Source organism: Mytilus galloprovincialis, chromosome 3, assembly GCF_965363235.1.
Source record: "Mytilus galloprovincialis chromosome 3, xbMytGall1.hap1.1, whole genome shotgun sequence".
NCBI classification, from domain to species: Eukaryota; Metazoa; Mollusca; class Bivalvia; order Mytilida; family Mytilidae; genus Mytilus; species Mytilus galloprovincialis.
The window spans coordinates 2652452-2724540 of NC_134840.1; the positions used below are offsets into that span (position 1 = coordinate 2652452).

The window sequence follows — 72089 nt, forward strand, 5'->3', positions numbered from 1 at the left end:
GCATCAAAGCAAATTGTACAAACTGTAAAAAGAGCTGGCTTCAGGCTTTTTTGATTAGATTGGTACTAACTTACTAAGCCAACAAGCAGATCACAAAAAAAACAAGATTCAAAGCTTTGGCCTACTGTTACGGTACTTGGTTACTAAGAAGTAGTTCAAAGCCAAATTTCAACTACTAGTAATAGATACACCATACATATTAACTTAAGAATAGGAAGATGTGATTGTTGTCAATGAGACAAGTATCCATCGCAGTTCAAATGAAGGGGTGTAAGTAATTAGAGGCAGAGACATATACACATGTATACTGCACAGCCTTCAACAATGAGAAAAACCCATACTGTATAAAACTCACTTATAAAATATAAGACGATACAATATAAGCATGGCAATTCTACAGCATTCATACAGCACGAACAACAATCTCTGCAATCAACATGTTCACCCTGATTTTAAACGTCAATTCGTAAATTTGGTACACACCAATCAGATATAACTTGTAATGACAGGAAAGCCATTAACGTGTGTAATGCCAAATATATGTATATAAACGAGACGTATGACTGGATACAAAACTTAATTTCATTGTGTAGTTGACTATCAAAACCCTAGAACTGATGAAGACAATAAACAAGGAAACAAGGAACTTTCAGCATCTTCGCTAACCAACTGGCAAGGGTTACGATCCGGTCCCTTCCTCGTAATCCTGACGCAGAAGTATAGATAGATAGATATATAGATAGATAGATAGATAGATAGATAGATAGATAGATAGATAGATAGATAGATAGATAGATAGATAGATAGATAGATAGATAGATAGATAGATAGATAGATAGATAGATAGATAGATAGATAGATAGATAGATAGATAGATAGATAGATAGATAGATAGATAGATAGATAGATAGATAGATAGATAGATAGATAGATAGATAGATAGATAGATAGATAGATAGATAGATAGATAGATAGATAGATAGATAGATAGATAGATAGATAGATAGATAGATAGATAGATAGATAGATAGATAGATAGATAGATAGATAGATAGATAGATAGATAGATAGATAGATAGATAGATAGATAGATAGATAGATAGATAGATAGATAGATAGATAGATAGATAGATAGATAGATAGATAGATAGATAGATAGATAGATAGATAGATAGATAGATAGATAGATAGATAGATAGATAGATAGATAGATAGATAGATAGATAGATAGATAGATAGATAGATAGATAGATAGATAGATAGATAGATAGATAGATAGATAGATAGATAGATAGATAGATAGATAGATAGATAGATAGATAGATAGATAGATAGATAGATAGATAGATAGATAGATAGATAGATAGATAGATAGATAGATAGATAGATAGATAGATAGATAGATAGATAGATAGATAGATAGATAGATAGATAGATAGATAGATAGATAGATAGATAGATAGATAGATAGATAGATAGATAGATAGATAGATAGATAGATAGATAGATAGATAGATAGATAGATAGATAGATAGATAGATAGATAGATAGATAGATAGATAGATAGATAGATAGATAGATAGATAGATAGATAGATAGATAGATAGATAGATAGATAGATAGATAGATAGATAGATAGATAGATAGATAGATAGATAGATAGATAGATAGATAGATAGATAGATAGATAGATAGATAGATAGATAGATAGATAGATAGATAGATAGATAGATAGATAGATAGATAGATAGATAGATAGATAGATAGATAGATAGATAGATAGATAGATAGATAGAGAGAGAGATAGATAGATAGATAGATAGATAGATAGATAGATAGATAGAGAGATAGATAGATAGATAGATAGATAGAGAGAGAGAGAGAGAGATAGATAGAGAGAGAGATAGAGAGATAGATAGATAGATAGATAGAGAGATAGATAGATAGATAGATAGATAGATAGATAGATAGATAGATAAATAGATAACGATAAAAAAGGACTGGTTTCACCTTTAAAATTCGGTTGCTGGTTAAACCCAAATAGAGATCTTCTACTCCGAGGTTGTGTCTGGTGGAGCAGGGTAAATCTCGACATCCCGACTCAACGATAAAATCGTCGGATACGGATGTTCGTGATAACGACATGTCCCTAAAATAGCCTACACAGTGGCGGATCCAGGGGGGGTGTTCGTGTTCCAGGGGTTGGAACACCCTTTTTTTAAGGATCAATGCATTTGAATGGGGACATGTGTTTGGACCCCCCCCTTTTTATCCTAGGTTGGGAACCCCCTCTCCCTTTTTAAAATGGCTGGATCCGCCTCTGCTACAACAGACATCAGGGGCGAATCAAGGATTTTTGAAAGAGTATAAAACGGATTATTTACCGCCGATCGAATCGATACGAAAAATCTTGGACGATTTATGCTAAAACATCATATGAATCGTCAAAACATTATGAAATAACTTTTCGGTGACCGAAGAGGGGGTGTACGCCCTTTACGTTCCTGGTTTCGCCCCTGATTATTAGAGTCGAGCGCACCTGGCCGTGCTGATTTCGAACTCGCAACCTTAGTGATGCCTGTACATTAAGAAATCGTTTATACTTTACGCGCATTCCAGGATTGCTAACTGTATGCACAAGATTCCCAACGATTACGGACATCAGATCATTGAAAAGACAAAATATACCATAATCTCCATGAATTCCTTCGCTAAAGACAGATTAAACTATAACAAACAACATTGATCCAGATGTTTATATACCGAGACAATCAGAACCACTTCAATCTGTTTGAATACACGTCTATAAAATTATTGGGAAATCCAGCGGTTTAAGCCAAGAGTAAAGACAAAACATATGATTCTGATCTCCTCTTGTATTTTTGTCCATCTGATAAGTTAAGCCTTTTTCAACTGATTTGTATGGTTCGTTCTTATGTTGTATATACCACTGACCCAGCCAGGTTTAGGGGAGTTGGGGTGGGATCCCGCTAACATGTTTAACCCCGCCACATTATCACTGTGTATCATCGCCACCGGAAATTGGGTACTAACGAAGCGGAGAGAAATAGAAAAAAAAGTAAACAAGTTAAGAATTCATTCAATTTAAAGCATTTCCACTCATTTGATGATGGTGCCGCTTAAGAAATGATTTTCTAATATATAATTCTTTAAATTATTAGGCCCATAAGTACAAAATTAATACAAGATTTTGTGTAATACTCCAAAACTTGCCACTTAGTACCGGAAAATTTCGAGGTCTATCGTCCTCTGTCGCCCCATTCTCAAGATATTGAACTGTTTTTCATTATTTTTCCGGCACGTTTTTAGATTATTATAGTGTGGCATCATATTTACTGAAATTTGTTGTCAAAAACATGTTTTTTAAAGAATATGTATCATAAAAAATAAAGTCTAGGGTATGGCAACTTGCTCGTGTTGACAAATTTACTGTATGGCAACTTGTTTTCAACTGTATGGCAACTTGCTAATTTTAGAATAGTTATTTACCGTCCTTTAAAGAAAATAATTTTTTTTTTTTTTTTTTTGGTGGGGTACCTTTTTATGTCAAACTGTTTTTGTCCTTTTCAAGGTTTAAATTTGTTTAAAACTGTTATTTGACTGATAAATTTTAAAAACTGTTAACTGTTTTCGATCCACTTTCTGTAATCTGTTTTGTTAAAATTTGCAATGTTGTTAACTGTTTATTTTTGAAATTGAGATTTCTGTTATCTGTTACTTAATACTTAAAGTGTTCACTGTTTTTGACATTATTTTCTCTGTTAACTGATCTTAACAGTTATTTACAAGAATCACATTAAAATTTGCTGTCCATCTCTTTCTTTACGTTGCTTCCGCAAAGGAGTAACATAAACAGTATATATGTAACTGTACATGTCTTTAAAAATTCTTTGAGTATAGTAAATCCTTGATAAAATTGAGAATGGAAATGAGGAAAATGTCAAAGAAACAGAAGGCCGACCAAATAGAAGAAACAACCCAACGCAGCGAGAAAATTATGCACTAGGGTGGGGTGTCAATTCACAGATAGGAAAAAACTTAGAATTGACACTAGCTCATAATTTTTACACACCCTCTTTCCCTTCCTTCCTAATAAATAAGGCTTAATATTTGAGTTATGCATGTGTATATTTATGGAAAGAGAATCGTCCATAGATTTGATTTCCAATAGTAATAATGGTGAAATATAATCTCTTTTTTTTGTGTGATCATGCCGGCAACAATCAGCATTTATTTGATACCAAATATTGCAAAATAGGGGGTTGAACATGTCACAAAGATTTCAAAAATTTGGTCCAAAGGAAAATTTAACAATCAATAAGAGTGATACCTTTCCTGAAACCATAGACATACATGTATATCTATCAAGAGGTAAAAAAAATCATATGCATTTCTGCTGTTTTTCCATAAAATTGAATTGAAAAGATCGAGCCTCAAATCTTTGTTGAAAAACAATACAAAATTTCTAAATCTATGGCGGTACGGATAGGAACGTATGAACGGTCAAACTGAAAAATGGCTTATAAAACATGCTAAAAACAATCTAAATGTTCATATAAACCCACTAGGAAGGCTATATTATTATTATTCAACTATCTAAAAATCAATTCAATTGTACAAAACCTTTCATATTTAGAAAATTCACCATGGCTATAATGCGAAACTAAACTTGTAACTGTGTATTGGTATACCTGAAACTGTCTCCTAAGTGAGCAATCATTTAACTACAAAAAGGGGGTAGAAGTTCAATGTTTGTTTCTTGAAACATATAAATGAACCAAAATTTAAAAAATGAAAAAAAAACAAGACTATATAGCAAGGGTAAGGACTCAAGTTGGGTCATGCAGGTGCAACAAATGCGGCAGTGTTAAACATGTTAAGGGATATCTCATGCCCCTCTTTATACGTCTAACCAATGTAGTTATTTCTGGCTTCTATTTGTAATGTATCCAAAACGTAAAAGGCCACTTCTTATCCAGCTAAAACCCTGGTCAGTCCTATGATGAAAATAATTCAGATGTATATGGAATGTTTGATAAGTTATATTGACCAAAAGTACCTGGACGGAATTTTCAAAAATAAAGTACCTTTTCAATTTGCAATGCGTAAAATAACTGAACAGTGTGGCCTGGTAGAAGAGGCCGAAAAATGAGGACTTGGTTCTCAAATTGATGTCAAATTTGCTAGTCTAAGACTTCAGAAATGTAAAGAAGGACCAAGGCTCTTTTTTTTATATTAGCTCAGAGTTCTTAATTGGGACTTGGAGATGAAAGAGTGCTTCAACTTGTGACACCTTACATGTTACTTTCTGATTTATACACTGGTTTTGATGATTTAAAAAAAAAATAGTAAACCTTCGTAATTCCTTTTAATAAAATCATGTAAGCAATGAGTCGTATGAATACCCTGACTGAGTGTAACCATAATTTATAAGAGCCCCCGCCATAAAAAAGTAATGTTCGCGCCCTATAGTATTCACTCATTCTATCTGTTTGTTACACTTTCCTACGCCATGACGATAACCCAAGTTTGCTACGACTGATTGACATAAAACATTTACTCAACAATATACATAACCAGAAGAAGCCTCCCTTTTGCTGTTTGAAGCATTTTCGATTATTCATGACATAGTCCTTTTTCTTAGAGTCAATCACTCCGTCTGATTTTCCATCCGTTCAATTGTCTGTCCATGTGTCAATAAAAAAATATGGTACTTGCGTGTGTATTCTAAAAATTAGTCAGCTTTATTAAATATTCCTTATGGAGCTTGGCATTTCTGCGACTTTGTACAGTGGTTTTCAAATTTTTGAATACATTGAAGATATGCACTTACCCTTTTCATTGCTTTCGGGTTCGTTTGGAAAAAGGGGTAAATTAAAGTTGCTGTTAACTCTTATCAGCATTTAAAATTTGTTGTTAACTGTTTTTGCCAAAATCGAGGTGTTGTTAACATGTTAACGGACCCCCTACCCCCTTCTAATTATGCATTAGATAAAATGCATTAGATAGAAATACCATTTGCTTGACAGCATTTAAGATGTATACAAATTATATATTTTCAAAAAGAAACCGACAAGAAAATTAAATCGAAATGCAATTCACGATTTGTTTCTCTTTACTTTCGGTGAATCTTAATTTTTCTTTTTACAAATGAATCATTTCAGAAATTAATTAATTAAACAATTTTATGTGTCTGTCCGAATTTTCGATCCTGTGGTTGTCGTTCCTTCATCTCTATCTTATTTGTTGTTTTCATAAATTGTTTTGTTATGAGTTAGGCCGTTAGTTTTCTTGTGGAGTCCTTTCACATTTGTCGGTCGGTGCTTTTTATAGCCGACTATAAGGTACGAGTTTTCGTTGTTGAAGGCCGTACGATAGCATATAATTGCTAGCATACACTTTATTTGATCCTGATGGATAGTTATCTTACTTGCTATCATACCACATCTCCTCTGTTTTTATTTAAAAACAGCTAGCACCAACAAAAGATGAATGGACGGGTTATTTTATTGAACTTACAAAATTTCACCCTAACAACAAATAAGACAACAGTCGTTAGTAGTATAACGATCTATGGATGTATTTAGGATAATATGGTTGAAAAAAAACTTTTTGTACAAATCGTAAAGCGGTACGCAAAGAGGCCATCTGAACTGAATTAACGGCATATATTTAATAATATTTGATAAGTAAGACATTTTTTATATTTGTAAGCCTGTAAAGCTTTGATATCAACAAAATATCGTCACTTGATATTATCTAAACAGTGATTAATTTCCTCTTAAAATTATAATATATATTGCAAGACGCCGTACAGACAAAAGTTGTTATTTTGCAATTCGCCGTACAACGTCCTGCAATTCGCCGTACAACAAACACACAATGTTTTTGTCCATATTCTTTAAAAAAACATGTTTTTGACAACAAATTTCAGTAAATATGATGCCACACTATAATAATCTAAAAACATGCCTGGAAAAATAATGAAAAACAGTTCAATATCTTGAGAATGGGGCGACAGAGGACGATAGACCTCGAAATTTTCCGGTACTAAGTGGCAAGTTTTGGAGTATTACACAAAAGCTTGTATTAATTTTGTACTTATGGGCCTAATAATTTAAAGAATTATATATTAGAAAATCATTTCTTAAGCGGCACCATCATCAAATGAGTGGAAATGCTTTAAATTGAATGAATTCTTAACTTGTTTACTTTTTTTTCTATTTCTCTCCGCTTCGTTCGACGTTAGTACCCAATTTCCGGTGGCGATGATACACAGTGATTATGTATGTATGTGCCTGTCCCAAGCCAGGAGCCTGTAATTCAGTAAATTGTTTTTTTATGTGTTACATATTTGATTTTTGTTCATTTTTATACGACCGCAAAATATTTGTTGGGATCGTATATTGGTATTATGTTGTTGTCTGCGTCGTCCGAAGACACAATTGGTTTCCAGACAATAACTTTAGTTTAAGTCAATTGATCTCTATGAAATTTTAGAAGAAGGTTCAATACCACAAAAGGAAGGTTTGGATTGATTTTGAAGACGATGGTCCCAACAGTATAGGAATTAGGGGCCCAAAAGGGGCCAACACAAGGATTTTTCCACCTTCAGGTTAATTACTTGTGTAAAAGTATTTCAATTGCTCTGAAATTGTACCACAATATTTAAGTCCACAAGTAGAAGGTTTGGATTCATTTTGGGGGTTATGGTGCCAACATTTTAGAAATTAAGGATCAAAAAGGGACCAAAAACAAGTATTTTTGTAGTTTCTGGACAATAACTTGTGTGTAAGTTTATAGATCTCTCTGACATTGTACCACAAGGTTCCATATCATAAAAAGAAGGCTTAGTTTGTGGGTAATTGACCAATACATGCAGGTATTAGGGGCCAAAAACAAGCATTTTCTAGTTTCGAGACAATAACTTGTGTTTAGTGGGATTCAGTGTGGGGATTAATGCTCCAGGGGAGGTTAAAAGTTTGGGGGGGGGGGATGGTTCTAATTTTTTTAAGGGGTTCACATTTTTTTTGGAAGTTTTTGAAAATTTCAAATTTTGAAATCTTTAATTGCACAGTATAGATTTGTAAGATCTTTACATTTGTTATATGTCAGAAACCTATACTATGTCAAATATTTGATCACAATCCAAATTCAGACAGTATCAAGCTTGAATATTGTGTCCAAATTTGCCCCAACTGTTCAGGTTACATAAGGCCGTTAGTTTTCTCGTTTAAATTGTTTTACATTTTCGTTTCGGGACCTTTTCTAGCTGACTATGCGGTATGGGCTTTGTTCATTGTTGAAGGCCTACGGTGACCTATAGTTGTTAATTTCTGTGTCATTTTGGTCTCTTGTGGAGAGTTGTCTCAATGGCAATCATACCACATCTTCTTTTTTATAATTGGTTTTATGATACTGATGTAAAACAAGTGGACTCGTTGAACGAGGCACAAGAGTAATTCTTGAAAGTGTTGTGTCACTTGTGTGCCTGAGAAAGTCCATTTAAAAATAACAACACAATTTGACCTTACCCTCCTTTTTTTGGACGATCAATGCATTTGAACTGGGACATGTGTTTAGAACTCCCCCTTTATCCTGGGTTGGTAAACCCTCTCTTTAAAATGGCTGGATCCGCCCTCGCGACCTGAGATCTTCTCGGTTTTTTTTCTGTATGGTTCATAGTTGCTCAGTGTCTCTTTTTTGTGGGCTGTTGTTCGACTTTTTGCGATTTCATCTTTTGTTTGAAACTTCGCTTCACTTGTTACTTGATGGTTATTTTCACGCCCCAGATATACTTAACTTCCAAAATGGAAAGAGACAGCAACATTACCAAGCCCGCCTCCAAACACCAAAGAAATAATTAATTCCAAACAAAACAAAAATGTGCATTATTATAACAAATAATACCGCTAACTTGAAAAATTAATTATTAGAAAGATCTTACTCGTATTCTTGTCAAAACTAAGTTTTTTGTTGTTGTTTTTTTGTGTTTTTTTTGGGGGGGGGAGGGTCTTCCTGATGTTCTGTTCTTACTATACTGATTAGATTATGATTATCGTTCTTGCATCTTTTAAGCATTTAGAGTCAGTCAATTTCTTATGGTTACTCCGATCCTTTTAAAGCAGGGAACAAGAAAATCGGATTATATGCAGTTTCTGAGTTATCAAACAAAGTTCAAGGTCATTGGCGATTCAGGCAACCCATTTCTTTTTATCCGCTAACAGGTTGAAGTTAACATTTTGATTATTATTTTTATTTATCATGATTGTTTTTTGAATTTTTTTAAGGGGATTCCGAATTTGAACTCTGTTAATTGTGTATATATATTGTGAAGTATACACTTTACGGTCCAAAACTCAAATTTTTGGTCATGTGATCTCGGGGTATAAAAGAGATTTCGCGCCGGAAATCTTTGCAAATTAAAATAGGTAATTAAAGTGATAACATGTTTATTTTCTGTTGTTGATTTTTATGTTCGCGATTTCGTAAAACTGATGTAGATTCAAAAATGAACAAGAATATGGTTGATGTGTACATGTTTTGTTAAAAGATGCAACTACAGAATGTGGACATCTTCATGATTTTGGACTGCTGACAACTTGATCATTTCATGAGTATAGCTCTATATTGTTTTAAATACCATACAGAGGATTTTTTTTGTATGAAAATCAATAATGGAAAAACACAAAAATAACAAGGAAAAGCAAAGTATGCAGTCAAAATATTTTGATGCTTAATACATGTAACAATTTGGCACAAATTTGCTAAATTTTTATCTCAAGCAACTTAGTTTTCATATTTATGTTGCTCAAGACCTGTCTTTTTGTTTCCCTCCTCTGTGGTATTTAAAATTTTACTGAGAGTTGTGAAACTTAATTTTATGCAATTTTTATTAATTTTCAAAATTTAATGAACAGTTAGGCAGCAACCATTTGATTTTCTGGGGGGCTATGGATTTTTTTTCTGGACAAACTTTGTTTTTCGCCATCTATTTTTTTGGCGACAAGTCGACAACAATTTTTTTCTTTCAATTATAGCATTACATATAGTGGCAGCTAAGGGCGAAACAAACAATTTTTTTTTCTCGGGTCAACAACAAATTATTTTTTTCTCCAAAACTGGAAACAAACTTTTTTTTCCAAAAAAATCCATAGCCCCCCCAGAAAATCAAATGGTTGCTGCCTTAGTTTACCTTTATTTGTTTTGTGCAATTAAAGATTGAAAAATGCAATTTGGAGATAAAATATTTTTCTATAATTTCTGGCTTCACAACCCTCAGCAATGATTAAAATATATTATTTGATAAGTTTTTCTTTAGGACTGATCAAATATTGAGCATATTCAGATTTTGTACAAAGAATTCCTTGAAAAAAAATGAAATATACACCTATATAAAATTGTTGAGAGATATATATGAGATAACTGTCTGACATGATCGTAAAACAAATTAGGTTGAAGATAAAGGGAGAATTAAAACTCAATAAGTGTAGAGGGATGGACAAAATAATGTCAAAATCACCAACCGCTAGCCGAAGAGAGACTTGACAAATTATATGCAAAGTCACTGACCACTAGCCAAAGAGAGACGACAAATTATATGCAAAATCACTGACCACAAGTCGAAGATGATCAGACAAACTAATGGCAAATTCACAGAAATATTAAATCAATACATAACAAACTTAAATCTATGCAATACAAACCTCTTTAAAACACAGTTAAATGTAATATACATGTACATACAAGCAAAACACTTCTATTTTACAGTGTTAAATGCATCTAATTTTTGCTGTGTTTATAATCATTTGTGGTAATGAATATTTATACCAAAATGCAAATACTACTGGCTGGAGATGTTTCAAGCTGTTGTAGAAAGTTTGGAGATTACTGACAAACTACAATATTTAAGAATTGAAGGCTTCTTTTTGTAACTTCATTGGGGTGTTAAAGCTTTGACCGAAGTACATTCTGTTTCCGCGCTAATCATAAAAATTCTAAAAATGTGCGCATATTCAATGCTTTTACAACCCTATGAAGTTACAAAAAGAAGCATTTAATACTTATAATTACATTTTTTAGCTATGATCATGAAAACACAAATTTTATAATTGTTTTACTTAATTCACCTATGCACTTTATTGTGGGACCACATGTTATCATGAATGAAAAGTTTTATTGAGTAATGCAATTGCTAAAGGAATAACACTTAATGTGCAGTTAGCCAATCATAACAAAGTATTATAATGACACATACATCTAATGTAATTATATATGTACATTTTTACCCATATGGGTTGAAGGCATACATAAATCAACATAATAATTTAACAATACATCATACAGAAAAAAAACATTATATACATATATGTATCTATCATGCAGTTGTTGAGTCCACTCTTCTCAGTGACCATGACTTTTTAACAAATGAAGCTGCATACCGGTGAATGGTAGCTGATGTACTTTTTATATAGTGTTGTCTGTCCTTGGACTACATGTTCATCAAATGCATCAGTTTTAGGAGGAGGAATATCTTATGCTAAAATTTCTAAAAACAAATATAAATAATTAGGGATAATTTTTCATTTAAATTCTTTATTTTGTGCTTGAAAATAAAAACAGAAATAGTAAAAATTGATAATTTTGAAATTTGCAATTGTTTACAAAAACAATGAATTTTCTAATTTTTTGTCATTAAATTGGTAATTAAATAGTTTTAAAATTTCATTTCAGCAGATATGTAGACTTGGGTCAATTATTTGAATACATATTTTTATAGGTTTCTTTTTTTTGTTGAGAAAATTACATTTTTTTTGTGTAAACAGAATTCCTTTTCTCCTTTTAAAAGTCTTCAGTTACTGTGGTTTTGGGTTACAAAACAGGATGAACTGCCATAGGATTGGTTGAATGCAGTGGTCAGGTGGTCATGACATGTCTTTAGAAGCAATCCTTGAATTTAAATAATTTTTTGTTTCTTTTCAGTTTTGCTCTTTTTTTTGTCACATTTTAAAAAAAAATCTATGTCTTTATTTTGGTTGGGTTGATTAATGAATTATCTTTTTTGGGTTGAGAAAATTCATATTTTTATCAACTTTTTAAAGGTGCGTGTTTAAATTTGTTATAAAAAAAGTAAAAACTTAACAATAAGTGGTTAGATTTAAGGATTGTTTCATATATTTTTTAGATTGTATTTTTTCATGAACAAATTTTCACCATTGGTTTCAATTTTTGTTTTCAGCCCACATATAGAGAATACATAGCGAATAACATAGACATGGCAATGAACGCAGTAAACGACTTAGTAGCAGTTTTAGGAAACAGCCTACCTCCAGTTGCTCCACGGTAAGTTATATTATTTTACAATCTCTTTTCATAGAAAAATGTAACCTCAATGAATTAGTAAACAAGCAAAAAGTGGTACTGACCAGTAGATTATTGCACATTCTTGTGAAAAAGATGAAATGGTGCTACATTGTATGTAATATATAAAAAAGAAGATGTGGTATGATTGCCAATGAGACAACTATCCACAAAAGACCAAAATGACACACACATTAACAACTATATAGGTAACCGTACGGCCTTCAACAATGAGCAAAGCCCATACAGTCTCTTGATACATAGTTCAAGGGTGCAAAATAAACTCCCTACAGAAACACACAAAACTTATATTGGTATTTTGCACCCATGGTCATTCTCAGTTTAATTTCTGTGTTTTAAAGTTTTTAAACTTTAATAGTTTTTATAAACTATACTGGATTTCAACCAAACTTGGACAGAAGCTTGTTTATGATCATAAGATAGTATCCAGATGTAAATTTTATAAAAACAAAATACCATTTTTCCCCTATTTTACTTATAAATGGACTTAGATTTTATGCCAGGAAACAACACATTCACCCTGTGGTTAAAGTTATTAAAGTTTTAATAACTTTCTTATACTATTTTGGATTTGTACCAAACTTGAACAGAAGCTTGTTTATGATCAAAAGCTATTATCTAGAAGGAAATTTTGTTAAAATTTTGTACCTGTTTATTTGTATTTTACTTATAAATGGACTTTGTTTTTCATCAAGTTAACATTACATATGTACAGTCTACAGTTAAAGTTTTTAAAACATATATAAGATTCATAAACATATAACAAGTGTGGGCACTGCATATTGATAATTGCCAAGACATATACCACTGTATAAGAAAGTTTACATGAATTCATTTCTTTTTTCATCTCAGTTTCACCTTAATTAATTTAAAAAGTGTTGGTTATAACAGTTGTTAGAAATCAAATCCAGTCAAGATTATCACGGGACCTAGACTCAAAGTGAACAAAAAAAATTATTTCGGATTAGGTTATCTAATGTTCTTTTTTTTTGGTGTTATTTTAAAAAGTGCTCTTTTCTTAGTTTTAAGTTTAAACATATTCACTTACATTTGATTGGGAAACAAGTTGTTGCAACTTATATTAATCCATTTCCACACTTTAGACACTCTTGGATGTTTTTAAAATATGTACATGATTGGGTGTTTATGAAAAAAATCCACCTTAAAATTAATAAATCTATTTTACAATTGTTAAGACTTCTGAACTTCTGACAAATTCACCCAACCCCATCAAAAAAAGCATTTATGATTAATATGTCAACAGTATTGAGTGAGAGAGAAAAAAAGGTTTTAACATGTTTTCACTATCAAACTTTTTCTTTGATGTAGATTTTATTTTAAGGAGAAATATAGGTTACAATTCCACAGCTAAAGTGGAAAAAAATCAAATGTTTAACAAATTGTTTTAAAAGATTTAAAGGAATTTCAGACATAAATTTGTTATTTTGCTTAAGGACTAAAAAATAAAACAACACTGACTGAACGGAAAAAAATTGAGGATTGTACGAAATTTATGCGCTAAAAAATGATAAAATCGTGCACAAAAGACTAAGTTTATCATGTATATGCATTGGTTCAAGAATTGGAATAATATTATTTTTCATCTTGTCTCTCGTTTCATATGACTTTAACATTAAAAAAACTTTCTTAAACTATCCTAGATTTGTACCAAACTTGGACAGAAGCTTGTTTATGAGTATAAGCAGGGGGGATCGTAAAAGGGGGGGGGGGTTCCAACTATATGCTCCCATATATCTATTGACCAATGCTACAGCAGGCGTATCATGAGTGCTTATAGCACTCTTTTTATATTTTTTTCAAAGGGTCAAAGCTAATATTGTGTCAAAATTTTATGAAAATTAAACAAGCCAAATTTTATTTTAGTGAATGTGCTGGGTACAAGCTTAAGGGGACTTTACTTAGGCATTCTAATGTAGAAGTTTTGTGTTCAAATGTCTTTGTACATGTATAAGCAGACATGCCAAAAATAACATGTAAAGTAAAGACACTTATCTGTTTTGAAATCAACAAGATGTTAGATTTTAAGTTTCTGAGTTGAAGGGTTTTATTCATAAAAAAGGGGTATTTTCCAGATTTCCGGAAAAAAACTCCAATGCTTTCAGCAATTCTTATGAAACTTAAGTGAATTATTTATATCTATTGATGTAAGCTCTCTTGATTTTCATAAATTTCTTTTTATTGATATTGAGATCAAATTTAACTTTAATTGTTGAGTCTGACAACAGGTTTACTAAGTATTGAGCAACAGCACAGTGTATTACACAACAGCAAAAATCTTTAATTGAATATAATTTTTATAACCGATTTCAAGTTCTTTGACTACATTTAATCAGGGTTTAGGGTTGGACTTCTGCAGGTGTACCTAGTTGTTCTCAGAGAAGCATTTCATTCCCTTATAGAGAAAACATTAAACAATAGAATTGGTAATGATTCAATGAGAGTAATTCATTTTATAAATTGCACAGAAAAATAACAAATAAAAAGACGATAGGGGTCACATGCCTTACTTACTATTCAATTTGTCCTGTAAATTTTGATACAATTATCTCCTCTTGATTTTAAAAAGATTTTTCTGAAAAACAACACTTAATTTTTTGACAGTTAAAACCTTTATTTCAAGTTTTAGATGGTCAAATTATTATCGTTAAACTTTCAAAATTTCAAAATTTCATGTACAGTCAGAGACTCCCCTTCTTTTTCTGTCAATTATAAGCAAATATTTTGTATACTGTGGATTCATTATTATTGTTGGATACAAGTTTTTGTGGTTTTGTAGCATTTACCATTGTACCACAAATGAAATGTTCAACAAATTACAAATTTTCTATAGGGTTTGCATGGAAAGACTGGCAAAACCACTAAATCAAATATCCATGAAAAACCAAGTTTTCCTTAATACATGAAAATTGATACCCACTAAAATAAATAAATTCACAGCTACATAATAACATATTAGAATTTTAAATTTAGCAGTTAAACTTCCTTGTTTGGTTCTCAAATGTTTTGATTTGAGTGCCTCTGATGAGTAATTGTATGGATAAAATATGGTGTTTTTTATTTTGGTTCCCAGGCCCGTAGCCAGGAATTTCCAAGGGGGCGAGGGGGAGTTCGTTGGACTCATGAACTCGACTTTAACAGTCGCAATTTGAACAAAACTTTAACAGTGCTTATTTGATTTCAAGGGGGGGTGCGTGCGAACCCCCCTGGCTACGGGTATGGTTCCCCTTTAAAATGTTTGCCTCATGAACATCGGTCCCCATGATCAGAATTGGAAATGTTAAAGAATGGTTCTTGAATGTTTTTCCAGCCATTCTTTATATTATCTAGATATAAATGGTATGATTGCCATTAATACAAATATTAACACCTTAGAATAAAGATAGCTGGACTATTAATAGGAGATCTCTCTTTACATATAACCTTCAAAAACAACAAAATCCTATGCTGAAGTGTTATATCTGAAAGTCCAAGATGTCAAAATATGAAACACTTTTGTTGAATAGCCTGATTAAGTCAGTAACATTATGAATTAAAAACAATGACAATCACAGGATTAAAGATTTTTTAAGGTGCAGTGTGGGTTGGAAGTATTTGAGAAAGAAATATTCTGGCCAGTGGGCAAAACTGGAAATAGATATAACATGAATATTCTTTCCAAACAAATACAGGATACAGCTGTGTACTAAAATAGAAATGAATAAATGCGTTTGCAAAAAAACATAAATATGCAAAAAAATACAAAAAAAAAAAAATACTCCTCAGCTGTCTTGTGAAAGACTATTTGCAGAAATGTTCCTAAATAATTGTCACGGTTCAGAATATGCCTTATAAACTGGAATTTAAACCTTTAAGGTGATCTTTTCACTTGCACCAAATTAATTTATTATGACAACTTATATAGCCTAAAACAATGGAACACTAAATCACTTATATGAGGTTATAATTTTCATTTTGGGTACAGACAGGGAAAGCAGGATGTCTGATGGCTAAAATTTTAAACTACAATATATTGTCATAATGAAGCACATATATATATTTATATTTCTCTAATTCTAAGCTGATTTATCGTTTTCCTAATCTGTTGATTATTTTTATTTAATAAACATGTGATTCATTTGATCTTAGCTATTCATTGGTCAAATTTCGATTATGACGTCACATTTTCTTGCTTTCCTCTGAATTTCTTATTGTGACTTTATTAAAAAAGGCGTCTGATGATGTTGTATAGAAAGATCACATCTTTTACAGATCAATGCAGAAAAAGGAATAATTAAGTTTGCTTCCATTATAGCATAAAAATTCCTAGAGAAACTGATTCCACCACTAAATCTTGTGTTATACGATATTTATCAACTCTTGACAGTTAAATTTTAAATATTAAAAACGCTCGGGCGAGCCTCGCATTTTAAATTGATAATTTAACTGCCTCTAGTGGATAAATATCATATCACACTTGATGGTTCATAAATATAGCTAAATCAATTACCAGATTAATGAAATATACCAATTTTGTGAAAATTTATGTACAAAAAAGGGAAGAAAGATACCAGAGAGACAGTCAAACTCATAAATCGAAAATAAACTGACAATGCCATGGCTAAAAATGAAAAAGACAAACAGACAAACAATAGTACACATGACACAACATAGAAAACCAAAGAATAAGCAACACAAACCCCACCAAAAACTAGGGGTGATCTCAGGTGCGCCGGAAGGGTAAGCAGATCCTGCTCCACATGTGGTACAAGTGTATTCATGACATCACAAGTAAGACAAATTGGGACTTGCCACAAACTTGAATGAAAACTTGTTAATATTAGATAGAAGACGATATAACTTGTATATTGACAAAACATTGAATTTACCTTTCTGACTCTGATATTTAGTATGTGGAACTCTTAGCTCTGTTTTTAATTCGCCTTTTCAGAATCTAAAGAACTATGGGTAATCTAATTGCTTGTACACCAAAGTAAAAATAACTTCACATCATCGGTTGAATTCCAATTGTTTAGGACTCTTAACCAATCAAGACGCTTTGGTGTACGCTTTTTTTGCCTGTTTTTTAAATGTTGATGCTTTAAAAAACATGCATGAAAATTTGAAAAAGGCCTATACCTTACTTGCGCTTTGAACTATGAATTCTTATTTTCTGAGTGAACAATTTCTATTTATTTTCTTTGTCACTGTAAATTCAGAATTTTTGATTTTTTTAAATGAATAATTTGGTAATTTCTAAAAAAATCACAATTATAAATAGATGCAATAATTTCTGAATTTACAGTATCTCAATAACCTTGTTTCATAATCAATTTGACATGTGATTGTTATGTTAAAAAAAAGTGAGAAAGCAGAATATGTATTATATTCAATATATTATATTTCAGTGTGAGGACCTACGTGGACAACCAGATGAACAGGCGTCTCCAACGAGTTGGTATGCCATACGGATATGTGGCTCCACGACTAGAGGCACCACGATTCTCTCGTCGTCTTTTAGGGTTGGAGCCAGAACCAGTACTTCTCCCAGTTGCGTCTCCTGAGCTGCCAAGAAATGATCAACCTGAACATTTTGAAGCAGTTATTGTACCTCGGGCACGATTATTCTCCGTCATGGTTCCTGAAGCAGCTATTCAAATGGCTGATGACGAGGATGATATGGTTGAGGTTGAGATAGCTGGCGAGGAGCTCTCGGTTCTGGAGTCAACTCTGGAGGAGGTCATCGAGCTGTCTCTGCTGTGTGGTATGGACACAACGGTGGAGGAACCAGCCGACTGGTTCCTGGAGAAGACAGTGTCTTTCCTGCCAACAGAGGAGGAGACTGTTTTGTTCGAGGAGGTAGTGGATGAGGATGCAACAACCAACCATGCTGAAGAGACTGTCTGGTATGGTCCTGAAGAGGTTGAGGTTCCAGCCACTCCAGTCACACCGTATGTTGTTATAGGTAATGATGTAGGTGTTCCTTTGGACTGGGAGGTAATCCCTGCTCCAGTGGTTGAGGTTGCTCCTGTCCCTGAGGCAGCTGGGAGGTTTGTTGGGTGGAGACAGGTGGCTAGAGTGCTAGGCTGCCTTGTTACTTCATACCAAACTGTCTCAGCTGTCTAATTTTTTGGTTAATTTTTGGTAAATACATATACATTTTGTATATTTTCTTAAAAAAAGGAAAATTGGAAAAGTATATTTAATTTTTGCTTTAGTTTAAAAAAAATGTTTGGAAAAGTTAATTTTTGAAACTTGAACTTTTTGTTTTGATTTATGGTCATTCTGTTTATTTTTGAAAGATTTTCATTCTTTGCTAAGTAACACAATTTCTTCAAACTTTAAAAGATTTTTTTTTATAATTTTGGCTATTTAATCATTAAAGGTTTTAAGAAAATATTTTGTTGTAATTTAAATGAAAGTTTTTAATGTTTAATTTACTTTACTTGGAAATTTATAAAGAGTGTGTGTCTGTGTTTTTGTAACGTGACTGTTCTTTTTATCCAACACATGTTAAACTGTCAAAATGGATCACCATAATTATCAGTCAGGTCAAGGTCAATCAGTATAGATATCCAATCATTTCAGGTCAACATTTTCGTTTAAAGTTTGGTCATAAGTTAGAGGTTAAAAGTTCAGGTCAACATTGACAAGAAAAGAATGGTCATTACTCCTTTATAGGGTAGAGGTCTACTATAGAGTTAACATCAAACTATTTGTAAGAATGGTTATATATAAGGTCAAAGATATGCAGTGTTAGGTCAAGGTCAATGTTTACTTCTACAGAATGATTATATCTGTTAGCAGGATCACAGATATGATTAATTGCTTAAAAGCAACAAGCACATGTAAGAAGCATATTCCTGCTAAACAGCTTTAAATATGTGTACTTATTTTCACAAATAAGAACAAAAATAGGTCCCTTCCCCAAGGGTTGACTGGGGTATAGAAATATGGTCATCCCTTGGTCTTCATTTGACCGGCAGTAAAACGCTTGCCAAAGATTAGCCATCGTTTAGTAAATACATAGCCACATCCTGTTAAAATTTAAAATTAAAAAGTTGCATCTAATACCAGAGTAACTTTTAACCCGAAGTGTGACAGAGAAACAAACGAACAGACAGACAAAGGAACAGACCAACAAACGGACGAACAGGTAAGACCAGAAAATTTTAATGAAAAATACAAAATATTTCCTTTGACTCCGTTAAAACATTTAAATTGTCACCACCCTTTAGAAAGAAAATGAACATTAAAGTCCCCTACATAAATTTCATAGTTTAAATAAAGGGAATTTTTTTCTGCAATTTTCACTTCTGGATGAAAGGATAAAATTACCACTTCTGTTTCATTATTCATTGAGAGCATTTATAAAAAAGTACCAGATCAGAAGTAAAACAAAAAATGAAAATATCCCTTAGGCCACGGTTTTTTTATTTGTTGGTTTACGGATCCGCCGACCCGATTTTGCCGATTTTCAGAATAAAAATAAAATTGACTTTTCATGCTTTTTTATTCCCGCCGACCCTTTTAAATGCATTATCCCTGAAAAATAATTAAATTTGTCTTTATTATGAAATGAAATGCATTAATCATTAACAAAGTTGACTGTAACACTTTCTGTTGTGAAAAATAATTTACGTTTCTAAAAATAGACAAATCAATTATAACTGACCTTGAAATGTCTTTTGCGCAAATAATTTTGTGGAACGAAACCTGTGTTTAAAACCACTTACAATTATTTTGTATTTTTCCCTTATTTGTCATCAGTCCGTAAGATGCATCATCTCAGAGAAATAGACTTGTCCAAATGTGGACAGGTGGAATACATCAATTAAAGTACTGAATATTAACAAATCATTTGAAATTTTCATGTTTCATAGATAACAAAAAATATCGATCATTGGGATAAAAACCGGATTGCATGACAACTGATTAACCCGATATTGTCGTTTTTCCAGTGGACGAGTCTATTACGTTTTTCGACACGTGTGTTGAAACTTATTTTTGTACGACGTTTTTATATTTTTTTCTTTATCAGTTTTTGTGCTTGAAGATCATTATTCACCAAGTTTTCTGGAATTGATTGAGAGCTACGCGAATTTGTTTTTCTTGTTCGTGAAATGACGATTTAATTTCGTCTTTGTCCGTGCAACCCCCCTTTTTTACAGGAAATTATTAAACGATGTCATGCGATGTTCATGATCACTGATCAATAATATTTCAACGAACTTAATGTTAAGAAATGATGACAAAACAGCATATAAGACCAACATTTTGTTAGTAAGGTGAAATATATATTTTATTTTGCGTATTTTTTCTGTTTTGAAAGATATTTTTTTTCTTTTTTTTTCCGACCGACCGACCCGACTTTTTTATGATAAAAATCCGTAAACCAACAAATTAAAAAACCGTGGCCTTATTTCCTATTAAACATCCCCAAAATTTCACATTTGTTCATTTTAACCTTGACCACTCTTTTAAAATTTAATAAAATATTAAATAAGGTTTCTGTATCTGAATTTGGCAGCTTCTGATAAATTAAAGAATATATTTGGTATATATAAATCAATGAGGGGTACTAAACAAACAACAAAAACAAGGCGTCTTCAGGCCATTCATTAGGAGGCGGTACCCGGTACTTTTACCCTCCTATGCTACAGATAAGTACCGCCTGAATTCAGGAATTTTTATATAAGATGTTCATTGAATACATTGAAAAGTACCACCTACAAATAGGAATGTACCGGTCAACACGAAAGATAATGAAACCCCTGCGTCTTTAGGTCAACATAGTCTTCAACAAAGATAGGGATCTATACAATTTGTTCAGTGTTTATAGTTTAAAATTCGTCAACAAAATTTACAAAATATCTATAAAGAAAAATGTCGACAAAATTTACTAAATATATAAATATCTATTAAAAGAAAAAAAAGTCAACAAAATTTACTAAATATCTCGAAAGAAAAAAGTCCACAAAATTTACTAAATATTTCTAAAAGAAAAAAGTCGACATAATTAACTAAATATCTATAATGAAAGATAGGGATCTATACAATTTGTTCAGTGTTTATAGTTTAAAATTCGTCCACAAAATTTACCAAATATCTATAAAGAAAAAAGTCCACAAAATTTACTAAATATCTATAAAGAAAAAAGTCCACAAAATTTACTAAATATCTATAAAGAAAAAAGACCACTAAATTTACTAAATATCTCTAAAAGAAAAAAGTCCACAAAATTTACTAAATATCTATAATGAAAAGTCCACAAAATTTACTAAAAAAAGAAAGTCCACAAAATTAACTAAATATCTATAAAGAAAAAAGACCACTAAATTTACTAAATATCTCTTAAAAAAAAAGTCCACAAAATTTACTAAAAATCTATAAAGAAAAAAGTCCACAAAATTTACTAAATATCTATAATGAAAGAAGTCCACAAAATTTTCTAAAAAAAGAAAGTCCACAAAATTTACTAAATATCTATAAAGAAAAAAGACCACTAAATTTACTAAATATCTCTTTAAAAAAAAAGTCCACAAAATTTACTAAATATCTATAATGAAAGAAGTCCACAAAATTTACTAAAAAAAGAAAGTCCACAAAATTAACTAAATATCTGTAAAGAAAAAAGTCCACAAAATTTACTAAATATCTATAATGAAAGAAGTCCACAAAATTTACTAAAAAAAGAAAGTCCACAAAATTTACTAAATATCTATAATGAAAGAAGTCCACAAAATTTACTAAATATTTATAAAGAAAATAGTCCACAAAATTTACCAAATATCTTCAAAGAAAAAAGTCCTAAAATTTACTAAATATCTATAAAGAATAAAGTCTACAAAATTTAATAAATATCTATAAAGAAAAAAGTCTACAAAATTTACTAAATATCTTTTAAAAAAAAATATAATAAAGCAAAATAATTTAAAAAAATTTCTCTTGCAATTAAATAAGTTTAAAATTTTTAATTCAGCAAAAGATTTTGGCTTACAACAACTTGATGTGAATGATATTGCATTATTATAGTGTCTGAGTACAACATTATTACATAACTTGCTGGATTCAAATTTCATTTTTTTACAAAAATATAAAGTATATCCAAAGTTAACACTGGCAAGTCAAGTATAACAATCTATCTAACACTGCACAATCTGCATAAACCTGCATACCTGCATAGGATAATTAGCATTGCATATATAAATTAACATGTAAAGCTTATGCTGACTTGCTGATGCTTTCTTTCATTGTTCTATTTAATTAACCCCTAGCCAAATATAGCAACATCTATTTAAAATTGACCTGGGACTTGGATTTTGGGCAGGTAGGGAGGAATAAGGGAAATACCTTGGCCTGGGATTTTAGGGCTTAAAGAAAGGGGAGGGGAAACCTTGGGACTCTGGTGAAGTGGGGATATAAAAGGAGAGGGGAATCCTAGGGCCTGGTGTATTTGGGGAGATAAAAGAGGGAGAAGGTTACATCCACAGTCTGGTGAACTGGGGGAGATAAAAGAGGGAATGGGGAAATAGTTGCTGTTCATTGAATGAAGTAAGTTATGTGTTAATATTGTATTCACATTGTTGTGATGATTGCATTGTTGCTTTGAAGTTTGTGGAGCACATATACCCCAGTAATTTTGGATAGAAATGATAATGAAAAAATATTCCCGTTTAAACTTTGTTTTTAATAAAGATGAATATTCAATTGTTCAAATTAACTATTAAAGTGGTCTTTCTTAAAGTTGTCAAATAAGAACCAAAGTGTACCTTTTAAACTTTAAAATATGAATTGAACATTTAATTAGAAACCTTTGGTTTAAACATTTATGCGTGTTTCTGAATTCCTTTCATTAAAATTGAGTAAATAAAATCTCACTCTATTTAAACAATTTTGTGTTGTAAAAAAACCCACAAAAACATACAAATAAGTACTTGACCTATAGTATAGAAACTTGTTTTTGTTGGAGACTATATTGACCTCTAGGGTCCAGGTTTTTTGTGTTGTTTAGTTGCGGTCTCAATAACATAATCCCTAAAGTTATTTTCCATTAATAATAGACAAAGGACAAATTATAAAAAACTCAGAATATTCTAATCATTCATATAAACTTATAATAACTTAATTTTCCTTCAAAATATGTTTCACACATCTCTTTCGTTTAGATAAATTTCAAAGTGAAACAGAAAATGGAAGCCAAATAATTAAAATTTAGATCAATTGAAATAGCCTCCCCACTTAAAAAAAAAATAAAGAACAAATTTTAACAGAAAAAAGGGGGAGGGAAACCTAAAGATACAGAATTTAAATAAAGTGATAAAAAGATCCTCCATCCTTTTCTAAACTTCTTTTTAAAGTTTTAAACTTGGTAAATTAGATGTCCCCTGAATTTAGAGTATCCATGGGAACATGTCCCATTTTTACCAGAAATTAATATACCCATAGGAACATCACATCACATGTTCCTCTTCAAAGTAATGAAGGTATCCATAGGAACATCACATGTTCCTCTCCAAAGTTTTTGAAGGTATCCATAGGAACATCACATGTTCCTCTTCAAAGTAATGAAGGTATCCATAGGAACATTTCATGTTCCGCTCAAAAGTAATGAAGGTATCCATAGGAACATCACATGTTCTGCTCAAAAGTAATGAAGGTTTCTATAGGAACATCATATGTTCCTCTTCAAAGTAATAAAGGTATCCATAGGAACATCACATGTTCCACTCAAAAGTAATGAAGGTATCTATAGGAACATCACATGTTCGGCTCAAAAGTAATGAAGGTTTCTATAGGAACATCATATGTTCCTCTTCAAAGTAATAAAGGTATCCATAGGAACATCACATGTTCCACTCAAAAGTAATGAAGGAATCCATAGGAACATCACATGTTCCTCTCCAAAGTAATGAAGGTATCCATAGGAACATCACATGTTCCTCTCCAAAGTAATGAAGGTATCCATAGGAACATCATATGTTCCTCTCCAAAGTAATGAAGGTATCCATAGGAACATCACATGTTCCTCTCCAAAGTAATGAAGGTATCCATAGGAACATCACATGTTCCTCTCCAAAGTAATGACAGAATTGGCTTTACAATGAACTTTGAACTCAAAGACATGGATACACATGTTTCAGAAAAGTAAGTTTGGTACCTATATCTCTTCACACTTTTGTTATTTTTAAATAATTTATAAATTTAATTGTAAATATAACATATTTAAGTTGTCAAATTTTTGTGTAAAAGGGGGAATGACCATATAAACTGTTTTTTATTATTTTTGTTAAAGATTTTCAGAAGGAAACAGAAAAATTATTTATGAAAATGTGAATAGTGGCAAATGTGTATATATATATATATAGTTTTAAGAAAAATATAAAAAAAAAACAAAAAAATGCATGGGTGATAGTTTTTAATGATTTTAAGAAAAATGGAAAAAAAAAAAAAAATGCATGGGTGATGGTTTTTAATGATTTAAAAAAAATGGAAAAAAAAAATGCATGGGTGATGGTTTTTAACGATTTAAAAAAAAATAGAAAAAAAAAGAAAAAAAAATATGCATGTTACTAATTAATGATTTTAAGAAAAATAGAAAAAAAAAAGAAAAAAATGCTTTGGGTTTAATTATATCATGATGCAGAAATGGGTCCATTTAATATTTTAACTTGAATTTGGAATTTATTTATATCATGATATGGAATGGATACATTCTTTTAACTTGAATTTGGGATTTAATTATATCATGATACCGATTGGATACATTTCTTTTAACTTGAATCTGGGGGAATTAATTATTCTTTTAACTGGAATTTGGAGGATTTAATAATATCATGATACAGAATGGATACATTCTTTTAACTTGAATTTGGAATTTAATGATATCATGAAACGGAATGGATACATTCTTTTAACTGGAATAATGGGGATTAAAATAAACCCTTTAAAAAAGTGGGGTTTACTGTTTTACCTCTGTCTGTCTGTCCATTATTCAGTCTGTCAGCATCAACATTCGTAACAAGGATTTCTGAAATTTGGTTCAGTGTTGAAAAATGCAGCTTTACTGTTTACTGAACACTTGTATCATTTACACATGATAGCTAAGTTGAAAATTTTCGTCACTTATTCTCCGGAACGTCAATACAAGGATTTCTGAAATTTGGTTCAGTGTTGATATAATGCAGCTATACTGTGTCATGCGTTTTTAGATTCATCACTCAACAACTTCCTGTTTACTGAACACTCGTATCATTTACACATGTTAGCTAAATTGAAAATTTTTGTCACCTTGTTCACCGGAACTTCAATACAAGGATTTCTGAAATTTGGCTCAGTGTTGATATAATGCAGCTATACTGTGCCATGCGTTTTCAGATTCATCACTCGTCAACTTCCTGTATACCTAACACTTGTATCATTTACACATGATAGCTAAGTTGAAAATTTTCGTCACCTTATTTTCTGGAACTTCAATACTAGGATTTCTGAAATTTGGTTCAGGGTTGATATAATGCAGCTATACTGTGTCATGCGTTTTTAGATTCATCACTCAACAACTTCCTGTTTACCGAACACTTGTATCATTTACACATGATAGCTAAGTTGAAAATTTTCGTCACCTTATACTCGGGAATTTTAATACAAGGATTTCTGAAATTTGGTTCAGTGTTGATAAATTGCAGCTATACAGTGCTGTGCGTTTTTAGATTCATCACTCAACAACTTCCTATTTACCGAAGACTTGTGTCATTTACACATGATAGCTAAGTTGAAAATTTTCGTCACCTTTTTTATGAGGAACTTCAATACAAGGATTTCTGAAATTTGGTTTCAGGTTTGATAGAAGTCGGCTTAACTGTGTGATGCATTTTCAGATTCATTACTCAACGACTTCCTGTTTACCAAACATTTGTATCATTTACACATGATATCTAAGGTGGAAATTTTTGTCACCTTATTCTCAGGAACTTCAATTCAAGGATTTCTGAAATTGGGTTTCTGAGGCTTAATAATGGTCAGCTATAGTGGTGAGGTGTTTTTTGGATTCACAACTCAACAACTTCCTGCGTACTGAAGTTTCAAGGATTTCTGAGATAAAGTATCATCTCTTATTTTGCAATGATACGGAATGGATACATTCTTTTAACTTGAATTTTGGATTTAATTATATCATGATACGGAATGGATACATTCTTTTAACTTGAATTTTGAATTTAATTATATCATGATCTGGAATGGATACATTCTTTGAACTTGAATTTTGGATTTAATTATATCATGATACGGAATGGATACATTCTTTGAACTTGAATTTTGGATTTAATTATATCATGATACGGAATGGATACATTCTTTTAACTTGAATTTTGAATTAAATTATATCATGATAGGGAATGGATACATTCTTTGAACTTGAATTTTGGATTTAATTATATCATGATACGGAATGGATACATTCTTTGAACTTGAATTTTGGATTTAATTATATCATGATACGGAATGGATACATTCTTTGAACTTGAATTTTGGATTTAATTATATCATGATACGGAATGGATACATTCTTTTAACTTGAATTTTGAATTTAATTATATCATGATACGGAATGGATACATTCTTTTAACTTGAATTTTGAATTTAATTATATCATGATACGGAATGGATACATTCTTTTAACTTGAATTTTGAATTTAATTATATCATGATACCTTTTTAAGAGTATGCACTTTTATTTTCTGAGGATTGTTTTGATATATGTAAGTGAACAGCAACCAACAACACAAACAAAAAAATGTCAAAAGATAAGTTAATACATTTTAAATAAAGATAAATAATGTTAATACCTTTTGTCCTTCATTTGGAAATTTCAAGATAAAATAATATGGAAATTTATAAATGAAAAGGAATAATGCTATATTCCCTTTAAATTTTTATAAAACCATAATTCATGCTTGATGTTAAAGATTAAGTTAAAAAAGGGTGAAATAGTTTTTCAAATTTTCAAATTTTAGATCAAATTGCCCTTAAAAATCAGACGTAGAACATATATGTATCAGCTATTCCAAAACCATTTTACAGTTTTTAAAGGAACTTTCAGAACAGCATTTAAGATACCAATTTCGTAATGCAAGGTTTATCAGTATAATTTTGGGAATTTCCCAAAGTAAAGGGTGTTAGTCGGAGAAAGATCTCCAACCCTTCCGGGATACATTATTCTGACTCAGAGTCAACTAGACTTTGCACTTTTAAATACTACTTGTTTAAGGGAGAAGCAGCAAATATCCCTTTTAAAGTCTTTAGTTTGTCCATACATGGGATAGAGCCCTTTACCTCCAACATATCAGGCAAGCATAGGACCATTGAGGAGGTTATAATTGGTAGTGAATAGTATTCTTTTTAAAATATTCATATTCATTTTATTTTTGTTTATTTGAAAATGAACTGTTACTCATTCTGTTGTTCAATTCCTAGTAGTAACAGAAAACGTAAATTTTTATATTTGGTTTAAAAATATTTTGGTTTGAAAAGTTAATCAAAATATTTAATCGAAAAGTATGTCTCCATGCAAAATTATCCATCCCTCTACAGGACTTGTATCTTAATATAAAAACATCTTATTCTTAAAGTATCAACACTAACCATTACAAACAATTGATACTTAATTAAATAGGTTTAAGGATGGAAGACAAGAGAGGGAGAGAAATGAGAGGGGAGGGGATAGGGGAGAGAGAATAGAGATTGATGGAGTGAGTTTTCAGATAAGGGTTTAAGGTACTAGTCTTGTAGAGGGATATGTCTTCTTGTAAAGTTAATGTATTCAGTCAAAAAAGAGAACTTCTTGTTAACAATATGAATATGAGAAGGAATACAAACCATTTTTTTTTTTGGTATGCAAATCCAGTCTGAAAGTCCTTGTTTTAAATAACGGGTCTATTACATTTCAAAATTATTTCCAAGTCTGTAAAATGTTTGTGACCCCAGTGGCCGATCCAGGGGTTTGGTTGGAACCCCCCCTTTTTTTTTTTTAATGATAATGCATTTGAATGGGGATATATATTTAAAACCCACACTTTCTCCTGGGTTTGATCCCCCTTTTTTTTTTAAAGATTGCTGGTTCTGCCTCTGAACCCTTTCTCGCTAATTTGGCATTAAAATTAGAACGATGATACCATAGGGAACATGTATACTAAGTTTCAAGTTGATTGGACTTCAACTTCATCAAAAACTACCTCAACCGAAAACTTTAACTTGAAGCGGGACGGACAAACTAACAAACGAACGCACAGACAAGAAAACATAATGCCCATAAATGAGGCATAATAAATGTTTGCCTTGGAAAACTCCCTTAACAATTTGTATAACAACAGCCAGTCTAGCCTGTCATAATTCAGTAACTTACAAGTTATTTATCTATTCTTGATAGATATGACTGTTTCAACGCCACTTGTAGTACTCCTAGCTATTACAAGGCTGCCAGTTTTTATTGGTGGCAGAAGCCATATAAATGGCACCTGAAAAACCACCGACCTTCAGTGTCTGTAAATGTTGTCCTAAGTTTCTGTTGAAATGTTTGTACTGGTTTGAGGTATTGCTGATTGAAAGTGTTGACGTCTGATTAAATAAAAAACATCCTTTACCAAATTGTCCAATTCAAGGGGAGATAAACATATTGAAATAAATCCTTTACAAGGGGAGATAAACATATTGAAATAAATCCTTTACAACAACTTTGGATCAATATCTTATAACGGGTACTCTGATAATATTTTTGGAAAGATTTTCAGAAAAGCAATTTAAAAATGTGTTAAAGGTATATTCTCTAAATTAATAAAATAATTGGTCCAGTGATCAATGAAGAATGAAAAGATGAGATGTGGTCAATATGCCAATGAGATGTGGTTTTGAATAAAGCTAATAATGTGCTAAGAATGCCAATGAGATGTGCTAAGAATGCAAATGAGATGTGGTAATAAAGCTAATGAGATGTGCTTAGAAAGCCAATGAGATGTGGTAATAAAGCTTATGGATGTGCCAATAAAGTTAATGAGATACACTAAGAATGCAAATGAGATGTTCTAAAAATGCCAATGAGATGTGTTAATACAACTAATGAGATGCACTAAGAATGCAAATAAGATGTGGTATAAAGCTAATGAGATGTGCTTAGAAAGCCAATGAGATGTGGTAATAAAGCTTATGGATGTGCCAATAAAGTCAATGAGATACACTAAGAATGCAAGTGAGTTGTGGTAAAAAAGCTAATGAGATGCGCTGAGAATGCAAATGAGATGTGGTAATAAAGCTAATGAGATGTGCTTAGAAAGCCAATGAGATGTGGTAATAAAGCTTATGGATGTGCCAATAAAGTCAATGAGATACACTAAGAATGCAAGTGAGTTGTGGTAAAAAAGCTAATGAGATGCGCTGAGAATGCACATGAGATGTGGTAGTAAAGCTAGTTAGATGCACTAAGAATGCAAATGAGATGTGGTAATAAAGCTAATGAGTTGCATTAAGAATGCACATGATATGTGGTAATAAAGCTAATGAGACGTGCTAAGAATGCCAATGAGATGTGCTAAGAATGCCAATGAGATGTGCTAAAAATGCCAATGAGATGTGTTAATACAACTAATGAGATGCACTAAGAATGCAAATAAGATGTGGTATAAAGCTAATGAGATGTGCTTAGAAAGCCAATGAGATGTGGTAATACAGCTTATGGATGTGCAAATAAAGTTAATGAGATACACGAAGAATGCAAATGAGTTGTGGTAGTAAAGCTAATGAGATGCACTAAGAATGCAAATGAGATGTGGTAATAAAGCTAATGAGATGTGCTTAGAAAGCCAATGAGATGTGGTAATAAAGCTTATGGATGTGCCAATAAAGTTAATGAGATATACTAAGAATGCAAATGAGATGTGCTAAAAATGCCAATGAGATGTGTTAATACAACTAATGAGATGCACTAAGAATGCAAATAAGATGTGGTATAAAGCTAATGAGATGTGCTTAGAAAGCCAATGAGATATGGTAATAAAGCTTATGGATGTGCCAATAAAGTTAATGAGATACAGTAAGAATGCAAATAAGTTGTGGTAAAAAAGCTAATGAGATGCGCTGAGAATGCACATGAGATGTGGTAGTAAAGCTAGTTAGATGCACTAAGAATGCAAATGAGATGTGGTAATAAAGCTTATGAGTTGCTTTAAGAATGCACATGAGATGTGGTAATAAAGCTAATGAGACGTGCTAAGAATGCACATGAGATGTGGTAATAAAGCAAAGGAGATGTGGTAATAGTGCTAATGTGATGCACTCAGAATGTAAATGAGTTGTGGTATTTATGCCAATACAATTTGGTAAGAATGCCAATGAGATGTAGTAAGGACGCCAATGAGATGTGGTAAGAATGCCAATGAGATGTGGTTAAAATGCCAATGAGATGTGGTTAAAATGCCAATGAGATGTGGTTAGAATGCCAATGAGATTTGGTAAGATTGCCATTGAGAACTATTAACCAGAGATTGAACCACAAGGCTGCAAGAGTTATCTTTCTTTCATGTAGATTTTATGTATACTTTATAGATGTAGGAAGATGTGGTGTGAGTACCAATGAGACAACTCTCCATTCAAATAACAATTTATGTATACTTTGTAAGCTCCCCTTCAGCTGATAGTTAACATTTTCAGCAATTTATGATTAAAGTTGCCCTTTCTTTTAATAAAATTATTTTATAAATAAACTTTTATAATTTAGCAAGTAGAAAAAGCTTTCTATAAATCTCAAATTCTAAATTTTCTGAAAACCCCCCAGTAAGTAACCACTTTTGATTTTTTTTGCCAAATTAAAAAAAAAATATACCAGTAAAGGCACTAGCATAGAAGATGTGTGGAATCAAATAGGTAACAACTATAGTGATAATGAAATATTCTAATAATAACCAGTTTTAAATGTATTGACTTAATGGACTTATTGTATGATGTTATATGTGACCAGTCAGAATAGTGGACAATGAAATATTCAAATGATGGAACTGACTGACTTTTAGTGAATAGACTAAATTCAGGATCGAACAGCTTTGGAATTCAAACGACAAGTAAATATTGACACCAGCCTTGGAACCAGCAAGTGAATTATTGACATTTATATTGATGTGACCAGTATTCATGTAGATGGAGCAGTGCTAGTGGACTATAAACTGATAAATCTCACAGAAAGGCACATCACAACTGGGTCTGAAGCTGTTACATACAAAAGATGAGGTAATTATACTCAAAATACGTAACATTACACTGAATGTGATTACAAAGTAAAGGGTGTTAGTCGGAGAAAGATCTCCAACCCTTCCGGGATACATTATTCTGACTCAGAGTCAACTAGACTTTGCACTTTTAAATACTACTTGTTTAAGGGAGAAGCAGCAAATATCCCTTTTAAAGTCTTTAAAGTCTTTAGTTTGTCCATACATGGGATAGAGCCCTTTACCTCCAACATATCAGGCAAGCATAGGACCATTGAGGAGGTTATAATTGGTAGTGAATAGTATTCTTTTTAAAATATTCATATTCATTTTATTTTTGTTTATTTGAAAATGAACTGTTACTCATTCTGTTGTTCAATTCCTAGTAGTAACAGAAAACGTAAATTTTTATATTTGGTTTAAAAATATTTTGGTTTGAAAAGTTAATCAAAATATTTAATCGAAAAGTATGTCTCCATGCAAAATTATCCATCCCTCTACAGGACTTGTATCTTAATATAAAAACATCTTATTCTTAAAGTATCAACACTAACCATTACAAACAATTGATACTTAATTAAATAGGTTTAAGGATGGAAGACAAGAGAGGGAGAGAAATGAGAGGGGAGGGGATAGGGGAGAGAGAATAGAGATTGATGGAGTGAGTTTTCAGATAAGGGTTTAAGGTACTAGTCTTGTAGAGGGATATGTCTTCTTGTAAAGTTAATGTATTCAGTCAAAAAAGAGAACTTCTTGTTAACAATATGAATATGAGAAGGAATACAAACCATTTTTTTTTTTGGTATGCAAATCCAGTCTGAAAGTCCTTGTTTTAAATAACGGGTCTATTACATTTCAAAATTATTTCCAAGTCTGTAAAATGTTTGTGACCCCAGTGGCCGATCCAGGGGTTTGGTTGGAACCCCCCCTTTTTTTTTTTAATGATAATGCATTTGAATGGGGATATATATTTAAAACCCACACTTTCTCCTGGGTTTGATCCCCCTTTTTTTTTTAAAGATTGCTGGTTCTGCCTCTGAACCCTTTCTCGCTAATTTGGCATTAAAATTAGAACGATGATACCATAGGGAACATGTATACTAAGTTTCAAGTTGATTGGACTTCAACTTCATCAAAAACTACCTCAACCGAAAACTTTAACTTGAAGCGGGACGGACAAACTAACAAACGAACGCACAGACAAGAAAACATAATGCCCATAAATGAGGCATAATAAATGTTTGCCTTGGAAAACTCCCTTAACAATTTGTATAACAACAGCCAGTCTAGCCTGTCATAATTCAGTAACTTACAAGTTATTTATCTATTCTTGATAGATATGACTGTTTCAACGCCACTTGTAGTACTCCTAGCTATTACAAGGCTGCCAGTTTTTATTGGTGGCAGAAGCCATATAAATGGCACCTGAAAAACCACCGACCTTCAGTGTCTGTAAATGTTGTCCTAAGTTTCTGTTGAAATGTTTGTACTGGTTTGAGGTATTGCTGATTGAAAGTGTTGACGTCTGATTAAATAAAAAACATCCTTTACCAAATTGTCCAATTCAAGGGGAGATAAACATATTGAAATAAATCCTTTACAAGGGGAGATAAACATATTGAAATAAATCCTTTACAACAACTTTGGATCAATATCTTATAACGGGTACTCTGATAATATTTTTGGAAAGATTTTCAGAAAAGCAATTTAAAAATGTGTTAAAGGTATATTCTCTAAATTAATAAAATAATTGGTCCAGTGATCAATGAAGAATGAAAAGATGAGATGTGGTCAATATGCCAATGAGATGTGGTTTTGAATAAAGCTAATAATGAGCTAAGAATGCCAATGAGATGTGCTAAGAATGCCAATGAGATGTGCTAAAAATGCCAATGAGATGTGTTAATACAACTAATGAGATGCACTAAGAATGCAAATAAGATGTGGTATAAAGCTAATGAGATGTGCATAGAAAGCCAATGAGATGTGGTAATAAAGCTTATGGATGTGCCAATAAAGTTAATGAGATACACTAAGAATGCACATGAGATGTGATAGTAAAGCTAATGAGATGCACTAAGAATGCAAATGAGATGTGGTAATAAAGCTAATGAGATGTGCTTAGAAAGCCAATGAGATGTGGTAATAAAGCTTATGGATGTGCCAATAAAGTTAATGAGATACACTAAGAATGCAAATGAGATGTTCTAAAAATGCCAATGAGATGTGTTAATACAACTAATGAGATGCACTAAGAATGCAAATAAGATGTGGTATAAAGCTAATGAGATGTGCTTAGAAAGCCAATGAGATGTGGTAATAAAGCTTATGGATGTGCCAATAAAGTTAATGAGATACACTAAGAATGCACATGAGATGTGATAGTAAAGCTAATGAGATGCACTAAGAATGCAAATGAGATGTCGTAATAAAGCTAATGAGATGTGCTTAGAAAGCCAATGAGATGTGGTAATAAAGCTTATGGATGTGCCAATAAAGTTAATGAGATACACTAAGAATGCAAATGAGATGTTCTAAAAATGCCAATGAGATGTGTTAATACAACTAATGAGATGCACTAAGAATGCAAATAAGATGTGGTATAAAGCTAATGAGATGTGCTTAGAAAGCCAATGAGATGTGGTAATAAAGCTTATGGATGTGCCAATAAAGTCAATGAGATACACTAAGAATGCAAGTGAGTTGTGGTAAAAAAGCTAATGAGATGCGCTGAGAATGCAAATGAGATGTGGTAATAAAGCTAATGAGATGTGCTTAGAAAGCCAATGAGATGTGGTAATAAAGCTTATGGATGTGCCAATAAAGTCAATGAGATACACTAAGAATGCAAGTGAGTTGTGGTAAAAAAGCTAATGAGATGCGCTGAGAATGCACATGAGATGTGGTAGTAAAGCTAGTTAGATGCACTAAGAATGCAAATGAGATGTGGTAATAAAGCTAATGAGTTGCATTAAGAATGCACATGATATGTGGTAATAAAGCTAATGAGACGTGCTAAGAATGCCAATGAGATGTGCTAAGAATGCCAATGAGATGTGCTAAAAATGCCAATGAGATGTGTTAATACAACTAATGAGATGCACTAAGAATGCAAATAAGATGTGGTATAAAGCTAATGAGATGTGCTTAGAAAGCCAATGAGATGTGGTAATACAGCTTATGGATGTGCCAATAAAGTTAATGAGATACACGAAGAATGCAAATGAGTTGTGGTAGTAAAGCTAATGAGATGCACTAAGAATGCAAATGAGATGTGGTAATAAAGCTAATGAGATGTGCTTAGAAAGCCAATGAGATGTGGTAATAAAGCTTATGGATGTGCCAATAAAGTTAATGAGATATACTAAGAATGCAAATGAGATGTGCTAAAAATGCCAATGAGATGTGTTAATACAACTAATGAGATGCACTAAGAATGCAAATAAGATGTGGTATAAAGCTAATGAGATGTGCTTAGAAAGCCAATGAGATATGGTAATAAAGCTTATGGATGTGCCAATAAAGTTAATGAGATACAGTAAGAATGCAAATAAGTTGTGGTAAAAAAGCTAATGAGATGCGCTGAGAATGCACATGAGATGTGGTAGTAAAGCTAGTTAGATGCACTGAGAATGCAAATGAGATGTGGTAATAAAGCTTATGAGTTGCTTTAAGAATGCACATGAGATGTGGTAATAAAGCTAATGAGACGTGCTAAGAATGCACATGAGATGTGGTAATAAAGCTAAGGAGATGTGGTAATAGTGCTAATGTGATGCACTCAGAATGTAAATGAGTTGTGGTATTTATGCCAATACAATTTGGTAAGAATGCCAATGAGATGTAGTAAGGACGCCAATGAGATGTGGTAAGAATGCCAATGAGATGTGGTTAAAATGCCAATGAGATGTGGTTAAAATGCCAATGAGATGTGGTTAGAATGCCAATGAGATTTGGTAAGATTGCCATTGAGAACTATTAACCAGAGATTGAACCACAAGGCTGCAAGAGTTATCTTTCTTTCATGTAGATTTTATGTATACTTTATAGATGTAGGAAGATGTGGTGTGAGTACCAATGAGACAACTCTCCATTCAAATAACAATTTATGTATACTTTGTAAGCTCCCCTTCAGCTGATAGTTAACATTTTCAGCAATTTATGATTAAAGTTGCCCTTTCTTTTAATAAAATTATTTTATAAATAAACTTTTATAATTTAGCAAGTAGAAAAAGCTTTCTATAAATCTCAAATTCTAAATTTTCTGAAAACCCCCCAGTAAGTAACCACTTTTGATTTTTTTTGCCAAATTAAAAAAAAAATATACCAGTAAAGGCACTAGCATAGAAGATGTGTGGAATCAAATAGGTAACAACTATAGTGATAATGAAATATTCTAATAATAACCAGTTTTAAATGTATTGACTTAATGGACTTATTGTATGATGTTATATGTGACCAGTCAGAATAGTGGACAATGAAATATTCAAATGATGGAACTGACTGACTTTTAGTGAATAGACTAAATTCAGGATCGAACAGCTTTGGAATTCAAACGACAAGTAAATATTGACACCAGCCTTGGAACCAGCAAGTGAATTATTGACATTTATATTGATGTGACCAGTATTCATGTAGATGGAGCAGTGCTAGTGGACTATAAACTGATAAATCTCACAGAAAGGCACATCACAACTGGGTCTGAAGCTGTTACATACAAAAGATGAGGTAATTATACTCAAAATACGTAACATTACACTGAATGTGATTACATGTAGATGTAAAAAAGATGTGGTATGATTGCCAATGAGACAACTCTCAACAGGAGACCAAATTATCAAAAAATTAACAATTATAGGTCACTGTGCGGCCTTCAACAATGAGCAAAGCCCATACCACATAGTCTGCTATAAAAGGCCCAGAAATGAAAATGTAAAACAATTCAAACGAGAAAATATAAACGGCCTTGCTAACTTGTGTACCAAAAATTAACGAAAAAATAAATATGTAAAACTAAAACAAACAACAACCACTGATGTTTATTAACCTTTATAAGCATTTAGGTTATTTTGAGTATTTTGAAAAAGATATAATAAATGTGTAATAGAGCCAAAGGTCTTCATTACAAAAAAATCAGCCTGGTAAATTTAAAAACAACATGTATGTACCTGATTGGATGTTTTATTATACTTGGGTGAAAAATTGTCCTACTTTTAATTATAATTAAAATTCCATATAGGCATTTTTAAGAATGTGGCTGTTCAACATAATTTTTTCTTCTTCAGATATCCAGGAAATAAGAATTGTATGTGATATCTATTACAAGATCTGAGGAGAGTAGGACCTGGAAGAACTATATTACCAGCTTCAAGGTGAGTTTACAGTAAAACAAAATGGTAATAAACACATGTTAAATCGCTAAAATACTGAACTCCGAGGAAAATTCAAAACAGAAAGTCCCTAATCAAATGGCAAATCAAAAGAATTGACTACAAATATCATATTAAATTAATTGGTACAAAAATGTACAGACATTTTCTTCTGTAGAAAATGGTGGATTGAACCTGGTTTTATAGCACTAAACATCTCACTTGTATGAAAATCCCAACAAATTCCATTATATTGACAACAATGCGTGAATAAAACATGATAGGTAAAAATGTCAAAATAGGGGTTCAGCAGTCAACACAGTGTCGCAATCTTAATCGCAACAGAAACAAACAAATATTTAATAAAGAAGCACTAAAAAGGCATATATGGATCACATTTAACAACCTCGTTCATTATGCTTGCTTATTTTCGTATTTTATTTATTTATGCCAAATAATAAATTGCTCCTGCAATTATACAATGGAAACTTGTTTATCATCATACCTTTGTTCATCATACTGTTAAAGTCTTGGCCAAATTTATTTCAATGTTTGAATTTTGAAAAGAAACATTGATGCTACTTAGCAAGATTTAGTACTCTCATTTCTGAGTTATAGGTTATGTTTAATGCAAAAATTAAAATGTCATGGTAAATATGCATGAAATATTTGCCACTGGACATTAAGCATACAACAATCAATCAATCTTATATGTATATATGGTATGAATAATTTCTGACATATCAATAAGAATTAAATCTGTTATTTTGTGAATTTAATTTCCATGTTTTAATTGACATTTTGTTGTTTCTCTGTAGATTAACTGCTTGGGAATTTACAAATCAACTGATATAGAAGAATTTTGCCATTTAGATGAACTTGGAAACATTATTGACAAACAATATAGTGTATTAATATTCTTGTTAAAATCAACAGAAAGAGAGAGAGAGAGAGGAAGGATAGGAGAGAGTCAATTGTAAAGATTTATGTCTTTTTAACCAAACATGTCGATTACATTAAAATTTCAGAGACCTACAGTTCTCCCTAATTAAATGGTCATGAAGCAGTTTAATGTTAAGACTTTGATGTGACCAGCATGCAAGAACAATCAGGCAGCTGCCATTGGTTTAAATCTCTTTTTTCGAAGATGTTTGGTTTCATTAGAATAAATCTGTGTGGATTGTCAAAAAAAAGTAAAAAAATAATAATTTGTGGTATTTTGTAGTTTCATTATGCAATCTTGAATACATTTATGATTACTATTTAGAAAGACATATAACATTAGAATGGAAATTGTATAAACATTTATTTGAGACAGAGTTTCACATTATTTCATTAAAATAATTAAATCCTTTTTCTGTGAATGAAGGACAAACGGGGAAAACAGACAAAGCTGCTATTCGATGAATTTCAAATTGTATTTATTCACATTTGATTGATAAGAGTTAAAGATTAACTACAACTATTCAGCATAGTACAAAATTAAGCTTGCACTGCAAGTGTATATGACCTTTATAGTTATCATCACACTATGTCCAATCTAGATGTAAAACACTCTTTTTTTATAGTGTTCTGTAAATTATCAGGAACACCAGTTGTGATGAATGGGAAGACTGGCAGGCTGAGAAATGGGTATAAGGGGAGGGAATACCCCTGCTTATCTTTTCATACTGGTTAGTTCCTTTGGTCAAGGTTTTGTACAAATGTTGTTCATATCAGATGTATTTGTTATTTGGAGCTCTGTAAAAAAAAAAAAAAAAAAAAAAAAATGTATAAAAAAAGAAAGAAAATAAAAAAAAAAAAATATTGTAAACAGAGTTCTAGATAATAACTGGGTGGTATGAAATGTGGGTTAAATATTTTCGGTATATTTTAAATGATTTTTTTTTTATGCATCTGATATTTTTTGTGTATAAAATGTTGTTATTTTTTTATAGAATTGCTTTAGTTGCCTTCTTGACTAACATTTATTGGTGAATGGAGAGACTAGCAGGCTGAGATTGAGGCATAAGGGGAGGGATTACCCCTGCTTTTCTCTTCATACTTGTAAATTCTGTCACTGCACGGGAGGTCAACAATTAAGAATATATAAGTTTTTTTATGTATCAATGTAAGTTAGATAAGTTATATCAGATGTATATAAAGTAAGATGAAAGTATTCTTTAGAGCTTTGTAAAAAAAAAACGCTTGTAAACAGAGGTCTAGATAATGCATTAAGGGGTTTGGTTTGACATGGGGATTTCAAATTATATTTACAAGTCATCATCTACAAAAATGCATCTGATATTATTTGCCCCCAGCCCAGTTTCATGTCCCAGATATAATGACTGCAGAATAAGGGCAATAGCTTAGTCAACAGCCTTATTTAAAGTTTCTGATTCACTTCCATTCCCAACCCCACCCCCACCCCACCCTTTTAATAAGTAGTTCTAGATTAAGGTTTCTTATTGGGAGTAATGATTGATTGATTTTAATTAAGTGTCACAGAATTATTAAGATATTAATTTCTGTGTAACAAGATTAATCTCCAATATTTAAAGGTGCTTTTGCTTAAGATTTATTAAACTAAAAAAATTGTGTTTCTTCCGCTCTGTCTTATACATACTAAATGGAAATTTACCTCTATATATATATATATATATCTTCATTTTATATGCTACAAAATTGTGCCTGTTTTACAAAGGTTTATCTAACAAAATGAAAAACCCTGTCCATGAAATTGATTAAATTGAACTTTCCCACTGTAAAAGAAAAGAAATGTTAAATGCTGAAATTGTTTAAATTGTACATGTTATAATCACAATATGATATACAGTATTATTAATCAAGTAAAATACTGCAAGTAATAACCCTGTTTGTTCATGACAATTGAACATGTGAAATATCTGTTACAATAACACACCCATGCTTTTTCCCTATTGGGTTTTTTAATGCAGGGTGCATGTTTTTCTATGATTTGTCATATTTTTGTCTTCTCTTTTAATAAAGACCATGGAATTACATAGAAATTTTTCTGTTTTGTTGAAAAATTGAAAGGTCCTTATTTAGTTCCTCTTCAAAGGTACAAGTTTGTTACAAATATCTTGACCCTAGTATAATTCATCAGTTTGGATGATTGACTATGTCCTTGAGGCAAGGTCAGACAGAAAACTGGTATTTGCAGCTTCAATGCCAAGGACACATCATTTAGGAGAAGTACTCGTCTGTCATATTTGTTTTTCATGAACTATTTCTGTTAATAGCTTTTTTGGTTTGAATTATCTCCCCTTATTTTGTCCTGGGCATTATATAGTCAACTTCCTGATATACAATATGGATTTTGCTCATTGTTGAAGGTTGTATAGCAACGTATACGGCTGCTAATAAACAGCCTTATTTGAACTTTGGAGCATCGATAGACTAGTTGTCTCATAGGCAATCATACCACATCTTATTTTATAGACTGGTTGGCTGGAATCAGAATATTGATTAAGGATATGTTAATCTAGTTGATTTTGAGGTTAAAATGTTGAAGCCACAGACCAAAAATGGAAGTGAAAGGTTTTTGTCGAGCCTTCGACTTTAGTCGAAAAGTGAGACTAAGCAATCCTACATTCCGTTGGCGGCGTCCACAAATATTCACTCCATCAGGTTAAAGTTTTTGAAATTTTAATAACTTTCTTAAACTATACTTGATTTCTACCAAACTTAGACAGATGATTGTTTATTGTCAAAAGCTAGTATCCAGAGGTAAATTTTGTAAAAATAAAATTCCATTTTATCTGTATTTTACTTATAAATGGACTTAGTTTTTCTGCTGGGAAACATTACATTCACTCTGTGGTTAAACTATCCTGGGTTTATACCAAACATGGACAGAAGCTTGTTTATGATCATAAGATAGTTAATCCAGAAGCAATTTTTGTAAAAAAAAATAATCCAGAAGCAATTTTTGTAAAAAAAAATCCATTTTTTCAGTATTTAACTTTTAAATGTACTAAATGTACTGTTATACCACTGTCCCAGGTTAGGGGGAGGGTTAAGATCCCGCTTACATGTTAAACCCTGCCACATTATTTATGTATGTGCCTGTCCCAAGTCTGGAGCCTGTAATTCAGTGGTTGTCGTTTGTTTATGTGTTACATATTTGTTTTCTCGTTTGAAATGTTTTACATTGTCTTATCAGGGCCTTTTATAGCTGACTATGCGGTATGGGCTTTGCTCATTGCTGAAGGCTGTACGGTGACCTATAGTTGTTAATGTCTGTCATTTTGGTCTCTTGTGGACAGTTGTCTCATTGGCAATCATACCACATCTTCTTTTTTATATTAGATTTTCTGCTAGGAAACAACACTTTCACTCTGTGGTTCAAGTTTTAAAATTTTTAATAACTTTCTTGTACTATTTTGGATTTGTACCAAACTTGGACAGAATCTTGTTTATGATCATAAGATAGTTTCCAGAAGTAAATTTTGAAAAAAAAAATCCATTTTTTCAGTATTTTACTTTAAATGGACTTAGATTTTCTGCCAGGAAACAACGCTTTCACTATGTGGTTAAAGTTTTTAAAATTTTAATAACTTTCTTATACTATTTTTGATTTGTACCAAACTTCGAGAGAAGCTTGTTTATGATCATAAGATAGTATCCAGAGGAATATTTTTATTCATTTTATTACTCATTTTTGTTGAGCCTGTGATTAACAGCAAAAGTAGGTGAGACACTGGGTTCCGTGGAACCCTCACAAATTTTTTGGTAAACTTCAAGGAATTTTGCTGCAATTTAATCTTTATTTGGATTAATTGGCTAGTGGTAGTGCATTAGAGAACCACAACCTTCGACAGGAAAACTGACAATTATAGTAAATTAAGATAAGTTGAGTGCACTTGCCACATGCAGGGTTAGAACTTACAACCTCAGCGTTGACAGGCTAGTGATTTTAGTAGTTGAACTACTATCACTACACCACCAAGACCTCACCTAAATTTGGATATATGTTATTTAATGAGAAAGATCCTATCAAATATGATGTCTTTAAGTTTAATGTCACATATACCAAAACAAACTAAAAGCAGTGCAGAAGCAGTATTGTCGCACACAGAACCTTGCTAGGAACTAAACTTGGATATGGTAAATCAATACATGGAAACCCCCAAATAATTTGTTAGTCCACATATAAAGGGTCCTAGTAATTCATTTCTGGACTGTATCTTTGGAACATTTCACAACAATTGTGTCTATTTTTGTGGTATGATTTCAGCAATAGTTAATGTATAAGTATAAAGTGCTATTCCAAATTATTCCATATGTTTTGTTTCCCAATTATTGGAGAGCCAACACATGAAACATCTCTGCTTAGATTACATGTAAAAGTTTGCTAATAAGTCAATTCAAGGAGAACCACAATTGGTAGGTCAGTGGTATTTGATATGCAGTTGTATTAGGGAGCTACCATTTGATTTTTATGGGGGAGGGGGGAGGGGGGGGGGGGGTGGGCTAGGATGAAAAATTTTGTCCCTCATTTTTTTAGTTGTAATCTCTGTCCTGCCTTTTTATTTTTCACTCTATACGGTCCTGCCTTTTTTTTTTAGTTTATCCTGACTTTTTTTTACCTAAATTGTCATCCTGACTTTTTTTTTTGCAAGTGTCTCATCCTGCCTTTTTTTTTTACTCAAAACTCCTGTCCTGCCTATTTTTTTCAAATTTCATCCTAGCCCCCCCCCCCCCCCCCCCCATAAAAATCAAATGGTAGCTCCCTTAGCATTGGCACATCTCAAGTTTATGGAGATTATTAGGCCCTGCCCCTTCAGTTATGGTCTATTGACTTTGAAACTTGAGCTGAATTTACATGTTTAGTGATTGTCAGTAAAGTGTCGCATCTCATTTCCATTGCATTTTATTGGCCCAGCCCCCTCAGTCCTTTAAATTGCATAGTTTACATTTTGAAGTCGTGATTAGATCAGTTTATGATAACATTAAATTCAGAAATTATTGCGTGCATTTATTATTGCAATTTTTTCAGTTTAGACTTTAATGCGATTTTGAGAAAAAACCTGTCTAATTCATATAAAATATTTCAAAATGCAAGTTTAAATTATTTGATTTTACAACTCTGTCCCATTTTTGCAATAATAAAAACCTCGCAATAATTTCTGAATTTACAGTAACCAATAATGCTAAGTCAATGATATTTAGTATGCAATTGTAATAGCATTCCCTATTATATGACCCTGCCACCCATAGTTTATTGACTTTTGCATTGTTTAGATGGTAAAGTTTGTGTTTGTCAGTTTAAAGGGAACTTACATATGAGAAGTCAATGGTATTAACTATGCAGTTGTATTGGCATTTGCAATTTTCAAAGAGGTTATTTGGCCCTGCACCTTCAGTCATGTAAAAAAATGAAGATGGGGTATGATTGCCAATGAGACAACTCTCCAGTCCACAAGAGACCAAATGACACAGAAAATAACAGCTATAGGTCGCTTTATGACCTTCAACAATGAGCAAAACTCATACCACATAGTGGTTGTCGTTTGTTGATGTGTTACATATTTGTCTTCCCTTCATTTTTAACCGGATTTTTGTGACAAAAATGTCGGTTATTGATTTGGGGATGTACGGCGGGCGGGCGGTCGGGCGGGCGGCAATCAAATGTCCGTGCATTAACTCATGAACCGTTCAACCAAAGCTTTTAAAATTTTAATATGTTGTTACTGACAACTAAATGAAGGTCAAGTTCAATAATGGCGATTTTGACTTTTACGTTCTTGAAAGATTGAAAAATGGAGTTTCCAGTCGTGTCCGTGCATTTACGCATGAACTGTTCTACCTAAGCTTCCCAAATTTTAATATGTTGTTACTGATGACAAAATGGAGGTCAAGTTCAATAATGACGATTTTGACTTTAACCGTTCAGGAGTTATGGTTCTTGAAAGATTGAAAAATGGAGTTTCCAGTCGTGTCCGTGCATTTACGCATGAACTGTTCTACCTAAGCTTCCCAAATTTTAATATGTTGTTACTGATGACAAAATGGAGGTCAAGTTCAATAATGGCGATTTTGACTTTTACCGTTCAGGAGTTATGGTTCTTGAAAGATTGAAAAATGGAGTTTCCAGTCGTGTCCGTGCATTTACGCATGAACTGTTCTACCTAAGCTTCCCAAATTTTAATATGTTGTTACTGATGACAAAATGGAGGTTAAGTTCAATAATGACGATTTTGACTTTAACCGTTCAGGAGTTATGGTTCTTGAAAGATTGAAAAATGGTGTTTCCAGTCGTGTCCATGCATTTACGCATGAACTGTTTTACCAAAGCTTCCCAAATTTTAATATGTTGTTACTGATGACAAAATAGAAGTCAAGTTCAATAATGACGATTTTGACTTTTACCGTTCAGGAGTTATGGTTCTTGAAAGATTGAAAAATGGTGTTTCCAGTCGTGTCCGTGCATTTTCTCATGAACCATTCAACCAAAGCTTTTGAAATTTTTATACGTTGTTACTGATGGCAAATTAGAGGTCAACTTCAATAATGATGATTTTGACTTTTACCGTTCAGGAGTTGTGGTTCATGAAAGATTGTGAAATGGCGTTTCCATTCACGTTGTTGCATTTACTCATGAACCATTCAATCTAAGCTTTTCAAATTTTAAGATGTTGATACTGATGACAAAATGGAGGTCAAATTTGATATTGACGATTTTCACTTTCACCATTCATCAGTAATGGTTCTTGTGATATTGCCAGGACACAAATAAATATTAATAAATCCGGTTTGCTGTCGTTGTGACAGCCTCTTGTTGTACATAAATTAGGCCATTAGTTTTCTTGTTATTGTTTTACATTTGTCATTTTCAGGGCCTTTTATAGCCGACTATGTGGTATGAGTTTTGCTCATTGGGGACTTTGCCATATTCTGTATGTTTGCACGTCCCAAGTCAGGAGCCTGTAACTCAGTGGTTGTCGTTTGTTGATGTGTTACATATTTGTCTTCCCTTCATTTTTGTACATAAATTAGGCCATTAGTTTTCTTGTTATTGTTTTACATTTGTCATTTTCAGGGCCTTTTATAGCCGACTGAGTTACAGGCTCCTGACTTGGGACGTGCAAACATACAGAATATGGCAAAGTCAGACATGCTTGCACTCCTCTTAATCTGGGCTAGTGATGTATCCGTACAACATGAACAGGATCGCAACCCTCCTCATAAACTGGGCCAGTGGTGTATCCGTACAACATATGAACAGGATCACAACCCTCCTCCTAAACTGGGCTAGTGATGTATCCGTACAACATATGAACAGGATCGCAACCCTCCTCATAAACTGGGCTAGTGATGTATCCGTACAACATATGAACAGGATCACAACCCTCCTCCTTAACTGGGCTAGTGATGTATCAGTACAACATATGAACAGGATCACAACCCTCCTCCTAAACTGGGCTAGTGATGTACCCGTATAACATATAAACAGGATCGCAACCCTCCTCCTAAACTGGGCTAGTGATGTATCCGTACAGCATATGAACAGGATCGCAACCCTCCTCATAAACTGGGCTAATGGTGTATCCGTACAACATATGAACAGGATCGCAACCCTTCTCATAAACTGGGCTAGTGGTGTATCCGTACAACATATGAACAGGATCACAACCCTCCTCATAAACTGGGCTAGTGATGTATCCGTACAACATATGAACAGGATCACAACCCTCCTCCTAAACTGGGACAGTGGTGTATCCGTACAACATATGAACAGGATCACACACCCACCCCCCTTAAACTGGTCTAGTGGTGTATCCGTACAACATATGAACAAGATCACAACCCTCCTTCTAAACTGGGCTAGTGATGTATCCGTACAACATATGAACAGGATCGCAACCCTCCTCCTAAACTGGGCTAGTGATGTATCCGTACAACATATGAACAGGATCGCAACCCTCCTCATAAACTGGGCTAGTGATGTATCCGTACAACATATGAACAGGATCGCAACCCTCCTCCTAAACTGGGCTAGTGGTGTATCCATGCAACATATGAACAGGATCACAACCCTCCTCCTAAACTGGGCTAGTGATGTATCCGTACAACATATGAACAGGATCACAACCCTCCACATAAACTGGGCTAGTTGTGTATCCGTACCAGACTTGGGGTCAATTACATTGGAATGTAATTAATTAAATTACACATTACATTGCAAAAATGGTCAATTACACTAATTACACATTACACAGTTTTTGAAATGTAATTAATTAAATTACAATTACTTTACTAAAGTAATTAATTAAATTACACATTACATTTCATCATGATATTTTTTAACGATATTATACATGTATATAAAATGCATGTGTAAAATATTCATGTAAGCATAGTTTAAGCGTTGCAATTGATAATCATTAGTTATTTTAATGTTTTGTCATTTAGTCTGAATCTCTCTGGTCTGAACACTTTGACATCAATTCTAAACAGTCTTTCGACAGGAGCTAATGTCAGATATTGCTTGATCAGAACATGGAAGTTCCATGATCAGAAGATCATCATATTGATAGGAGAGGGAATTTGTTCCTATTAACTTGCCAATACATTAAGGGGTATTTTGACATCTCAGAAAAATTAATCATAATTAAATAAATAAATTACAAATATTTTTTTTTTTTTTACTTTAAAAATATTAAAAAGTGTGCTTGTCACAATATTGAAAATAATTTTTAGTACAAACAATATATATAATGTCTACATATTAGCAATATTTTGCTAATTAGATAAAGTACACGTAAAGCAGCATTGTCCCTGGACATTTTAATCTGATTACTTGCTGTTTGTTTTTACAGCTGTTAATTTTTATTTCTATAATCCTTTTGTGTATACTAATTTAACAAAATGATTGTGTGCAGTGATTTTAAATTCTAAATGAACTGTCTAAGAAAGATTTTTTACAGTGACACATTTTTTTTGTTTAACAAGGTGATTAATTACTTATCAATCTATTACGTTAAAAGTTTTTTCTTATAAAACTGAACAACCTTAATGTATGATCCTCACATTTTTTTTAAAATTATAAGACTATTAAAAAAAAAAAATCTGTAGGTCAAATAAATAATTTAATCAAAGCACTGTAAGCGCTGTAGGCAGTTAACCAAAAACCAAGGCAACCGAAATTATGAAAACTTTGGCAATGTTGCCTCAACATTAAACATTCATACATAGTACATTCATGTTTATCTAATGATTTATCTATTTAGGCAAATAATTTATATGTTATCAAGGTTTCAAAAGCAATGCATATACATGTATCAATGTATATTTTTTATGGTGAGTCTGCAGTGGTACAAGTTCCCAATGATTGCAGTTGTTCTACTTGGTAGTTAACCTTGGTTTTAATTGACCGCTAGAAATTCAAGTTCACTTAGTATGAACATGTAATAGTATGAATGGACTGGTTTCCCTGGAAGGAAAACTGTGTTTGTGTTCTATAGTACAAAAGTTATGAGACATGAATCAGACAAATGTTCACTACAACAGGGATCAAAGGTGAGGTCTGACTGACCTGCCCATAGTAAATGTAAACGATTTGTTATTTTGTCCCATACATATGAATATATATAATTTAGGGGTGGGGATCTCAACGGTTTTCAAGTTATCAAACAGGTAGGGATAGTCAGAGGATTTAGGGGGGCAGGGGCCCGGCCCCCCTTTTTGGGAAAAAAATTGGTTGCTTATATATTGGGAATCACTGAACCGTGACTGGAGCGGGCCCCCTCTTAGGTCAGTCAGCGGGCCCCCACTTATGAAAATTTCTGGATCTGCCACTAGGGGTAGGGTGAACCTAGGGACTTCCCCTACATTTCATTTTATTTGTTATATTGTCCCATACTATTAGTTACATAGTGTGCTAGTGACCTAATACGGTATATATGGGGTCAGTAAATTCCATATGGGGTGAGAGTGAAGCTCGAATCCCCATATGGAATTTACTGACCCCATATATACCGTATTAGGTCACTAGTACACTATGTAACCAATTTATCTTACCGAATATCTTAACGTGTGAAATTAAGATTAGTGATTCTCAAAATGAGCAAGTCTTCAATACTGTTAGCACTAAGACAATACTTCCATTGATCCTACAAAAACAGATGCCAAAATAACGACTTGTAAGGTTTAAATGTGTTTTATGAATTTGTTTCAATCTTAATCATCAATTTCTTCGTCTGTTGGAACTTTTAAGATTTTTTCTCAGCACCGTTTTGTTTTTGTTTTTTTAAAAGGACATAACACCATTACTAACCGTGTATGAAATAAGCCCCGCCCCCTTCTTACCCAATAAGGAATATAAAGGGCAGTAACTCCACTACTAACCGTGTATGAGATAAGCCCCGCCTCCCTACTAACCTAATATCAAATATACACGGTTTGCACGCGGACGCTTTTAACCAATCATATTCCTGGAAATGTATAGGAGGTAAGATAAATGAATATACATGTATATGGTTTAGGGGTGGGGATCTCATTGGTTTCCAAGTTCTCAAACAGGAGGGGTAGGGTGACCCCAGGGACTCCACCTATATTTCATTTAATTAGTTATATTGGCACATACATGAATATATATTGTTTTGGTGTGGGGATCTCAACCGTTTCCAAGTTCTCAAACAGGAGGGTTGGGGTGACCACAGGGACTTCCCCAATATTTTATTTGATTTGTTATATTGTCCCATACACGAGTATATATGGTTTAGGGGTAAGGATCTTGACCATTTCCAAGTTCTCAAACAGAAGGGTGTACAGTGACCTCAGGGACTCCCCCTATCTTTCATTTGAATTGTTATATTGTCCCATACATGAATATATGGTTAAGGGGTGGCGATCTCAACAGGTTTCAAATTCTCAAACAGGAGGGGGTGGGGTGACCCAAGGGACTCCCCCTATATTTCATCTGATTTGATATATTGTCCCATACATGAATATATATGGTTTAGGGGTGGGGATCTGGACCATTTTTAAATTCTAAGACAGGAAGGGTGGGGTGACCCCCAGCGACTCTTCCTATATTTTATTTCATTTTTCATATTGTCACAAACATGAATATATATGGTTAAGGGGTGTGGATCTCGACCGTTTCCAAGTTCTCAAACAGGAGGGGGTGGAGTAACTCCAGGGACTCCCCCTATATTTCATTTTATTTAATATATGCAGGGGCGGATTCAGGCAAAGGGGGGGGGGTTCAGGCTTGCACCCCCCTTAAATTTGCAAAGCATGGGTTGTTCTCAGCTTAGTAAAGAATATTTCGATAATTTTACCTCAAATTTTTTTTAGCCTCGCTCTGCTCAGCAAAAATTTAAGTTTGCGCCCCTCCTAACCTAAAATCCTGGATCTGCCCCTCATATGGTTTAGCGGTGGGGAGCTCGACCGTTTCCAAGTTATCAAACAGGAGGGGTAGAGTGGCCCAAAGAATGTCACCTATATATCATAGGATTTACTTACATTTAGGTATATATAATATAGTTGCATTATTTGTGAAAATAAAGAAAGAAACTTTCAGCTACTTTAATTGACCCTTCAAAACTGAGAAAAACAAATAACCCTTCGAAATTGCAGTAATATGTTTACACTTTAAAGCATCTCACATGCATTATCATCATTTATCACTGATAAAGAAAATTTAGACTATGACCATGAACATGTATATTGTTAGATATACTGTTCCCAGCTGTCACGTTGTATTGGATTTTTAAATTAAAATGTGTCAAAAAGTAATTTTGAGTTTCTGTATAAAATCTTTTTCTTCTTTTTCTTTCTTTTACATATATCTTTTGGTTTACAATTCTAGTGTTTATATTCATTTACCATGCATAGATTTATTTTTTCACCTGCTTTTATTTATTTTGTAATTGATCGCCAAACCCGGAATTATCCTTATCCGCTTCCGGAATCGGATCCGATATTGTAATATTTTGTCTTCACGGTAATGTGTTTACAATGTTGTTTTTGTCAATCAGATACGATTTTACTCGAATTTATACAATATGTGTCGGCGATTTTCTGTATAAAGCTAGCGGTTGAACAAAATGAACATCGCTGTCATGAATAATAATGATAACAATAAGTTTTTAGCTCGTTTAATTGGAGACTTTGGTGACTTGCATGGAAGGTTTGCAAAGTAAATTCTTGATTTCTTTCAAGTGGAAGGTGACTACGTCGGGCGTAGCTAGAAACCAACTATCCTAGTCGAAATTCCGCTTGCAAAAGTGGAAGGTCGAGGACCTCGGACCACCCTAATTTGCACACCTGCCTCCAAATTGAAAAGCTACGAAAATATCTTTTTTTTAATTACGAAAATTTCTTTTTCTAATTTGAAATTGCCGCCAACAGCATGAACAGTTGAACTTATTATTATATAATAGACTACTGACGTAGTTGTACTACGTATTGATGACAAACAATATCCCTACGACTTTTGCCATTTGGGAAATCTAAACTACTTGTCTTAAGAGATTTTCGGCGATTAAATATTTCATACAATTGTTCTTTGACATCTTAGCTAAAAGCACAAGTCATAATGAACTACACAAGGATTCTTCATAAGCACTACTTCCTATGTGTAACTTCAAAACTTTTGGATAAATCGACGATCATTTAAGGTTTTTCTGGTCATATTTTTTGTTATCCAGAATAAAAAGTATTAAAAAAGTGTTCAATTAGTTATATATAACATAGTAGCGAGCTAGATAATAACAATGGCAAGTATTTCAGCATTTATTGGGTAGAACACAAATCTAGGGTGCTCGCATAATGCAGCTTAACTGCATAAAAACTTCAGAATAAATTACAGATTCATATTAAAAAAGTATGTTATATCAATATTTGAAAAATATATATAATTTTACAATTTATATTATTAAACACAAATCACTATCTTGAACACCATAACAGTACATGTAATTGAAATGTAATTCAAAAGTAATTGAGCATTACATGCTTTTTTCAATGTAATTAATTAAATTACCATTACATGTAATTAAAAAAAAGCTCAATTACACATTACATTCAATTACATGGAAAATTGTAATGCATTACACTTAATTACCATTACATTTTCAATTACCCCATCCCTGATCCGTACAACATATGAACAGGATCACAACCCTCCTCCTAAACTGGGCTAGTGGTGTATCCGTACAACATATGAACAGGATCACAACCCTCCTCATAAACTGGGCTAGTGATGTATCCGTACAACATATGAACAGGATCACAACCCTCCTCCTAAACTGGGCTAGTGATGTATCCGTACAACATATGAACAGGATCGCAACCCTCCTCATAAACTGGGCTAGTGGTCTATCCATACAACATATGAACAGGAACACAACCCTCCTCATAAACTGGGCTAGTGATGTATCCGTACAACATATGAACAGGATCGCAACCCTCCTCATAAACTGGGCTAGTGGTGTATCCGTACAACATATGAACAGGATCACAACCCTCCTCATAAACTGGGCTAGTGGTGTATCCGTACAACATATGAATAGGATCAAAACCCTCTTCCTAAACTGGGCTAGTGGTGTGTCCGTACAACATATGAACAGGATCACAACCCTCCTCATAAACTGGGCTAGTGATGTATCCGAACAACATATGAACAGGATCGCAACCCTCCTCATAAAGTGGGCCAGTGGTGTATCCATGCAACATATGAACAGGATCACACACCCACCCCCCTTAAACTGGTCTAGTGGTGTATCCGTACAACATATGAACAGGATCACAACCCTCCTCATAAACTGGGCTAGTGATGTATCCGTACAACATATGAACAGGATCACAACCCTCCTCATAAACTGGGCTAGTGATGTATCCGTACAACATATGAACAGGATCACAACCCTCCTCATAAACTGGGCTAGTGATGTATCGGTACAACATATGAACAGGATCGCAACCCTCCTCATAAACTGGGCTAGTGGTCTATCCGTACAACATATGAACAGGATCACAACCCTCCTCCTAAACTGGGCTAGTGATGTATCCGTACAACATATGAACAGGATCGCAACCCTCCTCATAAACTGGGCTAGTGGTCTATCCATACAACATATGAACAGGAACACAACCCTCCTCATAAACTGGGCTAGTGGTGTATCCGTACAACATATGAACAGGATCACAACCCTCCTCCTAAACTGGGCTAGTGGTGTATCCGTACAACATATGAACAGGATCACAACCCTCCACATAAACTGGGCTAGTGGTGTATCCGTACAACATATGAACAGGATCACAACCCTCCTCCTAAACTGGGCTAGTGGTGTATCCGTACAACATATGAACAGGATCACAACCCTCCTCATAAATTGGGCTAGTGATGTATCCGTACAACATATGAAGAGGATCACAACCCTCCTCCTAAACTGGGCTAGTGATGTATCTGTACAACATATGAACAGGATCGCAACCCTCCTCATAAACTGGGCTAGTGGTGTATCCGTACAACATATGAACAGGATCACAACCCTCCTCATAAACTGGGCTAGTGGTGTATCCGTACAACATATGAACAGGATCAAAACCCTCTTCCTAAACTGGGCTAGTGGTGTGTCCGTACAACATATGAACAGGATCACAACCCTCCTCATAAACTGGGCTAGTAATGTATCCGAACAACATATGAACAGGATCGCAACCCTCCTCACAAACTGGGCTAGTGGTCTATCCATACAACATATGAACAGGAACACAACCCTCCTCATAAACTGGGCTAGTGGTGTATCCGTACAACATATGAACAGGATCACAACCCTCCTCCTAAACTGGGCTAGTGATGTATCCGTACAACATATGAACAGGATCACAACCCTCGTCATAAACTGGGCTAGTGATGTATCGGTACAACATATGAACAGGATCGCAACCCTCCTCATAAACTGGGCTAGTGGTCTATCCGTACAACATATGAACAGGATCACAACCCTCCTCATAAACTGGGCTAGTGGTGTATCCGTACAACATATGAACAGGATCACAACCCTCCTCCTAAACTGGGCTAGTGGTGTATCCGTACAACATATGAACAGGATCACAACCCTCCTCATAAACTGGGCTAGTGATGTATCCGTACAACATATGAACAGGATCACAACCCTCCTCATAAACTGGGCTAGTGATGTATCCGTACAACATATGAACAGGATCGCAACCCTCCTCATAAACTGGGCTAGTGGTCTATCCATACAACATATGAACAGGAACACAACCCTCCTCATAAACTGGGCTAGTGGTGTATCCGTACAACATATGAACAGGATCACAACCCTCCTCCTAAACTGGGCTAGTGGTGTATCCGTACAACATATGAACAGGATCACAACCCTCCACATAAACTGGGCTAGTGGTGTATCCGTACAACATATGAACAGGATCACAACCCTCCTCATAAACTGGGCTAGTGGTGTATCCGTACAACATATGAACAGGATCACAACCCTCCTCATAAATTGGGCTAGTGATGTATCCGTACAACATATGAACAGGATCACAACCCTCCTCCTAAACTGGGCTAGTGGTGTATCCGTACAACATATGAACAGGATCACAACCCTCCACATAAACTGGGCTAGTGGTGTATCCGTACAACATATGAACAGGATCACAACCCTCCTCATAAACTGGGCTAGTGGTGTATCCGTACAACATATGAACAGGATCACAACCCTCCTCATAAATTGGGCTAGTGGTGTATCCGTACAACATATGAACAGGATCACAACCCTCCACATAAACTGGGCTAGTGGTGTATCCGTACAACATATGAACAGGATCACAACCCTCCTCCTAAACTGGGCTAGTGGTGTATCCGTACAACATATGAACAGGATCACAACCCTCCTCATAAATTGGGCTAGTGATGTATCCGTACAACATATGAACAGGATCACAACCCTCCTCCTAAACTGGGCTAGTGATGTATCCGTACAACATATGAACAGGATCGTAACCCTCCTCATAAACTGGGCTAGTGGTGTATCCGTACAACATATGAACAGGATCACAACCCTCCTCATAAACTGGGCTAGTGGTGTATCCGTACAACATATGAATAGGATCAAAACCCTCTTCCTAAACTGGGCTAGTGGTGTGTCCGTACAACATATGAACAGGATCACAACCCTCCTCATAAACTGGGCTAGTGATGTATCCGAACAACATATGAACAGGATCGCAACCCTCCTCATAAAGTGGGCCAGTGGTGTATCCATGCAACATATGAACAGGATCACACACCCACCCCCCTTAAACTGGTCTAGTGGTGTATCCGTACAACATATGAACAGGATCACAACCCTCCTCATAAACTGGGCTAGTGATGTATCCGTACAACATATGAACAGGATCACAACCCTCCTCATAAACTGGGCTAGTGATGTATCCGTACAACATATGAACAGGATCACAACCCTCCTCATAAACTGGGCTAGTGATGTATCGGTACAACATATGAACAGGATCGCAACCCTCCTCATAAACTGGGCTAGTGGTCTATCCGTACAACATATGAACAGGATCACAACCCTCCTCCTAAACTGGGCTAGTGATGTATCCGTACAACATATGAACAGGATCGCAACCCTCCTCATAAACTGGGCTAGTGGTCTATCCATACAACATATGAACAGGAACACAACCCTCCTCATAAACTGGGCTAGTGGTGTATCCGTACAACATATGAACAGGATCACAACCCTCCTCCTAAACTGGGCTAGTGGTGTATCCGTACAACATATGAACAGGATCACAACCCTCCACATAAACTGGGCTAGTGGTGTATCCGTACAACATATGAACAGGATCACAACCCTCCTCCTAAACTGGGCTAGTGGTGTATCCGTACAACATATGAACAGGATCACAACCCTCCTCATAAATTGGGCTAGTGATGTATCCGTACAACATATGAAGAGGATCACAACCCTCCTCCTAAACTGGGCTAGTGATGTATCTGTACAACATATGAACAGGATCGCAACCCTCCTCATAAACTGGGCTAGTGGTGTATCCGTACAACATATGAACAGGATCACAACCCTCCTCATAAACTGGGCTAGTGGTGTATCCGTACAACATATGAACAGGATCAAAACCCTCTTCCTAAACTGGGCTAGTGGTGTGTCCGTACAACATATGAACAGGATCACAACCCTCCTCATAAACTGGGCTAGTAATGTATCCGAACAACATATGAACAGGATCGCAACCCTCCTCACAAACTGGGCTAGTGGTCTATCCATACAACATATGAACAGGAACACAACCCTCCTCATAAACTGGGCTAGTGGTGTATCCGTACAACATATGAACAGGATCACAACCCTCCTCCTAAACTGGGCTAGTGATGTATCCGTACAACATATGAACAGGATCACAACCCTCGTCATAAACTGGGCTAGTGATGTATCGGTACAACATATGAACAGGATCGCAACCCTCCTCATAAACTGGGCTAGTGGTCTATCCGTACAACATATGAACAGGATCACAACCCTCCTCATAAACTGGGCTAGTGGTGTATCCGTACAACATATGAACAGGATCACAACCCTCCTCCTAAACTGGGCTAGTGGTGTATCCGTACAACATATGAACAGGATCACAACCCTCCTCATAAACTGGGCTAGTGATGTATCCGTACAACATATGAACAGGATCACAACCCTCCTCATAAACTGGGCTAGTGATGTATCCGTACAACATATGAACAGGATCGCAACCCTCCTCATAAACTGGGCTAGTGGTCTATCCATACAACATATGAACAGGAACACAACCCTCCTCATAAACTGGGCTAGTGGTGTATCCGTACAACATATGAACAGGATCACAACCCTCCTCCTAAACTGGGCTAGTGGTGTATCCGTACAACATATGAACAGGATCACAACCCTCCACATAAACTGGGCTAGTGGTGTATCCGTACAACATATGAACAGGATCACAACCCTCCTCATAAACTGGGCTAGTGGTGTATCCGTACAACATATGAACAGGATCACAACCCTCCTCATAAATTGGGCTAGTGGTGTATCCGTACAACATATGAACAGGATCACAACCCTCCACATAAACTGGGCTAGTGGTGTATCCGTACAACATATGAACAGGATCACAACCCTCCTCCTAAACTGGGCTAGTGGTGTATCCGTACAACATATGAACAGGATCACAACCCTCCTCATAAATTGGGCTAGTGATGTATCCGTACAACATATGAACAGGATCACAACCCTCCTCCTAAACTGGGCTAGTGATGTATCCGTACAACATATGAACAGGATCGTAACCCTCCTCATAAACTGGGCTAGTGGTGTATCCGTACAACATATGAACAGGATCACAACCCTCCTCATAAACTGGGCTAGTGGTGTATCCGTACAACATATGAATAGGATCAAAACCCTCTTCCTAAACTGGGCTAGTGGTGTGTCCGTACAACATATGAACAGGATCACAACCCTCCTCATAAACTGGGCTAGTGATGTATCCGAACAACATATGAACAGGATCGCAACCCTCCTCATAAAGTGGGCCAGTGGTGTATCCATGCAACATATGAACAGGATCACACACCCACCCCCCTTAAACTGGTCTAGTGGTGTATCCGTACAACATATGAACAGGATCACAACCCTCCTCATAAACTGGGCTAGTGATGTATCCGTACAACATATGAACAGGATCACAACCCTCCTCATAAACTGGGCTAGTGATGTATCCGTACAACATATGAACAGGATCACAACCCTCCTCATAAACTGGGCTAGTGATGTATCGGTACAACATATGAACAGGATCGCAACCCTCCTCATAAACTGGGCTAGTGGTCTATCCGTACAACATATGAACAGGATCACAACCCTCCTCCTAAACTGGGCTAGTGATGTATCCGTACAACATATGAACAGGATCGCAACCCTCCTCATAAACTGGGCTAGTGGTCTATCCATACAACATATGAACAGGAACACAACCCTCCTCATAAACTGGGCTAGTGGTGTATCCGTACAACATATGAACAGGATCACAACCCTCCTCCTAAACTGGGCTAGTGGTGTATCCGTACAACATATGAACAGGATCACAACCCTCCACATAAACTGGGCTAGTGGTGTATCCGTACAACATATGAACAGGATCACAACCCTCCTCCTAAACTGGGCTAGTGGTGTATCCGTACAACATATGAACAGGATCACAACCCTCCTCATAAATTGGGCTAGTGATGTATCCGTACAACATATGAAGAGGATCACAACCCTCCTCCTAAACTGGGCTAGTGATGTATCTGTACAACATATGAACAGGATCGCAACCCTCCTCATAAACTGGGCTAGTGGTGTATCCGTACAACATATGAACAGGATCACAACCCTCCTCATAAACTGGGCTAGTGGTGTATCCGTACAACATATGAACAGGATCAAAACCCTCTTCCTAAACTGGGCTAGTGGTGTGTCCGTACAACATATGAACAGGATCACAACCCTCCTCATAAACTGGGCTAGTAATGTATCCGAACAACATATGAACAGGATCGCAACCCTCCTCACAAACTGGGCTAGTGGTCTATCCATACAACATATGAACAGGAACACAACCCTCCTCATAAACTGGGCTAGTGGTGTATCCGTACAACATATGAACAGGATCACAACCCTCCTCCTAAACTGGGCTAGTGATGTATCCGTACAACATATGAACAGGATCACAACCCTCGTCATAAACTGGGCTAGTGATGTATCGGTACAACATATGAACAGGATCGCAACCCTCCTCATAAACTGGGCTAGTGGTCTATCCGTACAACATATGAACAGGATCACAACCCTCCTCATAAACTGGGCTAGTGGTGTATCCGTACAACATATGAACAGGATCACAACCCTCCTCCTAAACTGGGCTAGTGGTGTATCCGTACAACATATGAACAGGATCACAACCCTCCTCATAAACTGGGCTAGTGATGTATCCGTACAACATATGAACAGGATCACAACCCTCCTCATAAACTGGGCTAGTGATGTATCCGTACAACATATGAACAGGATCGCAACCCTCCTCATAAACTGGGCTAGTGGTCTATCCATACAACATATGAACAGGAACACAACCCTCCTCATAAACTGGGCTAGTGGTGTATCCGTACAACATATGAACAGGATCACAACCCTCCTCCTAAACTGGGCTAGTGGTGTATCCGTACAACATATGAACAGGATCACAACCCTCCACATAAACTGGGCTAGTGGTGTATCCGTACAACATATGAACAGGATCACAACCCTCCTCATAAACTGGGCTAGTGGTGTATCCGTACAACATATGAACAGGATCACAACCCTCCTCCAAAACTGGGCTAGTGATGTATCCGTACAACATATGAACAGGATCACAACCCTCGTCATAAACTGGGCTAGTGATGTATCGGTACAACATATGAACAGGATCGCAACCCTCCTCATAAACTGGGCTAGTGGTCTATCCGTACAACATATGAACAGGATCACAACCCTCCTCATAAACTGGGCTAGTGGTGTATCCGTACAACATATGAACAGGATCACAACCCTCCTCCTAAACTGGGCTAGTGGTGTATCCGTACAACATATGAACAGGATCACAACCCTCCTCATAAACTGGGCTAGTGATGTATCCGTACAACATATGAACAGGATCACAACCCTCCTCATAAACTGGGCTAGTGATGTATCCGTACAACATATGAACAGGATCGCAACCCTCCTCATAAACTGGGCTAGTGGTCTATCCATACAACATATGAACAGGAACACAACCCTCCTCATAAACTGGGCTAGTGGTGTATCCGTACAACATATGAACAGGATCACAACCCTCCTCCTAAACTGGGCTAGTGGTGTATCCGTACAACATATGAACAGGATCACAACCCTCCACATAAACTGGGCTAGTGGTGTATCCGTACAACATATGAACAGGATCACAACCATCCTCATAAACTGGGCTAGTGGTGTATCCGTACAACATATGAACAGGATCACAACCCTCCTCATAAATTGGGCTAGTGATGTATCCGTACAACATATGAACAGGATCACAACCCTCCTCCTAAACTGGGCTAGTGATGTATCTGTACAACATATGAACAGGATCGCAACCCTCCTCATAAACTGGGCTAGTGGTGTATCCGTACAACATATGAACAGGATCACAACCCTCCTCATAAACTGGGCTAGTGGTGTATCCGTACAACATATGAACAGGATCAAAACCCTCTTCCTAAACTGGGCTAGTGGTGTGTCCGTACAACATATGAACAGGATCACAACCCTCCTCATAAACTGGGCTAGTGATGTATCCGAACAACATATGAACAGGATCGCAACCCTCCTCACAAACTGGGCTAGTGGTCTATCCATACAACATATGAACAGGAACACAACCCTCCTCATAAACTGGGCTAGTGGTGTATCCGTACAACATATGAATAGGATAACAACCCTCCTCCTAAACTGGGCTAGTGGTGTATCCGTACAACATATGAACAGGATCACAACCCTCCACATAAACTGGGCTAGTGGTGTATCCGTACAACATATGAACAGGATCACAACCCTCCTCCTAAACTGGGCTAGTGGTGTATCCGTACAACATATGAACAGGATCACAACCCTCCTCATAAATTGGGCTAGTGATGTATCCGTACAACATATGAACAGGATCACAACCCTCCTCCTAAACTGGGCTAGTGATGTATCCGTACAACATATGAACAGGATCGCAACCCTCCTCATAAACTGGGCTAGTGGTGTATCCGTACAACATATGAACAGGATCACAACCCTCCTCATAAACTGGGCTAGTGGTGTATCCGTACAACATATGAATAGGATCAAAACCCTCTTCCTAAACTGGGCTAGTGGTGTGTCCGTACAACATATGAACAGGATCACAACCCTCATCATAAACTGGGCTAGTGATGTATCCGAACAACATATGAACAGGATCGCAACCCTCCTCATAAACTGGGCCAGTGGTGTATCCATGCAATATATGAACAGGATCACAAACCCACCCCCCTTAAACTGGTCTAGTGGTGTATCCGTACAACATATGAACAGGATCACAACCCTCCTCATAAACTGGGCTAGTGATGTATCCGTACAACATATGAACAGGATCACAACCTCCTCATAAACTGGGCTAGTGATGTATCGGTACAACATATGAACAGGATCGCATCCCTCCTCATAAACTGGGCTAGTGGTCTATCCGTACAACATATGAACAGGATCACAACCCTCCTCATAAACTGGGCTAGTGGTGTATCCGTACAACATATGAACAGGATCACAACCCTCCTCCTAAACTGGGCTAGTGGTGTATCCGTACAACATATGAACAGGATCACAACCCTGCACATGAACTGGGCTAGTGGTGTATCCGTACAACATATGAACAGGATCACAACCCTCCTCCTAAACTGGGCTAGTGGTGTATCCGTACAACATATGAACAGGATCATAACTCTCCTCATAAACTGGGCTAGTGATGTATCCGTACAACATATGAACAGGATCACAACCCTCCTCCTAAACTCGGCTAGTGATGTATCCGTACAACATATGAACAGGATCACAACCCTCTTCCTAAACTGGGCTAGTGGTGTATCCGTACAACATATGAACAGGATCACAACCCTCCTCATAAACTGGGCTAGTGATGTATCCGAACAACATATGAACAGGATCGCAACCCTCCTCATAAACTGGGCCAGTGGTGTATCCATGCAACATATGAACAGGATCACACACCCAACCCCCTTAAACTGGTCTAGTGGTGTATCCGTACAACATATGAACAGGATCACAACCCTCCTCATAAACTGGGCTAGTGATGTATCCGTACAACATATGAACAGGATCACAACCCTCCTCATAAACTGGGCTAGTGATGTATCGGTACAACATATGAACAGGATCGCAACCCTCCTCATAAACTGGGCTAGTGGTCTATCCGTACAACATATGAACAGGATCACAACCCTCCTCATAAACTGGGCTAGTGGTGTATTCGTACAACATATGAACAGGATCACAACCCTCCTCCTAAACTGGGCTAGTGGTGTATCCGTACAACATATGAACAGGATCACAACCCTGCACATGAACTGGGCTAGTGGTGTATCCGTACAACATATGAACAGGATCACAACCCTCCTCCTAAACTGGGCTAGTGGTGTATCCGTACAACATATGAACAGGATCACAACCCTGCACATGAACTGGGCTAGTGGTGTATCCGTACAACATATGAACAGGATCACAACCCTCCTCCTAAACTGGGCTAGTGGTGTATCCGTACAACATATGAACAGGATCACAACTCTCCTCATAAACTGGGCTAGTGATGTATCCGTACAACATATGAACAGGATCACAACCCTCCTCCTAAACTCGGCTAGTGATGTATCCGTACAACATATGAACAGGATCGCAACCCTCCTCATAAACTGGGCTAGTGGTCTATCCGTACAACATATGAACAGGATCACAACCCTCCTCATAAACTGGGCTAGTGGTGTATCCGTACAACATATGAACAGGATCACAACCCTCTTCCTAAACTGGGCTAGTGGTGTATCCGTACAACATATGAACAGGATCACAACCCTCCTCATAAACTGGGCTAGTGATGTATCCGTACAACATATGAACAGGATCGCAACCCTCCTCATAAACTGGGCCAGTGGTGTATCCGTACAACATATGAACAGGATCACAACCCTCCTCATAAACTGGGTAGTGGTGTGTCCGTACAACATATGAACAGGATCACAACCCTCCTCATAAACTGGGCTAGTGATGTATCCGAACAACATATGAACAGGATCGCAACCCTCCTCACAAACTGGGCTAGTGGTCTATCCATACAACATATGAACAGGAACACAACCCTCCTCATAAACTGGGCTAGTGGTGTATCCGTACAACATATGAACAGGATCACAACCCTCCTCCTAAACTGGGCTAGTGATGTATCCGTACAACATATGAACAGGATCACAACCCTCGTCATAAACTGGGCTAGTGATGTATCGGTACAACATATGAACAGGATCGCAACCCTCCTCATAAACTGGGCTAGTGGTCTATCCGTACAACATATGAACAGGATCACAACCCTCCTCCTAAACTGGGCTAGTGGTGTATCCGTACAACATATGAACAGGATCACAACCCTGCACATGAACTGGGCTAGTGGTGTATCCGTACAACATATGAACAGGATCACAACCCTCCTCCTAAACTGGGCTAGTGGTGTATCCGTACAACATATGAACAGGATCACAACCCTGCACATGAACTGGGCTAGTGGTGTATCCGTACAACATATGAACAGGATCACAACCCTCCTCCTAAACTGGGCTAGTGGTGTATCCGTACAACATATGAACAGGATCACAACTCTCCTCATAAACTGGGCTAGTGATGTATCCGTACAACATATGAACAGGATCACAACCCTCCTCCTAAACTCGGCTAGTGATGTATCCGTACAACATATGAACAGGATCGCAACCCTCCTCATAAACTGGGCTAGTGGTCTATCCGTACAACATATGAACAGGATCACAACCCTCCTCATAAACTGGGCTAGTGGTGTATCCGTACAACATATGAACAGGATCACAACCCTCTTCCTAAACTGGGCTAGTGGTGTATCCGTACAACATATGAACAGGATCACAACCCTCCTCATAAACTGGGCTAGTGATGTATCCGTACAACATATGAACAGGATCGCAACCCTCCTCATAAACTGGGCCAGTGGTGTATCCGTACAACATATGAACAGGATCACAACCCTCCTCATAAACTGGGCTAGTGGTGTGTCCGTACAACATATGAACAGGATCACAACCCTCCTCATAAACTGGGCTAGTGATGTATCCGAACAACATATGAACAGGATCGCAACCCTCCTCACAAACTGGGCTAGTGGTCTATCCATACAACATATGAACAGGAACACAACCCTCCTCATAAACTGGGCTAGTGGTGTATCCGTACAACATATGAACAGGATCACAACCCTCCTCCTAAACTGGGCTAGTGATGTATCCGTACAACATATGAACAGGATCACAACCCTCGTCATAAACTGGGCTAGTGATGTATCGGTACAACATATGAACAGGATCGCAACCCTCCTCATAAACTGGGCTAGTGGTCTATCCGTACAACATATGAACAGGATCACAACCCTCCTCCTAAACTGGGCTAGTGGTGTATCCGTACAACATATGAACAGGATCACAACCCTCCTCATAAATTGGGCTAGTGATGTATCCGTACAACATATGAACAGGATCACAACCCTCCTCCTAAACTGGGCTAGTGATGTATCTGTACAACATATGAACAGGATCGCAACCCTCCTCATAAACTGGGCTAGTGGTGTATCCGTACAACATATGAACAGGATCACAACCCTCCTCATAAACTGGGCTAGTGGTGTATCCGTACAACATATGAACAGGATCAAAACCCTCTTCCTAAACTGGGCTAGTGGTGTGTCCGTACAACATATGAACAGGATCACAACCCTCCTCATAAACTGGGCTAGTGATGTATCCGAACAACATATGAACAGGATCGCAACCCTCCTCACAAACTGGGCTAGTGGTCTATCCATACAACATATGAACAGGAACACAACCCTCCTCATAAACTGGGCTAGTGGTGTATCCGTACAACATATGAACAGGATCACAACCCTCCTCCTAAACTGGGCTAGTGATGTATCCGTACAACATATGAACAGGATCACAACCCTCGTCATAAACTGGGCTAGTGATGTATCGGTACAACATATGAACAGGATCGCAACCCTCCTCATAAACTGGGCTAGTGGTCTATCCGTACAACATATGAACAGGATCACAACCCTCCTCCTAAACTGGGCTAGTGGTGTATCCGTACAACATATGAACAGGATCACAACCCTCCTCCTAAACTGGGCTAGTGGTGTATCCGTACAACATATGAACAGGATCACAACTCTCCTCATAAACTGGGCTAGTGATGTATCCGTACAACATATGAACAGGATCACAACCCTCCTCCTAAACTGGGCTAGTGATGTATCCGTACAACATATGAACAGGATCGCAACCCTCCTCATAAACTGGGCTAGTGGTCTATCCATACAACATATGAACAGGAACACAACCCTCCTCATAAACTGGGCTAGTGGTGTATCCGTACAACATATGAACAGGATCACAACCCTCCTCCTAAACTGGGCTAGTGGTGTATCCGTACAACATATGAACAGGATCACAACCCTCCACATAAACTGGGCTAGTGGTGTATCCGTACAACATATGAACAGGATCACAACCCTCCTCATAAACTGGGCTAGTGGTGTATCCGTACAACATATGAACAGGATCACAACCCTCCTCATAAATTGGGCTAGTGATGTATCCGTACAACATATGAACAGGATCACAACCCTCCTCCTAAACTGGGCTAGTGATGTATCTGTACAACATATGAACAGGATCGCAACCCTCCTCATAAACTGGGCTAGTGGTGTATCCGTACAACATATGAACAGGATCACAACCCTCCTCATAAACTGGGCTAGTGGTGTATCCGTACAACATATGAACAGGATCAAAACCCTCTTCCTAAACTGGGCTTGTGGTGTGTCCGTACAACATATGAACAGGATCACAACCCTCCTCATAAACTGGGCTAGTGATGTATCCGAACAACATATGAACAGGATCGCAACCCTCCTCACAAACTGGGCTAGTGGTCTATCCATACAACATATGAACAGGAACACAACCCTCCTCATAAACTGGGCTAGTGGTGTATCCGTACAACATATGAATAGGATAACAACCCTCCTCCTAAACTGGGCTAGTGGTGTATCCGTACAACATATGAACAGGATCACAACCCTCCACATAAACTGGGCTAGTGGTGTATCCGTACAACATATGAACAGGATCACAACCCTCCTCCTAAACTGGGCTAGTGGTGTATCCGTACAACATATGAACAGGATCACAACCCTCCTCATAAATTGGGCTAGTGATGTATCCGTACAACATATGAACAGGATCACAACCCTCCTCCTAAACTGGGCTAGTGATGTATCCGTACAACATATGAACAGGATCGCAACCCTCCTCATAAACTGGGCTAGTGGTGTATCCGTACAACATATGAACAGGATCACAACCCTCCTCATAAACTGGGCTAGTGGTGTATCCGTACAACATATGAACAGGATCAAAACCCTCTTCCTAAACTGGGCTAGTGGTGTGTCCGTACAACATATGAACAGGATCACAACCCTCATCATAAACTGGGCTAGTGATGTATCCGAACAACATATGAACAGGATCGCAACCCTCCTCATAAACTGGGCCAGTGGTGTATCCATGCAACATATGAACAGGATCACACACCCACCCCCCTTAAACTGGTCTAGTGGTGTATCCGTACAACATATGAACAGGATCACAACCCTCCTCATAAACTGGGCTAGTGATGTATCCGTACAACATATGAACAGGATCACAACCCTCCTCATAAACTGGGCTAGTGATGTATCGGTACAACATATGAACAGGATCGCAACCCTCCTCATAAACTGGGCTAGTGGTCTATCCGTACAACATATGAACAGGATCACAACCCTCCTCATAAACTGGGCTAGTGGTGTATCCGTACAACATATGAACAGGATCACAACCCTCCTCATAAACTGGGCTAGTGGTGTATCCGTACAACATATGAACAGGATCACAACCCTGCACATGAACTGGGCTAGTGGTGTATCCGTACAACATATGAACAGGATCACAACCATCCTCCTAAACTGGGCTAGTGGTGTATCCGTACAACATATGAACAGGATCACAACTCTCCTCATAAACTGGGCTAGTGATGTATCCGTACAACATATGAACAGGATCACAACCCTCCTCCTAAACTCGGCTAGTGATGTATCCGTACAACATATGAACAGGATCACAACCCTCTTCCTAAACTGGGCTAGTGGTGTATCCGTACAACATATGAACAGGATCACAACCCTCCTCCTAAACTGGGCTAGTGGTGTATCCGTACAACATATGAACAGGATCACAACCCTCCTCCTAAACTGGGCTAGTGATGTATCCGTACAACATATGAACAGGATCACAACCCTCCTCATAAACTGGGCTAGTGATGTATCCGTACAACATATGAACAGGATCGCAACCCTCCTCATAAACTGGGCTAGTGGTCTATCCGTACAACATATGAACAGGATCACAACCCTCCTCATAAACTGGGCTAGTGGTGTATCCGTACAACATATGAACAGGATCACAACCCTCCTCCTAAACTGGGCTAGTGGTGTATCCGTACAACATATGAACAGGATCACAACCCTGCACATGAACTGGGCTAGTGGTGTATCCGTACAACATATGAACAGGATCACAACCCTCCTCCTAAACTGGGCTAGTGGTGTATCCGTACAACATATGAACAGGATCACAACTCTCCTCATAAACTGGGCTAGTGATGTATCCGTACAACATATGAACAGGATCACAACCCTCCTCCTAAACTCGGCTAGTGATGTATCCGTACAACATATGAACAGGATCGCAACCCTCCTCATAAACTGGGCTAGTGGTCTATCCGTACAACATATGAACAGGATCACAACCCTCCTCATAAACTGGGCTAGTGGTGTATCCGTACAACATATGAACAGGATCACAACCCTCTTCCTAAACTGGGCTAGTGGTGTATCCGTACAACATATGAACAGGATCACAACCCTCCTCATAAACTGGGCTAGTGATGTATCCGTACAACATATGAACAGGATCGCAACCCTCCTCATAAACTGGGCCAGTGGTGTATCCGTACAACATATGAACAGGATCACAACCCTCCTCATAAACTGGGCTAGTGGTGTGTCCGTACAACATATGAACAGGATCACAACCCTCCTCATAAACTGGGCTATTGATGTATCCGAACAACATATGAACAGGATCGCAACCCTCCTCACAAACTGGGCTAGTGGTCTATCCATACAACATATGAACAGGAACACAACCCTCCTCATAAACTGGGCTAGTGGTGTATCCGTACAACATATGAACAGGATCACAACCCTCCTCCTAAACTGGGCTAGTGGTGTATCCGTACAACATATGAACAGGATCACAACCCTCCACATAAACTGGGCTAGTGGTGTATCCGTACAACATATGAACAGGATCACAACCCTCCTCCTAAACTGGGCTAGTGGTGTATCCGTACAACATATGAACAGGATCACAACCCTCCTCATAAATTGGGCTAGTGATGTATCCGTACAACATATGAACAGGATCACAACCCTCTTCCTAAACTGGGCTAGTGATGTATCCGTACAACATATGAACAGGATCGCAACCCTCCTCATAAACTGGGCTAGTGGTGTATCCGTACAACATATGAACAGGATCACAACCCTCCTCATAAACTGGGCTAGTGGTGTATCCGTACAACATATGAATAGGATCAAAACCCTCTTCCTAAACTGGGCTAGTGGTGTGTCCGTACAACATATGAACAGGATCACAACCCTCCTCATAAACTGGGCTAGTGATGTATCCGAACAACATATGAACAGGATCGCAACCCTCCTCATAAACTGGGCCAGTGGTGTATCCATGCAACATATGAACAGGACCACACACCCACACCCCTTAAACTGGTCTAGTGGTGTATCCGTACAACATATGAACAGGATCACAACCCTCCTCATAAACTGGGCTAGTGATGTATCCGTACAACATATGAACAGGATCACAACCCTCCTCATAAACTGGGCTAGTGATGTATCGGTACAACATATGAACAGGATCGCAACCCTCCTCATAAACTGGGCTAGTGGTCTATCCGTACAACATATGAACAGGATCACAACCCTCCTCATAAACTGGGCTAGTGGTGTATCCGTACAACATATGAACAGGATCACAACCCTCCTCCTAAACTGGGCTAGTGGTGTATCCGTACAACATATGAACAGGATCACAACCCTCCTCATAAATTGGGCTAGTGATGTATCCGTACAACATATGAACAGGATCACAACCCTCCTCCTAAACTGGGCTAGTGATGTATCTGTACAACATATGAACAGGATCGCAACCCTCCTCATAAACTGGGCTAGTGGTGTATCCGTACAACATATGAACAGGATCACAACCCTCCTCATAAACTGGGCTAGTGGTGTATCCGTACAACATATGAACAGGATCAAAACCCTCTTCCTAAACTGGGCTTGTGGTGTGTCCGTACAACATATGAACAGGATCACAACCCTCCTCATAAACTGGGCTAGTGATGTATCCGAACAACATATGAACAGGATCGCAACCCTCCTCACAAACTGGGCTAGTGGTCTATCCATACAACATATGAACAGGAACACAACCCTCCTCATAAACTGGGCTAGTGGTGTATCCGTACAACATATGAATAGGATAACAACCCTCCTCCTAAACTGGGCTAGTGGTGTATCCGTACAACATATGAACAGGATCACAACCCTCCACATAAACTGGGCTAGTGGTGTATCCGTACAACATATGAACAGGATCACAACCCTCCTCCTAAACTGGGCTAGTGGTGTATCCGTACAACATATGAACAGGATCACAACCCTCCTCATAAATTGGGCTAGTGATGTATCCGTACAACATATGAACAGGATCACAACCCTCCTCCTAAACTGGGCTAGTGATGTATCCGTACAACATATGAACAGGATCGCAACCCTCCTCATAAACTGGGCTAGTGGTGTATCCGTACAACATATGAACAGGATCACAACCCTCCTCATAAACTGGGCTAGTGGTGTATCCGTACAACATATGAACAGGATCAAAACCCTCTTCCTAAACTGGGCTAGTGGTGTGTCCGTACAACATATGAACAGGATCACAACCCTCATCATAAACTGGGCTAGTGATGTATCCGAACAACATATGAACAGGATCGCAACCCTCCTCATAAACTGGGCCAGTGGTGTATCCATGCAACATATGAACAGGATCACACACCCACCCCCCTTAAACTGGTCTAGTGGTGTATCCGTACAACATATGAACAGGATCACAACCCTCCTCATAAACTGGGCTAGTGATGTATCCGTACAACATATGAACAGGATCACAACCCTCCTCATAAACTGGGCTAGTGATGTATCGGTACAACATATGAACAGGATCGCAACCCTCCTCATAAACTGGGCTAGTGGTCTATCCGTACAACATATGAACAGGATCACAACCCTCCTCATAAACTGGGCTAGTGGTGTATCCGTACAACATATGAACAGGATCACAACCCTCCTCATAAACTGGGCTAGTGGTGTATCCGTACAACATATGAACAGGATCACAACCCTGCACATGAACTGGGCTAGTGGTGTATCCGTACAACATATGAACAGGATCACAACCCTCCTCCTAAACTGGGCTAGTGGTGTATCCGTACAACATATGAACAGGATCACAACTCTCCTCATAAACTGGGCTAGTGATGTATCCGTACAACATATGAACAGGATCACAACCCTCCTCCTAAACTCGGCTAGTGATGTATCCGTACAACATATGAACAGGATCACAACCCTCTTCCTAAACTGGGCTAGTGGTGTATCCGTACAACATATGAACAGGATCACAACCCTCCTCCTAAACTGGGCTAGTGGTGTATCCGTACAACATATGAACAGGATCACAACCCTCCTCCTAAACTGGGCTAGTGATGTATCCGTACAACATATGAACAGGATCACAACCCTCCTCATAAACTGGGCTAGTGATGTATCCGTACAACATATGAACAGGATCGCAACCCTCCTCATAAACTGGGCTAGTGGTCTATCCGTACAACATATGAACAGGATCACAACCCTCCTCATAAACTGGGCTAGTGGTGTATCCGTACAACATATGAACAGGATCACAACCCTCCTCCTAAACTGGGCTAGTGGTGTATCCGTACAACATATGAACAGGATCACAACCCTGCACATGAACTGGGCTAGTGGTGTATCCGTACAACATATGAACAGGATCACAACCCTCCTCCTAAACTGGGCTAGTGGTGTATCCGTACAACATATGAACAGGATCACAACTCTCCTCATAAACTGGGCTAGTGATGTATCCGTACAACATATGAACAGGATCACAACCCTCCTCCTAAACTCGGCTAGTGATGTATCCGTACAACATATGAACAGGATCGCAACCCTCCTCATAAACTGGGCTAGTGGTCTATCCGTACAACATATGAACAGGATCACAACCCTCCTCATAAACTGGGCTAGTGGTGTATCCGTACAACATATGAACAGGATCACAACCCTCTTCCTAAACTGGGCTAGTGGTGTATCCGTACAACATATGAACAGGATCACAACCCTCCTCATAAACTGGGCTAGTGATGTATCCGTACAACATATGAACAGGATCGCAACCCTCCTCATAAACTGGGCCAGTGGTGTATCCGTACAACATATGAACAGGATCACAACCCTCCTCATAAACTGGGCTAGTGGTGTGTCCGTACAACATATGAAGAGGATCACAACCCTCCTCATAAACTGGGCTATTGATGTATCCGAACAACATATGAACAGGATCGCAACCCTCCTCACTAACTGGGCTAGTGGTGTATCCATACAACATATGAACAGGAACACAACCCTCCTCATAAACTGGGCTAGTGGTGTATCCGTACAACATATGAACAGGATCACAACCCTCCTCCTAAACTGGGCTAGTGGTGTATCCGTACAACATATGAACAGGATCACAACCCTCCACATAAACTGGGCTAGTGGTGTATCCGTACAACATATGAACAGGATCACAACCCTCCTCCTAAACTGGGCTAGTGGTGTATCCGTACAACATATGAACAGGATCACAACCCTCCTCATAAATTGGGCTAGTGATGTATCCGTACAACATATGAACAGGATCACAACCCTCTTCCTAAACTGGGCTAGTGATGTATCCGTACAACATATGAACAGGATCGCAACCCTCCTCATAAACTGGGCTAGTGGTGTATCCGTACAACATATGAACAGGATCACAACCCTCCTCATAAACTGGGCTAGTGGTGTATCCGTACAACATATGAATAGGATCAAAACCCTCTTCCTAAACTGGGCTAGTGGTGTGTCCGTACAACATATGAACAGGATCACAACCCTCCTCATAAACTGGGCTAGTGATGTATCCGAACAACATATGAACAGGATCGCAACCCTCCTCATAAACTGGGCCAGTGGTGTATCCATGCAACATATGAACAGGATCACACACCCACCCCCCTTAAACTGGTCTAGTGGTGTATCCGTACAACATATGAACAGGATCACAACCCTCCTCATAAACTGGGCTAGTGATGTATCCGTACAACATATGAACAGGATCACAACCCTCCTCATAAACTGGGCTAGTGATGTATCGGTACAACATATGAACAGGATCGCAACCCTCCTCATAAACTGGGCTAGTGGTCTATCCGTACAACATATGAACAGGATCACAACCCTCCTCATAAACTGGGCTAGTGGTGTATCTGTACAACATATGAACAGGATCACAACCCTCCTCCTAAACTGGGCTAGTGGTGTATCCGTACAACATATGAACAGGATCACAACCCTCCTCATAAACTGGGCTAGTGATGTATCCGTACAACATATGAACAGGATCACAACCCTCCTCCTAAACTGGGCTAGTGATGTATCCGTACAACATATGAACAGGATCGCAACCCTCCTCATAAACTGGGCTAGTGGTCTATCCATACAACATATGAACAGGAACACAACCCTCCTCATAAACTGGGCTAGTGGTGTATCCGTACAACATATGAACAGGATCACAACCCTCCTCCTAAACTGGGCTAGTGGTGTATCCGTACAACATATGAATAGG

The 72089-nt window shown here is 36.3% G+C and overlaps 1 protein-coding gene and 1 long non-coding RNA gene across 2 annotated transcripts; both read left to right on the forward strand.

Moving 5' to 3' along the window:
* The first annotated feature begins 11850 nt into the window (after nucleotides 1–11850).
* Nucleotides 11851–18573, forward strand: LOC143066943 (uncharacterized). The gene is made up of 2 exons (XM_076239816.1): nucleotides 11851–12363; nucleotides 17808–18573. Exons 1-2 carry the CDS (start codon nucleotides 12296–12298, stop codon nucleotides 18523–18525), a joined length of 786 nt encoding a protein of 261 aa, XP_076095931.1. The 5' UTR covers nucleotides 11851–12295; the 3' UTR covers nucleotides 18526–18573.
* Nucleotides 18574–31873: 13300 nt separating this feature from the next.
* LOC143066944 (uncharacterized) lies at nucleotides 31874–40026 on the forward strand. The gene is made up of 3 exons (XR_012975802.1): nucleotides 31874–36377; nucleotides 36935–37021; nucleotides 37837–40026. It is a non-coding gene; the product is annotated as an uncharacterized LOC143066944 (long non-coding RNA).
* The last annotated feature ends 32063 nt before the right edge of the window (nucleotides 40027–72089 follow it).

Coding starts and splice junctions, on each gene's coding strand:
- LOC143066943 (XM_076239816.1), top strand. CDS start 12,296: ATGGCAATGAACGCAGTAAACGACTTAGTAGCAGTTTTAGGAAACAGC. Junction 12,364..17,807: donor CTACCTCCAGTTGCTCCACG/GTAAGTTATATT, acceptor ATTATATTTCAG/TGTGAGGACCTACGTGGACA.